Raw genomic sequence first — 66,414 nt, 5'->3', positions numbered from 1 at the left:
TACGCCCTGGGGGAGCTGGCAGGTTGGGGGTAGATGGGGACAGGGCTGTGCCTGTGTGCCTGAAGGGCCACGCGCAGCCCTGCTGGGAGCAAGGTTTCATCTGGGAACTCACAGCCAAGCGACGGATGCAGGTGTCTTCTGTGACCGCGGTGCACCAGTTGCGCAGTGGCAAGTCTTCCAACAGCGTGTTTAAAACCTTCTGCAAGGTCTGCGGCATTGCCAGGACCACCTCCCACATGCCCAGGGCAGTGCTGCAAGCACAGAATACTCTGTCAGTGGGGCTGCCTCAGCCGCAGGGCCACGGCCCGGGCCAGCCCCGTAGGACCCAGGCTGTCCTGCAGCCCCTGTGCCTTGGGGAGCGCTGGGGGCCCAGCCTGGGCAAGCAGGAAGGGTCTGAGCTGGCGTTCCCTGGGGGCAGGGGGGCTCTGGGCTGCCTTGGACAGCTGGGCTGCTGCAGCCCTGGCTGGCCCAGTGGGGCTGGAACACGTTGGTGGGATGGAGGGCTGTGCTCCTTGGGGATGCCCTGCCGTTTGCCATGGCTCTGGCAAGCAGAGAGTCTCCAGGTGCATCTCCCGACGTGGAACAAGCCCTCAAGGATGTTAAGGCCAGGACCTGTCACTTGGCGGAGAGAACTGCAGCAGGTTCTTGACTTCTTCCCTGGACATCAGGTTGGTCAGCTGGAGAAGCAGGGAGTCCAGGCAGCGCCGCGCTGATGCCGTGTGGATGCTGTCCAGGTTTTTCCTGATGCACTCCATGATCGTTGGCACCTGGGGGGACAAGGTGGGAATGGTGTGTCCACCGGACTGCAGCCATTTCCACAGCTGCCACTGAAACCTTGGCCCCTTCCATTGCTCTCTGCTGCCTTCACGTGGCTTCTGGAGCCCAAGAGACCTCGATGTGCGAGGGAGGCAAGGAGGGAGGGAGGGATGGAGGAACAACGCCTGAAAGAGCTCAAGGGCAGGGCAATGGCCACAGGCCACTTACATCTGTCAGCCAGTACTTGGGGTCCTCCAAGGCTGTGTCCAGCACGCTGCAGGCGCCCTGCTTGTCATGGACGCTGGAGTCTTGTAAAGCTTCAAGGGCTGTGAGGATGATGTCCAGCCTCTCAGAAGGGAAGAGGTATCCTCCAAACGCCTGTGGGAAGGAGGAGGGGAGGGAGGACATGCCGCACTGAGTGTCCCAAGGGTGCTGCTTAGCTGAGCAGCAAGGGCAGCTCCGGAGAGAGGGCCCTCAGGGGGAGGGAGTGAGGATGGGGCGTACGGGGACAGAGTGCTGGCCCTGCAGGTAACCAGGGCTTGCTGGTGGCCAGGAGGGCTGGAGCTGCTGCCGGGACACAGGGGAGCAGCCTTCGCATAGCCCCAGCTTCGGGACAAGAGGAACCCTCTCACCAGGGCGAGGGAGGCCGTGCCAGCCCCAGCGGTTCTGGACCCCTTTGCTCACACGAGTTGCCTGCTGATGCTACGGACAAGATTCCCAGCAAGGCCAGAGCTCATTACCTCGGCAATCTCACAGGGAAAGGACATTACAATCAATGGAAATGTCGCATCCTTCAAACTCTTGTGTGTCTCTGCGTAATTTTCCATGTCCTTTGTCAGCGAGCATTCTAAACAGGGGGAACACCGAAGAGTCAGTAGGGAAGAGCATCTTTGCCAACAAGCTTGCCAAATGGTGAAAAGCACTTTCACTAGGAATGGCTGAGGAGGGAGGCTCAGACCCATGCTGAGGAGAGCGGTGGGCAGGGATGTAAAGCACAGGGTGACGGCTGCTGGGAGCAAGAGGGACCTCAGGGATGATGCAGAAGGAGGAGAAGCAATGGCGCTGGGTGCCGTGGGGGTAGCAGCGTGTCACAGACCCCTTCTGCTCGGGGTCGGGATGTGCAGGAAGCTCCCTGCCATCTGCTTGCAAGACGGCAGGGAGCAAACAGTCAAGGAGAATTCTGGAGGGCGTCACCATCCCTGGTGATGCACGGCTGGCTCTGCTGTTCACTCCTCAGGGAAGATGTGGTTTGGGAAGTGGCAATCGATTGATGGCTTAGACTGGGGAATACCGCGAAACGGCGTGGTAGGTGAGCTGGGGAGGGTTGAGAAGGACAGCAGCAGAGAACTGCTCCTGGACATGAGGTGAGCGTTTAGCTTCTGTGGAAAACGATAGCCAAATTCCTGCGGGAAGCTGCTGTGAGGAGCAGAGGAGGTCAGGGACCCTGGCAGACTTTCATGGACAGCCTCCACCAAGCAAAAGAACAATCCTTCACAATACTCGGGGAAAAGAAGCAGACATACCAGCAGATGTCTGTGTGCAGACGGACGCTGCCCACCACACCTTCTCTTACCTCTTCCATCTGAGATGATTTTGTAGAAGCGAAAAAGAGCATCAAAAGCTGTGCAACTGACGGAATCTGTGCCACAGCTGACAATGAAGAGGTGGCCCAGCAGCTGGCCCAGGATGGGGATGTAGAGCTTTCTGAGATCTTTGTGGCTGTCCTTGTGTTTTTCATTGTAGTCTGAGATCTGGGGGAGGGAGGGAGGAGAGACAAAGGGCTTAGTGGAGGCAGAGCCGGCCCCTGAGAGAGCAGGGCCTGGGGAGGGAAGAGCAGGGGCAAAGGAGGGACGAAGAGCCTTGCTTCAGGGTGCTGAGGCCCTCACATGCACCCAGGCTTGCCTCGCAGGCACCCCTGAGTGGCAGGATGCTCTGGGATGCACGAAAGGGTCGGGAATTCCTTGTTCCTTACCTTGGCCACAAAATGTGAGAGGATGAAGTCACTCAGCCTCTCAATCCTCGTCACAGCTCTCTCACACACAGATGAGTTTTTGGAGCCAGCAAAGTCCAGCAGCACCTGCAAGGAGAGAAGTTGCTGGGCTGACAGGGGTCTGCAAATGTGACCTGAGAGGATTCTTTGGAAATTCTTTGCAAATGCCAAACCTCCAAGATATTCTGCAACTCTGCGCTGATGCTGGCGGTGGGACAGTTGCGTACGAAGGCCGCCAGCATGGGGTCCATGGCATTCATAGTCTGCAAGGAGGACAGATGATCACTGAATTATTTCTGTGGCCCTTCTCAGCCCCAGGAGCTGGCTCTGAGCCCCTCTGGAGCCCAGGGGTGGCTTTGGGGCTAAAAAGCTGCTGCGTGCAGACCTCCTGCAGCACTGGATCAGGCCAGGGAAGGGGAAGGGGAAGAAGGGATGAGGCTGGGAAAGCAAATCTGGGCCCCGGCCCTGCACTGGTCTCCAGTTGTCTCAGCACGGGGAAGCAAGGCAGCAGCTCAGCAGGACTGGGGGTGCCGGTTCCTCGCCCAGCACATACCTTGGTGTAGAGCGCTCTTTCTGTCTCTGGCACATCCGACTCCGGAGGCAGAAAGAAGACGCTCCTGTAGCACGCGTTCCGGAGACTCTCCTTTTTGCCGTGCAGTGCTCTCGGCACGGTGTTGCTGAGGGAGAGAGAGAGAGGAGCCTGTTGGACGCAGTGCCTCGAGGCTTATGAAGGAGGACACGGACCTCCCTTGGCCAGGCATCCCTGGGAGGGACGGGCAGCCTCCCTGCCAGCTTCAGGGCCACCAGGACATTGCCCTGGGGATGTGCTGGCCCAGCCAGGGGCTGGGCACTCACCTGAGGACGGCGATGGTCTCCATGGCCTTCTGCCGAAATTCTGTGTTCAAGCTGTCCATGGGCTCCTTTTCCAGCAGCGCCTGCAGAGCACAAGCGGGATGAGACCTTGCAGCCGCCGGCACCCAGCACCAGCAGAGCCAGCGCTGCCCCAGCCCCGGCCTCCCAGGGGGCTGGTGCCGGGGGTCTTGCCCCTTCCCCAACCCTCCGCACATCCTCTCACCATGATGTTCTCCACCAGCTTATTTTTGCGGCAGAAGGCATGCAAGTCCAGCGTCAAGCCCTTCTCCGAAACAGTTCTGCACAGAGCGCAGATTTTGCTGAGGAACAGCATCTTCTGCGCCTCCTTGTCCTGGCAGCCACAAAGACACCAACAGAGCGTTAGGGGGACACCCACGGCCAGCAGGACCAAAGCCTTGAGGGGTCTGGAGCTGTGTGGGACGCCCGGAGGCCACGGCTCTGCCCAGCCAGCAGCCCTCCAGCAGCCCCGCAGCAGAGCCGTGGCAGCGCCAGGAGCACGGCTGCGATGCAAGCGGTTGCCGTTACCTTTTCTGTGCCGCGGACATAAGCCTCGATGAATTCCACGGATGTGTCTTTGCACAGTTTCCTTGCCTGATCTGGAAAGGAGGAAAGCAAAGAGTGCTGCAGAGAGGGGCTGAATGCAGGAGTGAGGAGAGGAAGGGCCCCAGCCCCAGAAGGACGTGGGGAGGCCGCGAGGATGCCCAGAGGCTGCAGGAGCTCTGCTGGGAAGAGAGGCTGAGGGAGCTGGGCTTGTGGAGCCTGGAGAAGGCTGCGGGGGGACCTCGCTGCGGCCTCCCAGTGCCCAAAGGGGCCTCCGGGAAAGCTGGGGGGGATCTTCATCAGGGAGTGCAGCGACAGGACAAGGGGTGACGGCTTTAACCTAAAAGAGGGCAGGTTTCTTTCGGGCAGGGAGGGATTTCTATCCTTCACGCCCAGGGTGGTGAGGCCCTGGCGCAGGCTGCGGTGCCCCCTCCCTGGCGCTGCCCACGGCCAGGCTGGGTGGGCTTTGGGCAGCCTGGGCTGGGGGGAGGCGTCGTGATCGCTGACGTCCCCCCCAGCCCAAAGCGTCCTGGGATTCTGTGGTGCTGTGGAGGAAGCTCAGCACCGTCGGGCCCACCCGCCGGGTTAGCCAGGAAAGGAGTCCTGGAGTCAAGCAGGGGTCTCGCTGTCCCCAACCCTCCCCACCCCATCCCCGTGACCCTGACTCACTGGGATCCAGCAGCTGCGACTCGTCCTTGCTGTCCGCTGCCGGGCTGCTTTCCGCTGCCGGGCTGCTTTCTGCGGCCGGGCTGCTGCCCTCTGCCAGCAAGCTGTCCTCTGCTGGCCGGCTGCTGCCCTCAGAAGACCAGGTCTCCTGCCAGGCCAGCCTGGGCTTCTTGGGGGGCATGCCTCCCTCCTCATCGGATTCAGAAGGAGACTTTGGCTTGCGAACACGGCCCTTCAGGATAAAACGGCGGCTCCTGTGGGCGGGCGGTTGCGGCATTGCGGGACGTGGGCTGTGCTCGGGGACTCCTCGAAGGCCCTGTGCTCCTGCCCTGTCCGTCACTGCCGTGCACCGACACTGAGGGTCCGAGCCACGGCTGCACTCTTACAAGGCGGACCCCTGGGGTGTCATCAGGTGATGTCACAAAGGGTCCCAGTGTGACACGCGCCTGGGCTGGGTGGGTCCCGGGCGTCCGGGCGCCGTACGTTCACGGGCGGCACCAAGCTGGGCAGGAGGGTTGATCCGCTTGAGGGCAGGAAGGCTCTGCAGAGGGATCCGGACAGGCTGGATCGACGGGCCGCATCCAGCTGCGTGGCATTCAAGGCCAAATGCTGGGCGCCACACTTGGAATCCTAGAATATCCCGAGTTGGAAAGGGGCAGACCTGAAGGGATGAAAGACACGGTCTCCTGATGGCTCTTGAGCAGAAGGCGCCCCGAGACACGCGCCTCAAGCCAGCCAGCAATTGGCCACTGCGCAAAGCTCATCATTAGCGTTGTAGCCAAGTTAATTTATCTCCACCTTGCTCACCTGGCATCAGCCAATTTTTCACCCTAAACAGCATGTATTTATCTAGCTGTACAACGGACATTTTGTCCAGAAGGATACTGAGAGAAACAGTATTGAAAACTTGATGGAAATCCAAAACCTGGCTTCCCTTGGTCAACTAGATGGGTGATGTTGTCATAAAAGGAAATTAAGTTTGTTAAACAGGACTTTCCCCTCATGAACCTTGGTGGGCTGTGACCAATGACTGCGTTGTCTTTCAGGTGTTTTTCAGTAACGCCCAGGACAGTTCTCTCCATATTTTCACTAGGCTCTGAAGAGAGACTGGCAGGTCCGTAATTATCAGGCTCTTCTTTCTTGCCCTTCTTGAAAGCTGTCACAACGATTGCCAGCCTAGTGTCAACTTGGACCTCTCTGGGCTCCCAAGACCATTGAAAAATAATTGAGAGAGGTCTCACAAGGACATTATCATAGAATCGTAGAATATCCCGAGTTGGAAGGGACCCATAAGGACCATCTAGTCCAACTCTTGGCACCGCACAGGTCTGCCCAAAGTTTAGACCGTGTGACTAAGTGCACAGTCCAATCGCTTCTTAAATTCAGACAGGGTTGGTGCAGTGACTACGTCCCTGGGGAGCCTGTTCCACCATGCGACCACCCTCTCGGTGAAGAACCTCTTCCTGATGTCCAGCCTAAGCTTCCCCCGCCTCAGCTTAACACCATTCCCGCGGGTCCTATCACTGCTGTTTACGCTGAATAGGTCACCTGCCTCTCCACTCCCCTTCGCGAGGAAGTTGTAGAACGCGACGAGGATTAGTCGGCCCTCTGAGAACCCTGGGATGAATCCCCTCAGGCCCCATAGACTCATATGCATCCAGGGTGGGCTTGGCTGGGAGGTTTTTGTTACTGCAGTCACGGCCCTCCAACTCTGGGCCCCTTGGGTCCCAGAGCCCATCACTGCTCTTGAAGACAGAGGCGAAAAAGGCATTAAATGTCTCTGCTTCACCTGTGTCCCTGCTTGTGAGGTGACCAGCCTCATCAAGTAACGGACCGATGTTTCCTCTAGTCCTCCTTTTGCTGTTAACATATTCAATACATATATAGAGAGAGATGGATATATGTCTGTGTTGTCGCCCACAGTACTAGCCAGCTTCACCTCTGAGCTGTGGCCGCACGAATTTTCTCCCGACAGAGGCGAACAGCACCTCTGTAGCCCTGCCACGTCACCCGACCTCGCTTCCAGTGGCCACACGCTTTCTTTTTCCCCTTAAGCTCTAGAAGAAGATCCCTGCTCAGCCAAGCTGGCCTTCTGCCCCGCCTGCTTGACTTCCGACATTTTGGAATCGCCTGCTCCTGTGCTCTTAGGAGGTGGTGCTTAAAAAGATGGACCCCGATACCTTCCCAAGCAGCTTCTCAGGGGACCTTCCCAACTAGTTCCCTCAGCAGCCTGAAGTCTGCCCTCCCCGTGTCCAGAGTTCACAGAACTGGAGGGGTTGGAAGGGACCTCAAGAGACCATCGGGTCCAACCCCCCTGCCAAAAGCAGGTTTTGTGGCAGTTTTCCTCCTGTCACCAAAGATTTTAAACTCAACGGCTTCCTGATTGCCATGGCCAAGATGGCCGCCGATCACCACGTCCCATGGGGCTGTGGCCTCTCAGATTATTTTTGCCTATGTTGTCCTGGTTCCAGTTAGGACACAGTTAATTTTCCTCACAGTAGCTGGTAGGGTGCTATGTTTCGGATTAGGCTGAGAAGAGCGCTGATAACATGCTGATGTTGTGATTGTCGCAGAGCAGTGTTTACACCAGGCCAAGGCCTTTTCGGCTTCTCGCTCTGTCCTGCCAGCGAGCAGGCTGGGGGTGCAGCAGGAGCTGGGAGGGGACAGAGCCAGGACAGCTGACCCAAACCGGCCAAAGGGGTATTCCATACCATCTGGCGTCATGCTAAACAATATATGGGGGTGGCTGGCCGGGGTGGGGGGCCGGCTGCTCGGGGATAGGCTGGGCATCGGTCAGCGGGTGGTGGGCAATTGCACTGTGCATCACTTGTTTCATACACATTATTGGTAGGAGTACTATTATTATTATTATTATTATTATTATTATTTTCCTGTCTTAATAAACTGTCTTTATCCCAACTCACAGGCTTCACTTTCCCGTTTCTCTCCCCTATCCCAGAGAGGGAGGGGGGAAGGTGGGCGAACGGCTGTGTGGGGTTCAGCTGCCGGCCGGGTTAAACCACAGCACAGTGTTCTTCTTTTGGCATCACACTGCCCACCACATCCCACAGACCCCAGGAAAAGCCCCGAACCAGACATGGGTGTGCAGGATCTCCCCTCCAGTAGCTGGTATCAGGCCTTGGCCCTCCTGCTTCATCAAAATATTTCTCATCACAGTGCCTTTGACTATCTGTAATCATGGCCTCCAATTATCTGCTCTAACAAGTTCTTGGGGAGACTCTCTTAGTAACGGCCCTCAGCGGGGCCCGTTAACACTCCAAGTCACTTCAGCTTTTTCTTCTGACTTTACTTTCTCAATCGCTTGCATCATTCTCCTCTCGGTACCTGAGCTTCATAAATTCAGCACCAAAATACACCGTGGAACTCATTAAAATGAAGAAACTCCTAACGCTTCTTACATAGTTTTGTTCAAGACTTGCACAGCTAATTGGAGAGCTTTCATGGTGTAGTTAAGGAGGAAGATTTCAAAGAGCACCTAATAAAATTTTTTTCTCATCTTAAAGGGTGCGTTTAGTTTAATTTCGGTTTGGAGCATTTCAGTTCACTAATTGATATTGATCCAGGGTGTCTCCTTTGGGGAACTGCATAGATAGGAAAAGCAGACTCTTGAGATCTGACACTGCATGGACAACCTTGCTCCTCCCCACCCCAGCCCTGACATTTCTCCCATTGTCTACTTGGTGCTTGCACCACTTTTCCTTACACCACACTTCTGCACCAAAGTCTGCAGCTGGATGTTACAGCTCCTTTGCACCAGCTCCCACCTGCTTTCCTTAGACACCTGGCTGCACTCAGGTGCAGAAGGGTTTTTCCTATTTCCAGCCAAAGAACGTGAAAACACGCTGCAATTATCCAGAAAACAAAGCAAGCTCATCGTGTATGCCTCCTGTGACGTTTACCTTCACAAAAGAATGACTGTAGAAGTATTTTATACTGATAGACAGGCAATTAAAAATGATAGTGTTATTATTAATCCATATCATACGAACTCAATGAGAAATGATGAGGATCTTGGTAAGGAAACAATTAGACAGACTGCTGATAGATGGACAAGCTGGGCTGCTTCTACCTGAAGCTCAAAGCAGCAACTGGGTCTGTGAGAGCAGTCTAATGATCAAAGAGTAAGGGGAGGGCAAACCAGGAGAACCAAGGGAAGTGCATAGGTCCAGACAGGCGGCTGGAAAGGGGACATTCAGCAGGGTCTGTGTAATCAAAACTTGTGGATGTGCCTGGAAGGTGAGGGAGCACACCATGCTAGTCAAAGCGATGACAATGCAAGTACAGGTGAACTTCAGGATTTCTTCTCCAGCGATGAATATACATCCTGAAAATTCACATTTCTTCATGATAGAAATTACACACAAAGCGTGTAATGTTTTATAAAAAGGATTGAAACATTTGAGGTGACGAGTAGTTGCTCTTTCACCCAAGTACTAAAGAAATTACTGGGTATTCAGGCAGAGCTCTGCTGTCAAGACAGTAAGCAAGCAGGACATGCAAGAGACCAGAGCCCTTTGGAGGATGCAGATGGAGCCAGGTGGAGATACCAGAGCATGTCCACTGCCAGCAGTGGTCTTTGTCCCAATAACGCCAGCCCAGCCCAACACATGAGACCCCTTCAAAGACAACACCCTTGTTCAGTGGGTTCTTGGGATTCACCTAAAGTTGAAATGGCCACTGGAAGACCCAATATACTCTCCCTTATTCCTAGTTAGCAGCTGAACAGCCATTTACCATCAGGGGTCATCTGTGGCAATCTCAGGCTGAAAGACTCAAGAGCAGGACACTTCAAAGGGCTGAGGCAGAACCCATCAGCTTACCCCAGTTTGTGAATCATCCCCTTCCAACAGGGATATGAAAGTAAATAGTGTGAAATGACCCGTCAGGTCAATGCACAGAGTACGGGACAGTCCTACATACTGTGCTGTAGTGGTAGAAGGCAAAAAGCATTGCATTGTGCCTCTGTGATTCAGATAATCACAGGTTATCAGAAAAATCACATTGGACGATTTCCTGTACTTATTTTTCTTTATTATTATTTCCCAGGTACTATGATTTGATTTCTCCTTCTTCTTCTTCTTCTTCTTCTTCTTCTTCTTCTTCTTCTTCTTCTTCTTCTTCTCCTTCTTCTCCTTCTTCTTCTCCTTCTCCTTTCTACTAATTATTCTTTTTTTTCCCCTCATTCTTTCATTTTCCTTTAGAACGAGGCTTCCAGTAGAGATAACGAAAATAAAGAAAGCATCAGAACTTCACTGGTCTCAGCTGCCATCTCTTCCCATCTCCTCTGGAGCTGGGGGAGCAGCTCCAGCATGCAGGAGGGGCTCGGGTCCAAGAGCCCAGCTGCCACATGGAGGAGCAGCCCCGGTGGCCCTCGGGGCTCCACCTCACTGCCCGCTGGGCTCTGCCTCTCTGCTGCCTTTGGGTCGGGGCTGCTGCTTCCCTGGAGCCGTGGCCATGGCCAGCAGCAGGACGTGGCCTTTTCACTGCTGCTCTCTTTCGGCTTCCACATTGTGATTCTTGTCCCTGGATAAGCCCTCAGATCTCATGTATGTTGGTGACACTCCTGTTGTCTCTACAGTGACATCCCTGTGGCTGCAGGCAGCAGCAGGCAATGTGCAGCCCCGGGTCACAGCTGGCCTCCCTGCTAGCAGCACAGTAACAAAAGGGGCTGCTCAGGGCAAACCCAGAAGCCTGGAAGCCTCTTCCAAATGTGGCCTGGAGCTATTAAAGAAATGTGTGGACTTGGTGCTAAGGGCCGTGCTTTTGTGGTGGGCCTGGTAGTGTTAGCTGACGGCTGGACTTGAGCTGAAGGGCCTTTTCCAACCGCAGCGGTTCTGTGACTCTTTCATTGAGTAGGCACCAAGCAGGCACTGGGCCCAGGGAAAAGACGTCCTTGGTAGCCTCCAAGTTAGCTCAGCGTCACGGCACCGAGTCACTTGGAAGGAGCTGCTGGAATAATGAGACAAGAACCCGGTTCTATTAAGATATATATTGATGTTTTGAGGAGTGCTGCGTGGCTAGCAGCACCACAGCTGTCGAAATCTCCGTCCTGACGTTCTGTTACGCCTTGACGCCAGGATCATGATGGTCTGAGCTGCCAGGCATCTGACCATGGGTTCCACATCCTTCCCTGAAGACCGGAGGACTGCCAAAGAAAGAAGAGCAGAGATGAAAACCCACTCCTTGCAGAGATCCCCAGGCATCCCCTGCAGACCATGCCAGCCCCACTCGACTCTTCCCTTTCGACACTCAACCCTTTCAGCAGCACTGCCCAACTCCAGGCTGGGAGGGCATTCCCTGACATGCCGGGCTCCCCCGTCTCCTCTCCCTCCTTCCTATGCCTGCGTTGCTCCTCCGCCCCGAAGCATTTCCCTGGAGCAGGGCAAGGCATGGGGGCCTCTGCCCCTGTCCCCCCAGCCCTAGCACACACACCACTGCCCTCACTCACCGCTGATGATTTCATTCTGCTTCTCCTCGCTCTGGTCCCCGGAGTAGCGCGCAGCAAGCCCTAGACACAGAGTTCCCATCAGAGCCCCGCTCCCCAGCACGCTCCCAGCAGCGCAGCCCCTGGCCTGGCCAGCCAGGCTGTGCCCCCTCCTGCACCCCAGCAAGGTCATTGCCCGAGGGGGGCTGGAGCAAGGGCCCAGTCAGGGGGCTCTGGGGGCAACAGGGCTGCGCCTCGCTGCCAGGGCAGTGCCTGGGGCTGCCAAAGGCTGCCCAAAGAGGGACCCAGGGGCTGGGCTCACCAATGAACCTGACGGCCTCAAGTCGCAAGACGGTCTGCGAGTCCTGCAGGTAGGGCTGGCTCTGCTGCAGGTATTCTTCTACTCTGCCTCCGTCCTGCTGCAGCTGGAGAGAGAACACAAGGTCACGGGGCTTGCAGACCCTCCCCAGGGTCTCCTCCAGCATCCTGGGGGCAGGGAGGGCAGAGGGGCCTGCAGAAGAGCCCCCTGGGGCTCTGTGCTGGAAGGAAGGGAGCGAGGATGCGGCTGCAGGCAGCGGGCTCTGGCCGGGCACGTTTGCCCAGCTGGGGCTGGGGCCTGTGGGGTCGTCCTTACCAAGCACTCCCCGATCCTGCAGGTCTGTTTTGTCTGGGCCAAGTGCTTGAGTTCTTTGCGTCGCAGAAACTCTGCAGCGACGACGAGAGCTTCCCCAGAGGCCTGTGGAGCAGCAGAGGTTGGGACATGGCAGCACAGCCTTGGGAAGGAGACCCTCTGTCCCCTCCTCTTGGCAGGGCTGCGAGCCTTTCCCAGCGCGTTCCGGGAGGCTGTGGTGGGGGACGGCGTGCACGGGGTTCCATGGCCAGGGCAAGGACACGGGACAGCCGCCATCGGAGGCAGCTCACGCTGCCGGCCAGGGATCCCCCAGAGCATCCCTGTGGTGTCGGCACACCCTCGCCCACGTAACTGGTCAGCTCTGAGATCTGTACCTTTGCTACGCTCTCACTCTGGTCTCTCATCCGAAAGTAGAGTGGGAGAAGGCTGCTGTGCACTGTCCTCTTCAGTGCCCTCTTCCTTTGCCGCAGCACAGCCTCCGTCACGGCTTGGAAGAGGCAGATGGAGTGCTCCCGTACCTGGCTGGACTCCTGGCAGGGAGGAGGACAGGATGAATTTCAGCAACAGCTGCTGCCCGCCCATGGGGAGCAGGGGCATTAGCGTGGCTGACGCGAAGGGAGATCGCAGAACTGGGAGATGCTTCGGCGCTGGATCCTTCCCAGAGGAGCTGCTCAGCAGCCCTGCCGGGGCAGCTGCAAGGCCTGGTGCCCGTGAAAGGCAACGCAGTCGGTTGCCAGCACAGGCTGCCCGCCAGCCACCCCACTTTCGCCACCGGCCGCACCAGCCATGTCCAAGCAGAGCTCCCCAGCGGCTGGGCTGACGAGGAGACTGGCGAGGCCCTGCCTGAGTGCTGCCCACAGGGCCGGGCTGAAGGGCAGCCCTCATTACAGGGGGCCCAGCTGAGGGCTCGGGCTCCCGCAGCACACTTACGTGGTCAAAGAGTGGCAGGAGCTTCTCAGCCAGCTGCAGAGCCGTGCGACCGGCCTCTCTCCTCTCCACACGAGCCATCACGTTCCGCAGCACAAGCAGGGCCTTCAGCACGACGTCTGCGTTGGTGTCCTGCAGGGCCTCCAGGATGTCTGGCAGCACGACCTGAATTTTTCTTGCCTGTAGGAAAGACACAGTTTCCCTTCCGTGAAGCCGTGAGAGACCACCCTGGGCAAAGGGCTCTGGTTCCTGAGCACCAGCCTCCTGCCTTGCTTCCTGGCAGCTGGCATGGCAATCGCCTCCTGCAAGCAGTGGCCGCGGGCGCACTACAGGGATGCGGGGAGAGCAACGGGGAGGGACGGGAGGGCAGAAGAGCAAAGCCCCAGGCTGCCAACATGGCTTTGCTTGACGATGGCCCGCTCACCTTCTCAGGGCTCTCTGACACGGTGGAGAGCCCTTTGAGAGCCGTCAAGCGCATCGCTGGGCTTGGGTGCTTCAGGTAACTCTGCAGGTGCACTGGGTTACCAAACTCCTCTTCCGAAACGTGATTCTGGGCCAGCATCTGCAAGAAAGAGCAGGGGGAGCCTGGCAGGGCCTGCAGGGCTCCCTGCAGCCTCTTCTTCTCCCGCCTTTGGGCAGGGATGGAGCAGCGCGAGCTGGCACCAAAGGCACCAGGCGCGGCTGGTTACGGGGGCTTGCCGGCCCTGCCGGCCCCAGGGACGATGTGTCCGTACGCCCTGGGGGAGCTGGCAGGTTGGGGGTAGATGGGGACAGGGCTGTGCCTGTGTGCCTGAAGGGCCACGCGCAGCCCTGCTGGGAGCAAGGTTTCATCTGGGAACTCACAGCCAAGCGACGGATGCAGGTGTCTTCTGTGACCGTCGTGCACCAGTTGCGCAGTGGCAAGTCTTCCAACAGCACATTTAAAACCTTCTCCAAGGCCTGTGGCATTGCCAGGACCACCTCCCACATGCCCAGGGCAGTGCTGCAAGCACAGAATACTCTGTCAGTGGGGCTGCCTCAGCCGCAGGGCCACGGCCCGGGCCAGCCCCGTAGGACCCAGGCTGTCCTGCAGCCCCTGTGACTTGGGGAGCGCTGGGGGCCCAGCCTGGGCAAGCAGGAAGGGTCTGAGCTGGCGTTCCCTGGGGGCAGGGGGGCTCTGGGCTGCCTTGGACAGCTGGGCTGCTGCAGCCCTGGCTGGCCCAGTGGGGCTGGAACACGGTGGTGGGATGGAGGGCTGTGTTCCTTGGGGATGCCCTGCCGTTTGCCATGGCTCTGGCAAGCAGAGAGTCTCCAGGTGCATCTCCCGACGTGGAACAAGCCCTCAAGGATGTTAAGGCCAGGACCTGTCACTTGGCGGAGAGAACTGCAGCAGGTTCTTGACTTCTTCCCTGGACATCAGGTTGGTCAGCTGGAGAAGCAGGGAGTCCAGGCAGCGCCGCGCTGATGCCGTGTGGATGCTGTCCAGGTTTTTTCTGATGCGCTCCATGATCGTTGGCACCTGGGGGGACAAGGTGGGAATGGTGTGTCCATGCAGCCATGGTGTGTCCATGCAGCCAATGCAGCCATTTCCACAGCCGCCACTGAAACCTTGGCCCCTTCCATTGCTCTCTGCTCACTTCAGGTGGCTTCTGGTGCCTAAGAGATCTCGATGTGCGACAGAGGCCGGGAGGGAGGGAGAAAGCGAGAGAAGAAGGGAGGGAATAAAGGAAAGAGGGAGAGAGGAAGAGAGGGAGGATCAACGCCTGAAAGAGCTCAAGGGCAGGGCAATGGCCACAGGCCACTTACATCTGTCAGCCAGTACTTGGGGTCTTCCAAGGCTGCGTCCAGCAAGCTGCAGGCGCCCTGCTTGTCATGGATGCTGGAGTCTCGCATAGCTTCAGTGGCTGTGAGGATGATGTCCGTCCTTTCAGAAGGCCTGAGGTATCCTCCAAACGCCTGTGGGAAGAAGGAGGGGAGGGAGGACATGCCGCACTGAGTGTCCCAAGGGTGCTGCTTAGCTGAGCAGCAAGGGCAGCTCCGGAGAGAGGGCCCTCAGGGGGAGGGAGTGAGGATGGGGCGTACGGGGACAGAGTGCTGGCCCTGCAGGTAACCAGGGCTTGCTGGTGGCCAGGAGGGCTGGAGCTGCTGCTGGGACACAGGGGAGCAGCCTTCGCATAGCCCCAGCTTCGGGACAAGAGGAACCCTCTCACCAGGGCGAGGGAGGCCATGCCAGCCCCATGGCTCTGGACCCCTTTGCTCACACGAGTTGCCTGCTGATGCTACGGACAAGATTCCCAGCAAGGCCGGAGCTCATTACCTTGGCAATATCACAGGGAGTGGAAATTTCATACGAAGGATATGTCGTATCCTTCAAATTCTTGCGCCTCTCTGCATAATTTTCCATGTCCTTTGTCAGCGAGCATTCTAAACAGGGGGAACACCGAAGAGTCAGTAGGGAAGAGCATCTTTGCCAACAAGCTTGCCAAATGGTGAAAAGCACTTTCACTAGGAATGGCTGAGGAGGGAGGCTCAGACCCATGCTGAGGAGAGTGGTGGGCAGGGATGTAAAGCACAGGGTGACGGCTGCTGGGAGCAAGAGGGACCTCAGGGATGATGCAGAAGGAGGAGAAGCAATGGCGCTGGGTGCCGTGGGGGTAGCAGCGTGTCACAGACCCCTTCTGCTCGGGGTCGGGATGTGCAGGAAGCTCCCTGCCATCTGCTTGCAAGACGGCAGGGAGCAAACAGTCAAGGAGAATTCTGGAGGGCGTCACCATCCCTGGTGATGCACGGCTGGCTCTGCTGTTCACTCCTCAGGGAAGATGTGGTTTGGGAAGTGGCAATCGATTGATGGCTTAGACTGGGGAATACCGCGAAACGGCGTGGTAGGTGAGCTGGGGAGGGTTGAGAAGGACAGCAGCAGAGAACTGCTCCTGGACATGAGGTGAGCGTTTAGCTTCTGTGGAAAACGATAGCCAGATTCCTGCGGGAAGCTGCTGTGAGGAGCAGAGGAGGTCAGGGACCCTGGCAGACTTTCATGGACAGCCTCCACCAAGCAAAAGAACAATCCTTCACAATACTCGGGGAAAAGAAGCAGACATACCAGCAGATGTCTGTGTGCAGACGGACGCTGCCCACCACACCTTCTCTTACCTCTTCCATCTTTGAGGAATGCGTAGAAGTGATAAAGAGCATCCAAAACTCTGTATCTGGTGGGATCTGTGCCACAGCTGGAAATGAAGAGGTGGCCCAGCAGCTGTCCCAGGATGGGGATGTGGACCTCTTTGTGGGTGCCCGGGCTGCCCTCGCATTGTCCAGCAGTGAACGAGGTCTGGGCAAGGGAGGGAGGAGAGAAGAAGGGTTAAGTGGAGGCAGAGAGCAGGGCCTGGGGAAGGAAGAGCAGGGGCAAAGGAGGGACAAAGACCCTTGCTTCAGGGCAGAGCTGTGCTGAGGCCCCCACCTGTGCTCGGGCTTGCTGCACAGGCACCCCTGAGCTGCAGGATGCTCTGGAATGCAGGGAAGGGGAGACAGGCTGCCTGAAGGGTTCCTGGCATCTTACCTTCCCCAGATATGTGACCAGGAAATCACTCAGCCTCTCAATCTTCTGCAGGGCGATCTTGCGCACAGCGGTGTTATGGGAGGTGGCGTAGTGCAGCAGCGCCTGTGAGGAGAGAAGCTGCTGGTCTGCCCTGGGAGCTGATGCCTGCTCCAGCAGAAGCAGCACTGCTGAACCCCTGGCTGTGCTCACGCCGTCCATCAAAGCTTCCCCCAAGGTGGAGCAAAGCCCTCAGCAGGGCTCCTGCCCCTGGGTTCCCTTGCAGGCTTGCCACAGATCCGCCAGCCAACTTTGTGCTCAGGCAGACGGGCAGATGCCACCCGCCAGTGCGGCCTCAGCTCCCTCCTGCGCCCTCCCCCGGAACGCGGCCCTCTGTCCCCTCTCCGTGAGGGCTGGCTTCTGTGCCAGGAACCAGGGGTCCGCAATGGGGCAGGGATACGGCCACTGGGCAGCCAGGAGAACACGGCTTCAGGGCCACGCTCCCGTGCAGGATGGGCGGGTCCCCGGGGATCTCTGCCCCATTCACACCTGGCAAGAGGAGACTGGAGGGACTGGGGGGCAGGCGGAGAGCAGCTCCAGCTGCCGCCAGTGCGGTGCCCAAGGAGTGGGCTAAAATTCTCCCACTGCTTTGGCGCAAGGTGATCTCTTGGGGTCTGGAGGGGCTGGCCCAGAAGTGCCATGGGCAAGGTTTTGCTGTGACATGAGAGGATTCTTCGGAGGGGAAAGGGTCTTTGACCACAGCCAGGGGATGCCAGGCTCCCAGAAGACCTCGGTGGGCTTCCCCAAAGGAGGTGGGCACCTGCCCGCAGCGTGCTCAGTCCTGGCACTGGGGGTGGGCCATCCACTGCAGCATGGACGTTCGTTACCCCCCCGAGCTGTGGAACCACTCCTGGGAAACCGACTCTTTGCAAATGCCAGACCTGCCAAATAATCTGCAGCTCCTCGCCGACACTGGAGATTGGACAGTTGCGTACAAAGGCCTGCAGCATGATTTCCATGGCGTTCATGGTCTGCAAGGAGGACAGAGGATCATAGAAGTATTTCTGCGGTCCTTCTCACCCCCAGGGGCTGACTGAACCTCCAGCACCAAGGGAGGACACGTGCACCGCCTCACAGAGCCCAGGGGTGGCTTTGGGGCTAAAAAGCTGCTGCGTGCAGACCTCCTGCAGCACTGGATCAGGCCAGGGAAGGGGAAGGGGAAGAAGGGATGAGGCTGGGAAAGCAAATCTGGGCCCCGGCCCTGCACTGGTTGTCCGGTTGTCTCCGCACGGGGCAGCAAGGCAGCAGCCCAGCGGGAATGGGGGTGCCACTACCTCACCCAGCACATACCTTGTTGTAGAGATCTTTTTCTACCGCTGACATGTCCAAATAGGGAGGCAGAAAGAAGACACTCTTGAAGCAGGCATGCAGGAGACTCTCCTTTTTGCCATCCAGTGCTGCCTTCGCAGTGGAGCTAAGAAGGGAGATAGGAGCTTGTTGGACGCTGGTGCTGGAGTGGTGCCTCGAGGCTTATGAAGGAGGACACGGCCCTCCCGTGGACAGGCATCCCTGGGAGGGACGGGCAGCCTCCCTGCCAGCTTCAGGGCCACCAGGACGTTGCCCTGGGGATGTGCTGGCCCAACCAGGGGCTGGGCACTCACCTGAGGATGGTGAGAGTCTCCATGGCATTCCTACGAAATGCTGTGTGCAAACTGTCCGTGGGCTCCTCTTCCAGCAAAACCTGCAGAGCACAACCAGGATGGGACGTGGCAGACACCAGCCCCCAGTGCCCGCTGCTGAAGGCCCAGCAGCACGCCCAGTCCTGCCTCGGGCAGCTTGGTGTCTGTGCACGGTTTGTCGCCACCTCCCCCTGCCCCAGCCTCACAGGGGGCTGGTGTCCGAGGGGCCTTGTCCCTTCCCCAACCCGCCACGCGTCCCCTCACCTTGATGTTCTCTGCCAGCTCGGTTTTGTGGCAGAAGGCATCCATGTCCTCCAACAAGGAATACTGTCTGCACAGGGTGCAGATGCTCTCCAGGAACTTCATTTTCTTTTCCTCATCCTGGCAGCCACGGAGAGAACCACGGGGAGGGTGAGGGGGGAGAACCAGAGCCCACAGCGCTGGAGTGCTGTGACACTGGAGTGCTGTGACGTGTGGTGCTGTCTGAGACACACGGAGGGCAGCAGCTCTGCCCAGCCTGGCAGCAGGGCCAGGGCCCCCTCAGGACACACAGGCACAGCCACGACGGAAGGGGCTTCCATTACCTTCTTTGTGCTGCTGACGAATATCTCGATGAATTTCTTGGCTTCCTCTTTGCCAAGATCCCACGACCAGGCATCTAACAATGGAGGAGAGGGAGGAGTGCTGCAGTGAGAGGCTGAAGGCAGGAGCGAGGAGAGGAAGGGCCCCCGGCACGAGAGACACATGGACCTGCTGGAGCAGGTCCGGAGGAGGCCCTGATGCTGATCAGAGGGCTGGAGCACCTCCTCTAGGACAGGCTGAGAGAGCTGGGCTTCTTCAGCCTGGAGAAGAGGAGGCTCCAGGGGGACCTTACAGAGGCCTTCCTGTACCTAAAGGCGGGCCTACAGGATAGCTGGGGAGGGACTCTTTATCAGGGAGTGCTGTGATAGGACAAGGGCTGACAGATTGAACCTAAAGCAGGGTAGATTTCAATTAGGTGTTCAATTAGCAACAAATTCTATACTCTGAGGGTGCTGAGGCAGCAGGATCTGGGCCCCCTCTAAGCTCCCTCCCAACCCGGGGCGAGGCCATGCTGGGTTGGGCTCCCAGCACCCCCAGCACCCAGGTGCCATTCTGCCCCGCACCCACAGGATCCCACTGCTGCCGTGCCAGGAAAGACGTCCTGGCTTCAAGCAGGGAGGTTTGCTTGGCCCCAACCCTTCCCAGCCGCGCGGGATGCTCACTCACTGGGATTCAGTGGCTGGAAATCCAAGGAATCCAGCGGAAAGCTGCTCTCCTCAGGACACCAGGTCTTCTGCCAGGCCATCCTGGAGCAGGGGCGGGTTATCTTTGCCACCCTGCGGGATGGAGGAATGGGGCGATAAGGGCAAGGATACCTCCCCAGGATAATACGTTGTCTTCTCCGGTGGTGGCAGCATCGGAACCGCATTGTGGGACGTGGGCTGTGCACTTAGACTCCTTAAAGGCCCTGTGCTCCTGCCCTGTCCCGTCACTGTCCTGCACGGACACTGAGGGTCCGAGTCACAGCTGCATTTTTTTAGGGCAGACCCCTGGGGGTGTCATCAAGGGATGTCACAAAGGGTTTCATTGTGACACGCTTCTGGGCTGGGCGGGTGAGCAGCTCAGCACTGCACACCCACTCGCCCAGCCTGTCCCAGCAGGATGGCGATGGGAATCGGAAGGGCAAAGATGAGAAAGCTCATGGATCAAGACAAATATAGCATTCTAGGAAAAGCCAAAGATGCACGTGCAAGCAAAGCAAAAGAAGGAAGCCATTCACTACTTCCCATTGGCAAGCAGATGCTCAGCCACTGCCAGGAAAGTGCGCACGCAAGCCACCAGCCTGGCAGAGCCTGCTGCCCTGGCGCCTGCTGGCACCCTGACACGAGGGTGACACACTCATGGCCCCACAAGGAGTCCTGATACACCCCAGGCACACAGAAGGCAAAGGCGTGGATGCCCTAGTTGTCCCAATTGCCCTTTGCTATCCCCCATCCCTTCCCAGGGAGGCAGTGGCTGGCAGATGCCAGGGAAGGGGTCAGGCCTTGCTTCTAGCAGGCTCTGGGAGCACCCAGCCCTGAGCACAGGGAGACCTGTGTGGTGGTTTTACTCGGGTGGGCAGCCGAGTTCCACCTCGGCCGCTCTCTCAGTCCTCCTCCTCAAATAGGAAAGGGGAGAAAATACAACACAAAGTGCTCAGGTTGAGATAAGGATGGGGACATTACTCAACAATTACCCTGATGGGCAAAACAGACTCAGAGTAGGGAGATAGTAAGATTTATTGCCTATTACTAACAAGCTAGAGAAGTGAGAGACAAAGGAAAGAAACCAAAAACGCCTTCCCCCCCATCCACCCTCTTCTACCTCCTCCCCCCGAGCATTGCAGGTGAATGGGGGAATGGGGACTGAGGTCAGTCTATAGCACTTCATCTCCGCCACTCCTTCACGGTCACTCTTGTCCCCTGCTCCAATGTGGGGTCCCTCCCACGGGATGCCGTCCTTCCCAAACTGATCCGACGTGGGCTTCTCGCAGGCAGCAGCTCTTCAAGAACTGCTCCAGATATGGGTCCGTACCACGGGGTCCATCCCTCAGGAGCAAACTGCTCCAACCTGGGTCCCCCACGGGCAGCAGCTCCTGACAGGTCACCTGCTCCTGCGTGGGCTCCTCTCCATGGGCTGCAGCGTGGAGATCTGCTCCATGTAGGACCCATGGGCTGCAGGGAGATAGCCTGCTCCACCAGGGGCCTCTCCACAAGCTTCAGGGGAACTCGAGCTCCGGTGCCCTGAGCACCTCCTGCCCTCCTTCTTCACTGACCTTGGCACTTGTTTCTCACTCCTCTCTCTCTCCCAGCTGCTGTTCCCCAGCATTTTTTTTCCTCCTTTCTTAAATCTGCTCTCACAGAGGTGCAAACAGCATCGTGTATTGACTCGGCTCTGGGTAGTGGCAGGTCAATTTGGAGCTGGCTGAAGCTGGCCCTTAGTTAACATGGGGCAGCTTCTGGATTCTTCTCACAGAAGCCACCCTTGCAGCCCGCCCCCGCTACCAAAACCTTGCCACGTAAATCCACTACACTCTTGGATCTACTTCTTTTGCTGAGCAATTATTCTACCTGGCTGCACCTCCCGCAGGAGTTGCTCACAGAATCACAGAATGGTTGAGGTTGGAAGGGACCTCTGAAGATCATCTAGTCCAACCCCCCTGCCAAACAGCATCACCTAGAGCACACTGCGCAGGATGGCACCCAGGCGGGTTTTGAATATCTTCAAAGGAGACTCCACAACCTCTCTGGGCAACCTGTCCCGGTGCTCTCTCACCCTCACAGTACAGAAGTGCCCTCTCATATTCAGATGCAACTTCCTGTGCTTCCCTTTGTGCCCATTGCCTCTAGTCCTCTCACTAGGCACAACTAAAAAGAGTCTGGTTCCATCATCTTGACACCCACCCTTCAGATATTTCTATTCATTGTAGAGCCGGTTGGTTTGTTTAGACCCACTTGCATCCACTCCTTCTCCCTGATGGTGAGAGAGTAGGGGATCCTCTGCCTGGGTGGCTGTGTTGGTTCCAGTAGGTTGCAGGGGAAGCAGAGAACATGGATTTCTGCTGACAGGATACCACGACTGGAGCTCCTTGTGAGCAGTTCACAGCCACTGTTTGCACTAGCAGAGTGGCAGCACTCTCCCTGCACGTACTCCTGTGCAAACTGCCGTGCTGTGCAGGGGGGACTAGCTCCCCCACTGGGTTCAGCCCAGCACGGTTTACTGGGTGTGTTTTCAGCCTCCCAGTAGTAGCTTCTACCACGGTGAGTATGTACCACTTGCCTTGGCGGGTTTGTGGCTGTGGCCCGGTATAGTCAATTTGCCAGGCCTCACCATAGAAATCAGAGAATCACAGAATCATAGTATGGCTTGGGTTGGAAGGGACCCTAAAGATCTTCTAGTTTCAACCCCCCTGCCATAGGCAGGGATGCCACCCATTAGATCAGGTTTGCCAGGGCCCCATCCAGCCTGGCCTTGAACACTTCCAGGGATGGGGCATCCACAGCCTCTCTGGGCAACCTGTTCTAGTGCCTCACCACCCTCTGAGTGAAGAATTTCTTCCTAACATCCAATCTAAATCTCCCCTCTTTCAGTTTCAAACCATTCCCCCTTGTCCTATCATTATCTACACAGTAAAGAGTCCTTCTTCAGCCTTTTTTGACAACCCTTTAAGTATTGGAAGTCCGCAATGAGATCTCCACAGAGACTTCTCCAGGCTGAACATCCCCAGCTCTTTCAGCGTTTCTTCATAGGAGAGGTACTCCAGCCCTCTGATCATCTTTGTGGCCCTCCTCTGGACCTGTTCTAACAGCTCCACATCCTTCTTGTGCTGGGAGCCCAAGACCTGGATGCAGTACTCCAAGTGGGGCCTCACAAGGGCAGAGCAGAGGGGGACAGTCACACCTCCCTCAACCTGCTGGCCACTGCTCTGTTGATGCAGACAAGGATGCAATTGGCCTTCTGGGCTGCAAGCGCACACTCGCGCACTGCTGGCTCACGTCGAGCTTCTCATCCACCAGAACCCCCAAATCCCTCCCCGCGGGGCTGCTTTCAATGAGTTCTTCTCCCAGTCTGTACCCATGCCTGGGATTGCCCTGGCCCAGGTGCAGCACCTTGCACTTGGGCTTGAACCTCATTAGGTTCACGTGGGCCCACTTCTCAAGCTTATCCAAGTCCCTTTGGATGGCATCCCTTCCTTCTGTTGAATCAACTGCACCACTCCGCTTGGTGTCATCTCCAAACTTGCTGAGGGTGTCCTCAATCCCATCATCTATGTCATTGATGAAGATACCGAAAAGCACCGGTCCCAAGACAGACCCCTGAGGGACACCACCCATCACCAACCTCCACGTGGACATAGAGCCATTGACCACTACTCTCTGGGTGCGTCCATCAACCCAATTCCTTATCCACCGAATGGTCCACCCTTCAAATCCGTATCTCTCCAATTTAGAAATCAGGATGTCATGTGGGACTGTGTCAAAAGCCTTACAGAAGTCCAGGTAGATGACATCGGTCAGTCTTCCTTGGTCAACTGATGTTGTCACTCCATCATAGAAGGCCACCAGTTTGGTCAGGCATGATTTACCTTTGGTGAAGCCATGCTGGCTGTCTCAGATCAGCTCCTGGTCTTGCATGTGCCTTAACATTACTTCCAGGAGGATCTGTTCCATGATCTTGCCAGGCACAGAGGTAAGGCTCACCAGTCTGTAGTTCTCCAGATCTTTCTTTCTACCCCTTTTCAAAATGGGAGTGATGTTTCCCTTTTTCCAGTCACCAGGGACTTCACCTGACTGCCAAATCCTAGCCACCACCCCCTGTTCCAGAGAGACTTTACTCTCATGGCTTGCTTGCTTGCAGCACAGGTTTCACACTCATGGGTGACCTGTGTTATTGCCTCCGTGGTCAGGTCCACCCCTCGACCACAAGCTCATCTGTATGTGGAATCCCTCCCCAGAAGTCCTGATGTTTCATGGGGCCCATCGAGCTACAAACAGCTCGCCCCTACTTCCATAGCCCAGGTCCACCTGAGCCACTTCAAGTTTCGAAGCCCGGTCCACCTCTTTGTTATTCTGTTGTTCTTCAGTGGCACAGTTCTTTGGCATGTGAACATCTACAGGACATACTTTTACATCAACGTCTTCCACTCGGCAGCAATGTCTTGCCACAGTGCAGCTGCCCAGATGCGTTTACCTCTGCCCTGCCAGTTGCTCTGCTTCCATTGTTTTGCCTTGACTATGGGGGCGACTGATACCGTCGACAGCTGGCCCTCTGGGTTAGCCACAGTGTGTGTTATCTGGTCATCAGATTCAGTGACCTCCTCCTTCCCTTGAGGGTGCTGGGTGGTGTTAATTACAGTTTGATAGGCGCAGGCCAGGCCCCAGCACAGTGCAGCAACCTGGCGTTCTCTGACATTGCCAGGGTCAGGGCATACATCTTTCAAACATTCGATCAGTTTTTTAGGATTTCACACTTGTGCAGGGGTGAAGTTCAAAACCATCAGAGGAGACAACCGTGACAGGTACCTGCCCATACCTTCCCACACACCTTGCCACCCACCACCACGCTGTCTCAGGGTAGATTCCTGGGTGGTCGTCTTAAGTAATTGTTTAACATTAACAGAAACGCATTCTGGAGATCTATGTTGGTTACCCATGGACATTCAAAAACTCTAAAGCTACTGTAATTAGCCCATGGGAAAAGAAGGATGAGGTACCATTCCTGATATCATCCACAAACTGTCTTCCAGAGGAGAAAGAAGAGTGTAGTTGTTAATATTCTCCAAGAGACAGTACCAAAGTACAGAGAAGATAGCAAATTCAAGGCCCAAATACAAGATTAGGCTCAAGCACGGTGATCTGAAAAAACACAGCCTTTAGCAAACTCTCAGATCTGATACATAGTAAAAGGAAGTACGTGTTACGGAGCATATAAAGCAGGATCACAGAAGAATATTAGGAGCAAAGCAGACAATATTGTGACTATCGTTAACTAAGTATGACAATTGTAAATTCCCTCTAAAGTGCTGTGGTCAAATCTACTGTTATCTCAACCCTTCGAGCACCATGTTGGGCACCAAAAAGGACTGTGGTGGTTTTACCTTGCTGGGCAGCTAACCTCTGTAGTCCGTTTTGATACTGCCCAGGTTTCCCCTAGCGGTATCGTGTGTGCCAATTTTTGCCATTAAGCAGATGGTTCTCCTGATCTCCATGAGCTTTCCAAGATGGTGCAGAATGGTCTGTGTGTCATTGGTCTGTTCTTATATCACCCTTGGATGCAGCCCTTCCAGACCATGGTCTCCTCATGGCTGAGTTTCCTCAAGTAGCCCCCGAATTGATCCTCATCCACTGTTTGTATTTATCTCTTCCTTGAGTCTTTGTAAGAACAAAGGCCTAAAGGACCTTGCTGGTAAAGACTGAGGCAAAGACACTGAGTACCTGTCTGCATCTACCCCTGCTACATTCTCCATCCCATCTAGCAGTGCACCCACATTTTCTTTGTTTCCTCTTTTACCGTAAATGAAGCTGTAGCAGCCCATATGCACACCATGGATGTCCCTTGCAAGTGCCAGCTCTAGGAGAGCTTTGGCTTTCCAAATTCTGTGCTCAAACAGTGGTTCTCAGTTCCTCTTTTTTTCAGCTGTTCCCTGCATCCACTTCCTATAGGTTGCCCTTTTGCACTGGAGCTCAGTCATGAGTTTCCTGTTTAGCCAAAAGCTGTCTCTGGAGATGAAGGCCGTCAGTATCTTAACAAATGTACCAGAGTGCTTATTAAAACACACACACACACAAAAAGTCCTAATTAGCTATGGCTCTGCCCATAATTGCCTTCAAGTCCTGTGTGGCCAATTGGAGAAATATCAGGAGGGTAGCTAAAAAGGGAAGATATCAATGCATATAGAAACCAAACAAATACAAAAACAAACAAACAAAAAAAAACACTTCTCTGTCTTCTTTAAATATCTTTATTTTACAACTTAAAGAATAAGCAATACCAGCAATACCAACTTTCTATATTCGTATATTATGAATATATATTCTTCATATATATTCTATATTCATAATGTCTCCTGCTGAAGTCTGAACGTGGAGGAAAAGGAGGACCCTTGCCACTGGACAATGTATGGGCACTCTTTAGTGCTGCCCCTTCACCCCACTTTTCTCAGCCACCTGCAACTCAGAGAACTCTCTCAAATCTGTGCATTTTCTACTGCAGTTCGTAGCTGAGAGTTACAGCTCTATATGTCTGTTCTTACCTTACTTAGAGAACTTACTTAGAGAACTACCTGCACACAGAAGGATTTCTCTTGGCTGTGAACAAACAAGGAGAAAACATGGTATAGCTGAATAAAATGTAAGATGCATTCCTCAGTGGTACATGCAGTCCGAATTGTCTCCGTGGAAGGACACTTTCCATGGGGGATAACAGTACTGGAAATGTTTTAGAGGTGGGAAGAAGAGAGGAGAGGCGAGGCGAGGTGAGGTGAGGAAAGGAGAGGGACCTCACTGCATCCTTTCAGTAATTAAAGGTAGTTTATAAAAAAGATGGAAAGTGATTTTTCACATGGGCAGATAGTGACAGACACCCAACCTCCTGGTGCCTCCTTGCAGGTGGCCAGAGAAACAGAAGGCCAGATGCTAAGGTAGGTCCAGAGCAGCACCTTCCAGTAACACCCACAGAACCACAGAATGGTTGAGCTGGAAGGGACCTCTGGACATCACCTGGTCCAAACCCTGGCTCAAGCAGGGCCAGGACCATGTCCAGGTGGCTTTGGAATATCTCCACGGAGGAAGGCTCCACAGCCTCTCCAGGCAACCTGTTCCATTGCTCAGTCGCCCGCACAGTAAAGAGTTTCCTGACGTTCAGGTGGAACCTCCTGTGTTTCAATGTGGGCAAATGTCCACTGGGAGGCCCACAATAATTACAGTGAATTAAAGCAAATTTCAAAATTAGGATGAAACGTTCCTTGAGGAAGTAGGAAATGGACTGTTAGATGTGTATGAAGTTCGATGTTTCAGGAAAAGGACAGCACCAGAGACAGGGATAGCATCTTGGTCCCTGCTTCTAGGGCAGTTCTCTCCCATGGCCAGGCTGTAGCTGTTTGGTCCCAAGGGTAAATGAGATGTGCGTCTGAGTGCCCACCACTGCCGTCAGCGTCTGCCCTTTGCAGCAATGCCAGTGTTAGGGAGGGAGGAGGTGAGTTTTATAGCCCTAAAATCCGTATAAAATGCAATACAAAGACAGTCGGCGCCTGTTTAGAGCTATATTGACCAACCTGTGCCTTGCTCTGCATTTCTGTGCAGGCAGAAACCAAAGCAGAAAGCTGTTTTTTAAAGAAATAAATAAAAGAAATAAATAAGCAAACAACAACAAAAAAACTACCAACGTGTGCTATGTCACATTTATTTCTGTGGATGTAAAGGGTAAATATTTCCATCTGAATCACCTTTAAACTCCGCTAGGAAGCACAAGCACAAACAGCACAGGGGCACTCATGGCTGCTCCAGCAGAGGCCTGGTGCAATGGGACCTCTAGCAAGAAAGGTCTGTTTCTCAGGGGCTTCTTCAGGTGGTCCTGCTGAGCTTGACGTTTTAAAGCCAGCTATCAGCAGTGACATGGCCAAGCACAAGGTGAAATGCGCCAACGTGGCAAGAGCTCTACTCCTACCCCCCCCATGCTCCAGCCCTTGTCCACCTGTCCAAGAGGCCAAGGGCAGACCTATCCTTCAGACCTGAGCTCAGCAGGCTCTTGGACTTTCTTTTTAAACAGAATCCTGCCAGATTTGCACAAAGCAGGCTGAATTTTCCAGGGAAGCACTGGCACACCCCCGTCCAAAGCTCCTCTTCTCCTGGCTATGCTCACTGCCTGCCTGTGTCAGGCTACTCTGACGGATTTTTCTCTCTTTCTTACCCTTCCCTCCTGAGATCTGTCTCACCAGGGGTTCCTGCGCACTGATGGGATGAAACGGGGAGACAACAACCCCACACAACCTCCTTGACATCTTTCTGTGCGTTTCTTTTTGTACATCATTGCCATGGTGCCTGTGAAATCAGCGTAGTGTTGCATATCCTGGATGTTAGACCCTGGAAGTCTGCCTGTTCCTCAAGCTATGGCTGGGCCAACAAATATATCTTCTGGTCTGCGCAAAGTACAGTGACTTTTACCCAGTATTTTTTTTTTCCTTAGGTCTGTTGAGAGCACATTCAAGTGGTGTCCTCTCACTTGCAGTAAAAATCATGCACAAATATGCTGCTACTGAGTAACACTTCCTTTATTTTTCATTCTGAATACAGAAGAGCACTGGTAGGTTAGTTACTTATTACAAAGCTATTAATTAAAGCAAGCGGATTCAGAGATCTCCCTGCCTGTCTGTAGCCCTGGGAGAGAATATAGTCCTGCTGAAGTTACACGTGCGTCATGGGAGGAGAAATTATGCCTGAAAATCAGTGTTCAGAAAAACTGAGATATTTTATGATTTTGCACCTATCCAGATGTAGGGAAACTGTTTAAATGCTCGATTGTTTTTGCATAAACAGGAGTACAAACACCTGGGGGGAAATAAATAAAAATAAATAAATAAATAAATAAATAAATAAATATTTTTCTCGCAAACAAAATCCTCGTACTCTAAAACCACCTTTTTAAATCCACATCTAAATTCCTTAGAGAAGTGAGTCTTTCAAAACAGCAGAATAGCAAATTGTGTTTGTCTTCAAGTGAGCACTTCTGAGTTTGCAAATTGTCAAAAGCTGAACGAGACAAAAGAAAAAGACAAGTCCAAAGCCTTCTCAGGCCAGCTTCGCTGTCAGCACCAGAAGAGGCAAAGTCATGCTCAGGGGGTCAGTCAGTGTGCCTACGGCGAGGACAAGAGCCTGCTGCACCAGGTCTCAGACATTCACCTGCTGCTCCTCGAGGAGCGGCTCGTGTCTCCTCTGGGAGGGCTGAGAGCTTTGGCCACTCTTGCTTCTGCATGACGCTGAATTTGCAGCATTAAAAGTTACACCTGGGTGCTCCAGCCAAGCCTTGCAGTGCAGCCTGCGACGCCCAGCGAGTGCAAAAAGCGTCACAGCTGCGAGAATGAATCGTTTGCCTGGAAAAATGTATGGCTATTCTTTTGAAAGCAGCAAGGAACTACCAAAGGAAAATAAATAAATAAATAAACAAGCAAACAAATAAAAATTAGCAATAATCATCACTGTAACTGAAACTAGATCCTGGACAAATATTTGCATTCCTGATGATGAAGCTTTTCTTCAGAGATTTCCAAAAGGCATTTTTTAAATCTTTGTTTCGCAGACTAAAAATGATGGGGCTCAGGAAGGGGGTGAAGACAGTGTAAGACACGTCAATCAGAACACTAGCTCCCGCAGCACGGGGTGAGTGGTGTTTCAGATAGATGACAGAGGCACAGCCGTAATGCACCACCACCACGGTGATGTGGGAGGCACAGGTGGAGAAAGCTTTGTGCCTCCCCTTGGCTGATGGCATCTGCAGGATACAGCCAAGGATAAAGGCGTAGGAGAGAAGGATGAACAGAAAGCATCCCAACAAGGCAGTAATGCAAAAGATGCCAACTACAACGCCAACCAGCTCGCCACCAGCACAAGCCAGCTGGAGCATGGGGGGCACATGGCAGAAGAAGTGGTCAACGTGGTGGGACTGGCAGAACGGTAACTGGAACACAGCACCGGTCACCAGCACCCCCAGGAGACCACCGCCGGCCCATGAGGCAGCCACCAGCTGGGTACAGGCTCGGGAGGTCATCACGGTGCTGTAACGCAAGGGCTGACAGATCGCCACGTACCGGTCATATCCCATCACTGTCAGGAGGAAAGAGTGCGTGAATCCAAACATGAAGGAGAAATGCATTTGTGCAGCACAGCCCAGGAAAGAAATGGTTCTAGTTCCCGGCACTAATCCAGACAGCATCTTTGGGATGATGGAGAAGGTGTAACAGATTTCTGAGAAGGATAGAGCACTTAGAAAAAAATACATGGGCATGTGCAGCCTCTGATTCAGCCTGATAACAAACATTATCACAATATTTCCAACTAGGGTCACCACGTGCATTAGGAGAAACAGCACAAACAGCACGGCCTGGAGTTTAGGAAAGTGGGAAAACCCAACAAAAACAAACCCTGTTGGAACGGTTTGATTCTCCCTTCTCATTTGTGCTTTGCCTGAGACGAGCACAAGAAGAGCAATATTTTAACAGCACCAGCTGTAGCCTGGTGTGAGGACGGCAGTGGTGAAGATTTTGAGCATTCCCCTTTTAGGGCTGAATTTCTCTCTGCACTCTCAATCCTATGCCGAGCACAGCACGCCTTTTTGTTCTCCGCTGCTCCTTGCCTTCAAGGGTTGTGCTGCATTAGCTAAAGGAGTACACTGGCCCATCTGTGTGCAGCATCACTGATTGCAGCTGGAAAGAACAAGACAGAAAAGAACAGAAGTGGCATTAGTTCCTCAGCAGGCTTAGGGCACGCTGCACACATGGGAGAAGTGAGGATTTCTGACTGGCATTCATCCAGGGAGGAGCAGAATTGAAACCCTGGGCTGCGGCTCCAAGGGCTTTGCATGGACTGAGAGGGATGAACCCACGTGCAGACACCTCAGGCGGACAGCTCACCCTCCCTCCCACTCTCTCCTGAGATGTTTTGACCTTGTTCTCTCCTAGGATCTGCACCCACTGTAGCTGACCATGGATCTTGCTGGAGAGGGCAAGGGTCGTCGCCTGACTTATCCTGAACTGTAATGAAAGTGTCTTTCATCTCATTAGCAGATCTAGGCATGGTGTGGGGAAGAGCAGCACGTCCAGTACTCCCACAGGACTCCAGGAGAGTAAACCGAGCTATATCTTAAGGGGAAACTTGTCTCACCCAGCTCTGGATGTCCACCATTCGCGCATGTGTCTTTTTCTCCTAGATGGGAACAGACATTTCTTGCGATGACTCGTCTGATCACATCAGCCTTTTACCTTCAGAGGGTGTGACCCACACTGCTCCAGGGGTGCTCGTGCCCCAGGAGGTGTAGCTCAGGGGATGCCTAGAGACATTTGGGGTGGTGGAAATTGGGGAGATGCCGTTTGATGTGATGGCCTTGGAACTGTAGGGATACCTTCCTAGAGCTGTGTTGTTTCAAGGTGCCCCCCTAATATGGATGGCATGTGTGGGGTGGCCTTGATCTCAGTGAGAACAGTGGGATATCACCCTGGCTTCTTAAAACAAGGTCTGACCCAGGCTTTAACACAGGACCGCACCTGCACCGTCAGCTCCCAGCTCCGTCCCGTTCGCTGGACAGTTTGCACTGCTTGACTTTTTAATGCGTCATTAACCGCAAGCCAGTGCAATCCCGGATCAGACAAGAGGGAGCAAGAAAGGGTGAGGAAAATACCTTTAAAACTTCCTCCAAGTCAATGTCTCCTCCTGCTGCTTTTGACCCGCCGGCTTCAGGAGGAAGAGGTGCTCGCTGACCTTCAGCAGGACGCTGCCGCCTGCCCAGGCAAGCATCTCCCCGGGATACCGACGAGGAGGTGATGAGCACTCGCTCCCCCAGGAAGGACGGATGCACTGCACCACACTGCAGCCCGCCAGCCCCGTGATGATCCCGTGTGCCCGTTCTCTCAGCGCCCAGCCACAATCATGGCTTTACGGAGGGTCTTAAACAGCTCGTGGGCACCTCCGGTGGATTGAGCACCGTTATCCAGGGCAGGATTCTGCCTGGCTCTTACCTGCGGGCAGTGCAGGTGCCAGGCTGGCAGCGGGGGCTGCAGGTCTCCTTCTCTCTCGGTGCAGAAACGTAGGGACGAGTAGGAGCTCAGCCCCTGTCCCTCTTCCCCACTGCGAGCCTGGCACTGGGGTTTGAAGAAACAGTCTGGGGAGGTGGAGACACGGCTCCCTCCTTCGTGCCTCCTGAGGTGAAGCATCCCACAGGAGGCCACATTGTCAGGAATCCCAACACGTAGCCAGACAGAGGTCACAGTATCACAGTATCACAGATTTCTAGGTTGGAAGAGACCCCAAGATCATCGAGTCCAACCTCCGACCTAACACTAAGTACTCCACTAAACCATATCGCTGAGCTCTACATCTAAACGTCTTTTAAAGACCTCCAGGGATGGTGACTCCACCACCTCCCTGGGCAGCCCGTTCCAATGCTTAATAACCCTTTCGGTAAAGAAGTACTTCCTAACATCCAACCTAAAACTCCCCTGTCGCAACTTTCGCCCATTCCCCCTCGTCCTGTCACCAGGCACGTGGGAGAACAGACCGACCCCCACCTCTCTACAGCCTCCTTTAAGGTAACTGTGCTTAGAACTGTTTGCTTATTCCCCTGGTAAGAAGTTAGTCTGGTAGATGGCCCTGGAACAGGTTGCCAGAGAAGCTGTGGATGCCCCATCCCTGGAGGTGTTCAAGGCCAGGCTGGATGGGACCTTGGCCAACCTGATCTAGTGGGAGATGTCCCTGTCTGTGGCAGGGGGGTTGGAGCTAGATGATCTTTAGGGTCCTTTCCAACCCAAGCCATTCTAAAATTCTACGATTCTACGATTCTATGAATGAAACGGCATTAAACGTCCTGTTGAGAAGCAGCATCCAACAGCTGAGTCTCTGGACCAGAGAACTGACATTCCCGTTAGCTGTCTGCAGCTGGGGGTGTCTGCCTCTAACCTTACTTTAAGGTTAGAAACCGTGTGCTCCTGCATTTGGAAACTGTGTCCCCCACAGACCATTGCCCTTCACACTTGGTGTTTGTTTTCTGTCAGTTTCAGTGGCAGAAAGAAATTACAGTTAGAAATCCTACGGCCCACGGAACCACCAGGGATGAAAGTTGGCTCCAAACCAGCGGGATTCGCTGGGTCAGGGCTTTGTTTTGTCCTCTGCTGCTGAGTGGAGGGAAGGATCACGACATCTTGCGGGATCCCCCATGGCCTCAGGGCTGCCCATGGCTGCCAATGGGACCCCAGAAGGGACCATCCAAGGCAGCACCTTCTTGACCGCCTTCTTGGTGACTGAGATGCCTCTGGTGGCCTTCCTCAAGGCCCACGTCCCCCAGCGTGGTGGAAGGTGCCACAATGCTGGTGCCAGCCAGGGACAGCAAGAAATCTCCTGTGGCGCAGCCAGCATGAAGCAAAGGCAGCTGCTCACAAGAACCAAGATGAGCCGACTGTCTCGTGCACCATCCCACAGCCTCCTGCGATCATTCCCACAAAGCAAGAATCAAATGGCCTTGTAGGACTGGGTCTGCCCTTGAAGCTGATGGAGCCCTGAGCAGGGCTCAGGCTTGGGAAGGCGTTTCCAGCCTCTTACCTTCTCCACGGATAGGTGGAGTATTTCCTTTGGGGGAAATGGTGACCCCAAAAGGGCTCTCTACTCTGCAGAGACACAATTCTGCAAGGTTAAAACAAGACAAGTTGCAATGTGACATACGAAGCTTTGGAGGAAGCATACCCCTTACATGGTGACAAACCCTAGAAATAAAAAGTCCTCAAGATCTCTGCTTGGGAGACCACTCGTAGCTCACGGCTGGGCTTTGCGTGTGAGCTGCCCATGGCCCTGTGTTGGGAAGAGGGAGCTCAGCATGGTCCCGTGCTGAGGCACATCTTGGGCAACCTCATGGATGGAAAGAGGGAAACACTTGGCTGTACATGACAGCGACTACGGGAGATGAAGCATGGTTTTATAACACAGCCACGAAGTCTTTTCCTCCTGAAAAAGTTTCCCTTCCTAGGTTTGCTAACTCCACTTTTTCAGCTGGCTCCATTGATTTAGAGAAGAGACCATCATTTTGGAGGAAAAACATGCTCTTACAGAGATCTTGTTCATTCATTTTTCTAGGAGAGCTCTTCCTGCGGAGCTGCTCTGTAGGTCCTCCTCCATAGACATCTTTGTTCTCACTGAGGTTGGTGGGACACACTTTGCAAGTGTCTAAGGGCTTACGTTTACGGCTCGCACTGCAAGGCTGCACCTAGGAAACTTAATTACCAAACTATCACTGGAGTGGAAATTTGGGTTTCCACATTAAAAAATAATAATAATAAAAAAAAAAAGATTTCATTGAATTTCATGTTTCCAATCTCAATGTGACTGCAGTTTGTTGATTTTCTGTGTCAGATTCTTAGCAGTCTTGATTAGTTGTCATGTCTTTCCTGAAAGCTTCTCGATGAGCAAAAGAGGATGTATGGAAAAAGGGGGATGTTCTCGGGAAGCGGAAGATGTTGGCTCAAACTGCCCGCTCAGGAAGCAGCTCATCTTCACTTCTTCATGGGAAAACTTCCTGGGAAAGTATGTTTTTCTGACTGTTTTCATGAAGGGACATTTTGTTGTTCTTGTTCTTGTAAATGACAAGGTCGAGCACGGGGATGAAAATGGACGGTGGTTTCATACCAGTAGGTAGCTAAGCTTCACCACGGCACTCTCTCATTCCCCCTCCTCAGTGGGACAGGGGGGAAAAATACCGTGAAACAGCGCATGGGTTGAGATAAGGACAGGGAAATCACTCAACAATTATCATCACAGGCAAAACAGACTCAGCATAGGAAGATTAATGCAATTTATTACCTCTTATTAACAAGCTAGAGCAGTGAGAAACTACAAGCAAACTAAAAACACCTTCTCCCATCCACCCTCTTCTACGTCACCCTCAAATCCCCTGCTCCTGCGGGGGCTCCTCTCCATGGCTGCAGCTCCGGCCCGGGGCCTGCTCCTGCGGGGGCTCTCCACAGGCCGCGGCCTCCTCCAGGCCACATCCACCTGCTCCACCGGGGGCTCCTCCACGGGCTGCAGCGTGGAGATCTGCTCCGTGTGGGACCCGTGGGTGCAGGGGGAGAGCCTGCGCCACCCCAGGCCACAGGGGAACTTCAGCTCCGTGCCTGGAGCACCTCCTGCCCTCCTTCACTGGCCTTGGCGTCTGCAGGGCTGGTTCTCACTCCTCGCTCTCCCAGCTGCTGCTGGGCAGCAGTTTTGTTTTCCCCCTTTCTCAAATACGCTCTCACAGGCCCAACCAGTGTTGCTCACTGACCTGGCTTTGACCAGCGGTGGATCCCAGAACTGCCCACACAGGGCAGCTTAGAATCATGGAATGATACGGTCACAGAATGGTTGGGTTGGAAGGGACCTTAAAGGCCATCCCGTTCCAACCCCCCTGCCGTGGGCAGGGACACCTCCCACCAGACCAAGGTGCCCAAAGCCCCATCCAGCCTGGCCTCTACACACTTCCAGGGCTGGGGCATCCACAGCTTCTCTGGGCAACCCGTTCCAGCGCCTCACCACTCTCAGAGCAAAAAAACTTCTTCCTACTATCAAAGCGCCTGGACCGCTGCCACAGGGCCAGCCCTGCAACCCTCCCCGCTGAAGTCGAAATGACAGCAAAGTCAAAGTCAAAATGACAGCAAAGGTCACCAGCAGCCCTGTGAGGGAGCAATGGGCAGGACCGATGAGCGAAGGGCCTGCAGCGATGTCAACAAAAGCAAAGAGAAAAACCAACAAAACGGGGTTTAAGTGAGATCACCTCCAGCATTGGCGTGCAAGCGAGGCTATGCCTATGAACGTGTGGTCGGACAGCTTGCACGACTGGAGCACTGCGATGGGGGGATACAGGCTCTTGGGGAAGGACGTGTCAGAAGGACGAGGAGGTGAGGTTGCTCTTCGTGTGAGAGAGCAGCTGAGGTGCAGGGAGCTCTGCCTGGGGATGGTTGCTGATCCAGCAAGGTGCATGGGGTAAAGAGCAGACCCGTACGGGTGACATTGCAGTGGGCGCCTGCTAAAAGCCGTCTGGCCAGGAAGAACAAGCGGATGAGGCCTTCTACAGACATTGCCTCATGTTTGCGGGTCCTGATCCTCAGGGAGACTTCAACCACGCCAATACCTGCTGGAGGGGCAGCACAGGAGGGCAGAAGCAATCCAGGAGAGTCCTGGAGAGCATTGACAACAGCTTCCTGACCCGAGGAGACGATGAAGAGAGATGATCTGCTGGACCACGTGGTCGCAAAGAAGGACTTCCTGGGGATGTGAAGGTTGAAGGCAGCCTTGGCAGCAGGGAGCATGAGATGGCGGAACTCAGGATTCACGAGATGGTGGAACTCAGGATTCCTGGGAGGAGGAAGAAGGGCAAAAAACAAGGTCACAGGCCTGCACCTCAGGAGAGCAGACTTCAGCCTCTTCAGGGATCTGCTTGGAAGAGTCCCGTGAGATAAGGCTCTGAAGGGGAGAGGGGCCCATGTTCAAGGATCGCCTCCTCCACGCTCAAGGATGGTGCGTCCCAACAGGCAAGAAGTCAGGCGAAAATGCCCAGACGCCTGCATGGATGAAAAAGGAGCTCCTGTGGGAGTATCGCCATGGGGGGGGGGGTCAACAAGCCCCATGGTTGGTGATAACATCGGGCTCGTTAGGATGAGGCCATGAGGAACGTAAACAAGTTAGAAGGAACAAAGAAGGGTGATTCAGGAGACGCCTTGCTGTCTCAAACTGCTTGCTCTCCAACCGTGAAGACATGGAAGTTGCGGGGTGTTTGCTGTTGCCAGGCAAAGTTGTTAACCAAGGAATAATTAGTTGGAAAAGTACCGCTGGTAGAGCTAACGGCATAAGAAGGGAGCCTGTCCTCAAGAAAGGTAGTTGAAGTTGTTGATCCCTAAAGAACCCTGGTGTCCGTGTGGTTGTTTCGCCACAAGCTCCCAGAAATACTCGGACATGAAAAGGAAGAATACAAAGGATGGAAGCAGAGACAAGTAACCTGGGAGGTGTAGAGAGACATTCTCCAAGCACTCAGAGATGTAGCGAGGAACGCCAGAGCCTACCTGGGACTGACTCCAACAAGGGATGTCAAAGGCAAGAATAGTTTTTGTAAGTACATTCGGGGCTCAGTAGGTCAGGCTGATGGTTGGACTTGAGGTTCACGAAGATCTTTTCCAACCTAGACGATGCTATGATTCTGCATAAGGAAGGGAGGAGAAGCCCCTCAAGGGTCGGTGCTGGGACCAGTACTATTCAGTATATTCACCAGCGACTTGGCTGAGGGAACGGAGCGCCGTGTCAGCAAGTTTGCTGGCGTCACTGAGCTGGGAGGAGCGGCTGACGTGCCAGAAGGCTGTGCTGCCATCCAGCGAGACCTGGAGAGCTGCTGTGATTCTGTGAAGACTAAGGTAAACGTGGTTTTTGGTTTTTTTTGTTTTTTTTTTTCTTTTTCCTGTCTTTAGGGCCCTGGCGATGCAGCAGATGGATAAGCCTGAGTGAATTTGCCTCATTCCTTAGCAGCAAGATCAGCCTCCAGAATCTCAGACCCCAGAGACGAGGGCGGAAGACTGAAGCAAGGAAGATGCTCCATTGCCGGAAGAGGATCAGGTTAGAGAATACTTAAGCAAACTGGAAAATCGTTAAGTCCAAGGGCCTTGATGGGATGTAGGCATGAGGGCTGAGGAAGCTGGCTGATGTTGTTGCAGTGCCACTCTTGGAGAATCACAGGATCATTCGGGTTGGAAAAGACCTCTGCAATCATCTAGTCCAACCTCGAAAATCTTGGAACGGTCATGGCAACTTGGAGAGGTGCCCCAGGGCTGCAGGAGAGCAAATGTCACTCCTAAATTCAAAAAGGGCAAGAAGGGGAGGTCAGGGAACTACAGGCAGGTCAGCCTCACCTCCGCCCCGAGCAGGGGACGGAGCAGCTCATCCCGGGAACCGAGCACACCAAGGACGAGGTGAGTGGGAACGGTCAGCGTGAATTCACGAGGGGGCAGTCACGTTAACTAACCTGGAAACCTACCATGAAAAGGCTGGCTTGGTAGATGAGGGCGCAGCAGTGCCCGTTTCCTACCTAGACTTGGGGAAGGCTTCCAGTGCTGTTTGCCATGAGATCCTCATGGACAAGCTGCCAGTGCACGAGCCGGGTAAGTGGCACAAAATGCGGCTGGAGGCCAGTAATTGGCAGCGTGCCCCAGGGGTAAATGCTGGGTCCAGTCCCGTTTTAACACCTTCGTTAACGAGCCAGGTGATCTGGCGGAGCGGCAAGCCTGCCGAGGACACAACCCTGGGAGGGGCGCGTGACACAGCAGGGGGCCGCGCCGCCGTCTGGGTTTTCCCCCGTCTGGGAAAGCGGTTTTGCAGAAAAGCGCCGGCGGACGCCAAGTTGAACGTTTTTGACACCGCTTTGCTGTCAACGGCAGGCACGGAGGACGCTGAGGTCTTTGCCCCGGTCTTCGCTGCCGCTCAGGCTTCCCCCGTCTCTCGCTTCCCTGAACCTGGAGGCGAGACCCGGGGAAGCGAGGAGCTGGGGATGTTCAGCCTGGAGACGCGAAGGCTCTGCGGGGATCCCAGCGCGGCTTCCCGGTACCGATAAGGGGGCTTATAAAAAAAAAAAAAGATGGAGAGCAACTCTTCGCTTGGGCAGACGGTGACAGGGCAAGAGGGAACGGGTTCAGACTGCGAGCGGGGAGCCTTAGGTTAGATACAAGGAAGCCGTCGTTTCCTCCGAGGGTGCTGAGGTTGTCCAGAGCCGCGGATGCCCCGTCCCCGGAGGTGTTCAAAGCCAGGCTGCCTGTGGTCTTGCCGGCGCCATACAGCAGGTACTTGGTAGGCCAACACCCCCCCAGTACTGCCCAGTACCCCCCAGTACTGCCCAGTACCCCCCAGAGGTTCACAGTACCCTCCCAGTGCCTGCCGGTACTGCCTGGAAACCCCCCCCAGTATCCTCCCAGTGCACCCCAGTAGCACCCAGAACCCCCCCCAACTCCACCGTTGACCGCAGTACTGCCCAGAGTCCCCCAGTGTGCTCCCAGTATCCCTCCAATACTGCCCAGAGCACCACCAGCATTGCCTAGAGCTCCCCCACCGGGCTCCCAGTGCCCCCCAGTACCCTCCCAGTGCTGCCAGATTCAGCCCCCAAGCTCTCCGCTACCCCCTGGAGCTGCCCGCTCGCGCCCAAGCCCCCCCAGACCGCCCTGCACCGAAGCTGTGCGCCCGCAGAAACACCCCCGAACCCACCCAGAACCCAGAGCAGACCCCCCCCGGCCCCGTGGCGGGGTGTCCCCGGTGTCTGGATCCTCATTAAGGCCCCTCATTACAGCACCTCGTTAAGGCCGTAAGAACTGCAAAACCAGTGCTTTATTTCACAGCTTTGGCCGCCCACGACAGCGCCCAAATGGGGGGGGGTGGGGGTTAGGGTCCTCCAAATCCCCCCAAAATACCCCAAAACCATGGCCTGGTCCCAGCCCCCCACACCCAGGGATCCCCAGCCCTCCTGAGACCCCCCAGATCACCCTGAAATGTCCCCAAATGTTCTCCTGGGGCATAAAAGGGTCCTGCCGTGTTTTGGAAGGGGGACCCTGGATCCGCCCCGGACCCCTCAAACCCTCCATAGGGAAATGGGAGACACCCTGCCCGCCCCCCCCCGGGTTCCCCCGAAGCCCCCCGCGGGGAAACGGGGTCCCCCCACATCCCCTTCCGAAGCCCCTATGGAGGATATAGGATTCCTCTGTCCTGTCGGGGTTCCCCCCTCCCCATAAAGCCCCTATGGGTGCCCCCCAAGGGTGGGTTTGGGGGTGGGGGGTGGGGGGCGGGGACCCCTCGGTGGCGGGGACAGGCGTTGGCAGCGAGGGGGCCCCGGTGGCCTCGTGCCCCCCCCCCCCCTCACTTCGCCGTCATCATCTGCACGAACTCTGCCGGGAGAGAAGGGGACGCTCAGAGGGGGACGGGGACACGACAAGCGCTGGGGGATGTGGCAGCGCCCCGGCCCGAGGGGCCCGCAGGTGACAGCAAGGGCCCCGCGGGGCGACGTCGACGCCCCCGAGGTGACACAGCGGTGGCCCGGGGCGGCGCCAGCGCTCACCCTCGTAGTTGACCTGCCCGTCCCCGTCGATGTCGGCCTCGCGGATCATCTCATCCACCTCCTCGTCCGTCAGCTTCTCCCCCAGGTTGGTCATCACGTGCCGCAGCTCCGCCGCGCTGATGTACCCGTTCCCGTCCTGGGGGCGGCAGGGACGCGGCCGCGAGGCTCCCGCCACGTCCCCCCCCCAGGCCCCCGGCCCCCGGCCCCAAACCCACCTTGTCGAAGACGCGGAAAGCCTCGCGGATCTCCTCCTCGCTGTCCGTGTCCTTCATCTTCCTCGCCATCATGGTGAGGAACTCGGGGAAGTCGATGGTGCCGTTGCCTGGGGAGGGGCGGCGGGGGCACAGGGGGACAGTGAGGGGGGACGCGGCGGGGTGGGGGGGGGGCGGGGGGGGGGGCGCAGGGGGCTCACCGTCGGCGTCCACCTCGTTGATCATGTCCTGCAGCTCGGCCTCGGTGGGGTTCTGGCCCAGCGAGCGCATGACGGTGCCCAGCTCCTTGGTGGTGATGGTGCCGTCGCCGTCCTTGTCGAAGAGCGAGAACGCCTCCTTGAACTCTGGGGACCGTCACCGCGGGGCCGGGGGTCACGCGCTGCCCCCCGGCCCCCCCCCCCCCAGACCCCCCCCCACGGCACCGGGGGTGCTCCAGGGGGGGGAGGGGGGGGACACCCCTCAGCCCCACCCCCAGGTCCCCCGCTGAGCGCTCCGGTGACGCCCCCAGGCGCTCCCGGTGTCCTCCCCTGGGTGTCCCAGTGCCCCCCCCCCACAGTGTCCCCATCGCGTGTCCCCCCCCGTCCCCCCCCCCGTCCCCCCCCCCGTCCCGCTCGCCGTCCCACCTGCGATCTGCTCCTCGGTGAGCTGGTCCGCCTGAGGGGGGCGGGAGGGGATGGGGGGGGGCACAGGGGTGAGGGAGCACCCACGGGACCCCCAGCACCCGCCCCCGACCCCCCGCTGCCCCCCCAACACCCGCAGCCCCCCCCCGGGGAGCCCCCGACGCCCCAAACCACCCCCAGCATCCGCAGCCCCCCCCCCCCCACTCCGGCCACAGCTGCCCCCGTTGCCATGGCAGCCCCTCGGTTGCTATGGCAACCCCGGCAACTACCCCCCTCCCGCGCCGTAGCAACCCCGTCACCATAGCAACGCCGCTACAGCCCCACGGTCGCCACGGCAACCCCAGTGCCCCCCCCCACCCCCACCCCATAGCAGCCCCTCGGTCTCCACAGCAACCCCAAGCCCCTCGGTCGCCATAGCAACCCCAGCCCCCCCCAAGCCCCTCGGTCGCCATAGCAACCCCAGCCCCCCCCCAAGCCCCTCGGTCGCCATAGCAACCCCAGCCCCCCCCAAGCCCCTCGGTCGCCATAGCAACCCCAGCCCCCCCCAAGCCCCTCGGTCGCCATAGCAACCCCAGACCCCCCCCCCGAAGCCCCTCGGTCGCCATAGCAACCCCAGACCCCCCCCCGAAGCCCCTCGGTCGCCATAGCAACCCCAGACCCCTCCCCAAGCCCCTCGGTCGCCATAGCAACCCCAGCCCCCCCCCAAGCCCCTCGGTCGCCATAGCAACCCCAGCCCCCCCCAAGCCCCTCGGTCGCCATAGCAACCCCAGCCCCCCCCAAGCCCCTCGGTCGCCATAGCAACCCCGCTGCCACCCCCCACTGCAACCCCAGACCCCCCCCCCCGCCCCATAGCAGCCCCCTGGTCGCCATAGCAACCCCAGCGCGCACCCCCCCCCCCGCCCCGTAGCGCCCCCGTCGCCATGGCGACGCCGGTCCCCCCCCCCCCCCCCCACCATGGCGCTCCGGTGGCTGCGGGAGGCTCCTGAGCCGCAGAACCGCGGATCCCTCCGCGCGCGCCGCCTCTCCCGCCGGCTCCGCCCCCCCGCAAGCCCCGCCCCCCCCCCCCCCCACGGCGGAGGGATCCAGCCAGCCCCCTGTGCGCCGCCGCCCCATTGGCCGCCGAGCCGCCGCGGGATGAGAGCGCCGCCCCGATTGGCCGCCGAGCCGCCGCGGGATGAGAGCGCCGCCCCGATTGGCCGCCGCTCACCCGCAATGCGCCAAAGCGGCGGCAGGGCGGGAAGGGGGAGCGGGGGGTGGGTCACGTGGGCCGCGAGCCCCGCCCTCCCAGCGCTGCCCCTCCACGTTGCCGCGTGGCCATGGCAACGGGCGCGGCCCGCCCCCCCCCGTCACCATGGCAACAGCCCGCGGGGAGGGGGCAAGAGGCTCGCGGTTGCCATGGGAACAGCCCCCCCCCCCCCCCCCCAAGGCGAGGCGGCTCCCCCCCTGTACAATAATAACTTTATTTATTTTAACATCTTTAATTACAGACAGTAAAACCGCCCGGCGGGGGGGGGGGGCACGGCCGGGGGGGGGACAAGCCCCTCCCCCACCCCCCCCTATTGCTTATGGGGGGGGCAGCCCCCCCCCTCCCCCCCCGGGGGGGCGATCCCAGCAGCCCCCCCCCCCCCCCATTGCCCCCCCCCCCCCCCAGCGCTGCCCCAAACTGGGAGCACTGGGAGGCAGCCGGGGGGGGGGGGGGGGGAATAAATACAATCTTCCAATATATTAAAAACGCCCTGGGGGGGTGCTGGGGGGGGGGGGTGCGGGGGGGGGGGGGGCACCCCTGGGGTGCAGCGGCGGCGGCGGGGGGGGGGTCACATCATGCCCAGCTGCAGCAGGGTGTTGGCGTACATCATGGGCTTGACGTTGGGGGTGAGGCTGGGGGGGGGGAGGAGAAAGGGGTTGGGGGGCGAGGGGGGGCAAACCTGCCCCAGCCCCGCACCCCCGAACCTCCCCCACCCCCCCCCAAAGCCCCCCCATAGCCCCCCCATAGCCCCCGACTCCCCTCAAAGCCCCCCCATAGCCCCTGACTCCCCCCATCGCCCCCAAAGCCCCCCCATAGCCCCCCCCCCACACCCCCGACTCCCCCCATCGCCCCCCCAGTCCCCCCCCCCAGCCCCCATCTCCCCCCATCGCCCCCCCCAAAGCCCCCCATGCCCACAAGCCCCCCCCCCATTTGCCCCATACCCTGCCTATGACCCCCCATGAGCCCCCCCCCTCCCAAAAAAAAAATCACCCCAAGCTGGGAAAAAAAGGGGGGGGGGGCCGGAAAGTTTGGAGGGGGTCAGGGGGATTTGGGGGAATCCCAAGGGGGGGGTGGGGGGCAGGGAAGGGTGTCCCCCCCCCCCCACACCCAGAGGATTTGGGGCATCTGGGGTTGAGGGGGGGTTACCCGGGGGGGGGGGGGGTCCCGGTTTGGGGTGTGCCCCCCCCCCCCCAACTCACCACTGCTGTGAACTGGTGGAAGTCGGGGCGCAGGTCGGAGCCTCGCAGGTGGATGTAGGAGCCCATATTGCCCATCTGGTCGCTGCGGGGGGGGGCCGGGGGGGGGACACACACACACACACGGGGACACATGGGGACACCGCAGCGCGGCCCCGCGCCGGGGGGGGGACACCGGGGAGCTGGGGGGGGGGCTACTGAAGCTGGGGGGGGGGCTACCGAAGCGGGGGGGGGACTACTGAATCGGGGGGGGGGGGCTACTGATGCTGGGGGGGGTACTGAAGCTGGGGGGGGGGGGTACTGAAGCTGGGGGGGGGTACTGAAAATGGGGGGGGGGGGGCTACTGAAAATGGGGGGGGGGGCTACTGAAAATGGGGGGGGGGGCTGCCGACGCTGGGTGGGGGGGCTGCTGACGCTGGGGGGGGGCTGCTGAAAATGGGAGGGGGCTACTGAAAATGGGAGGGGGCTACCGAAGCTGGGGGGGGGGGGCTGCTGACACTGGGGGGGGGGCTACTGAAGCTGGGGGTCTACTGAAGCTGGGGGGGGGGGGGCTACCGAAGCTGGGGGGGGGGGCTACTGAAAATGGGGGTGGGCTACTGAAGCCTGGGGGGGGGGGGGGGGGGCTACCGAAGCGGGGGGGGGGGCTAGTGACACTGGGGGGGGGGCTACTGATGCTGGGGGTCTACTGAAGCTGGGGGGGGGCTACTGAAGCTGGGAGGGGGCTACTGAAAATGGGGGTGGGCTACTGAAAATGGGGGTGGGCTACTGAAAATGGGGGGGGGGTACTGAAGCTGGGGGGGGGGGGATACCGAAGCTGGGGGGGGGCACTACCGAAGCCGGGGGGGTACTGAAGCTGGGGGGGGGGCTACTGATGCTGGGGGTCTACTGAAGCTTTGGGGGGGCTACTGAAGCGGAGGGGGGGGCTACCGAAGCTGGGGGTGGGGCTGCTGATGCTGGGGGTGGGGCTACTGATGCTGGGGGTCTACTGAAAATGGGGGGGGGCTACCGAAGCGGGGGGGGGGCTCACCAGTAGTTGGGCGCGGAGAAGACGGTGACGCACTTGCCGTCGTGGGCCACCTCGTAGCCCTCGGCCTTGACCTCGTGGCTGCGGATGATGTAGTCGAGGCGGTTGCGCTCCAAGAAGCTCTTGGTGACGTCGGGCCCGAACTGGCAGCTCACGCCCCGCTTGCTGACCGAGCGCCCGTTCTGCGGAGGGGGGGGGACGGCGACGTCGTCACCACCCCCCCGTCACCCCCCCCGGTCCCCCGGGGGCGTTTATGGGGTCAGGGGGGGACGGGGACGGGGCCCCGAGGTTGTAGGGCCGGGCCCGGACTCACCTGCGGCTGCGGGTCCGACCACAGCAGGTCGCACATGGGGCCTGCGCGGGAGGAGCCGGGTCAGGGGGTGTCCCCCCCCCCCCACCCCACAGCCCCCACACCGGGGGTGGGGGGGGACACGACGGGACAGGGGACACACCCGTGGGGACCCCCCCCCCCCACCCGCGTCCCACCTGAGTCCGGGGGCTGCCGGTTCCTCTCGATCTTGCGGATGTCGTCGAGGGTGACGCCGTCCTCGCTGAAGAGGCCCCCGTGCATGATCTGGGGTGGGGGGGGGGCGGGTGGGCACGGGGACACGGGGACACGGGGACAACGGGGACACAGGGGCAGCCCCCGGACCCACACAGGGACAGCCCCCCAGAACCAAATGGGGACGGCCCCCCAGAACCACACGGGGATGCCCCCTGGACCCAAATGGGGACGGAGCCCCGGACCCACACGGGGACGGACCCCCGGACCCAAATAGGGACAACCCCCTATACCCAAATGGGGACAGCCCCCCAGATCCACACGGGGACGGCCCCCAACCCAAACGGGGACGCCCCCCAGACCCACATGGGGAGAGCCCCCGACCCAAATGGGGACAGCCCCTCAGACCCACACGGGGACGCCCCCCAGACCCACATGGGGAGAGCCCCCGACCCAAATGGGGACAGCCCCTCAGACCCACACCGGGACAACCCCCAGACCCAAATGGGGATGCCCCCAGACCCAAACGGGGATGCCCCCCAGACCCACACGGGGATGCCCCCCAGACCCACACGGGGACACCCCCCAAACCCAACCAGGGATGCCCCCCGGACCAAATGGGGACAGCCCCCAACCCACACAGGGACGGCCCCCTGGACCCAAATGGGGACGGACCCCCAGACCCACACGGGGATGGCCCCAACCCAAACGGGGACGCCCCCTGAACCCACACGGGGACAGCCCCCGAGACCCAAATGGGGACGCCCCCAGACCCACATGGGGACGCCCCCCAGACCCACACGGGGACTGTCCCCCCCGGACCAAATGGGGACAGCCCCCAGATCCACACGGGGACGGCCCCAACCCAAACGGGGACAGCCCCCAGACCCAAATGGGGATGACGGCCCCAACCCACATGGGGACGGCCCCTGGGCTGAAACAGGGACGCCCCCCAGACCCACACGGGGACGCCCCCCAGACCCACACGGGGACGCCCCCCAGACCCACACGGGGACTGTCCCCCCCGGACCAAAAGGGGACGCCCCCCAGATCCACACGGGGACGGCCCCAACCCAAACGGGGCCGCCCCCCCCCGGGCGCTCACCAGCACTTTGCCGTTGATGCACTGGGCCAGCGGCAGCCACTCGAAGACCTCGCTGAAGAGGGCGAACATCTGCGCCGTGTACTTGGCCTTCACCTCCCCCTCGAAGCCGTAGATCTGGTTCATGTTGTCCGTCTCGTGGTTCCCTGACGGGGACCCCCCCCACCCCCCCCAAAATCAGCCCTGAGGATTGGGGACACGCCGGGCACCCGGGACGGGGCAGGGGGGGCGAGACGCTGAGGATGTGGGATGGGGCACTCGGGGTAAGACGGGGACGCGGGGCAGGAAGCGAGGCACCAGCGACGGCGGCTCAAGGAACCCCGGGGACGAGGCGGCCCCTGGCTGTCCCCAAAAAGGGACACGGGGCACGGTGCCGCAGCTGGGGACACGCGGCAGCCCCACGACCCGGCCCCACAACCCAGGACGGGGGACGAGTCCCCAAAACCTGACCCCACAGCCAAGGACGGGGGACGAGTCCCCACGACCCAGCCCCACAACCAGGACCGGGGACGAGTCCCCGCGACCCGGCCCCACAACGGGGGACGGGGGACGAGTCCCCACGACCCGGCCCCACAACCAGGACCAGGGACGAGTCCCCAAAACCTCGCCCCACAGCCTCACCTCGCAGCAAGTGGAAGTGGTCGGGGTAGAGCAGCTTGAAGCCGAAGAGCGTGAGGATGACCTCGACTGAGAAGGAGCCGCGGTCCACGAAGTCCCCGTTGAATATCTGCGGGCGGTTCAGGAAAACGGCCCCCCACCCCGTTTCCCCCCGGGGCGCGTCCCCCCCCCCCCCCCAAACCTCGCTGCCGGGTGCCGCCCGTCCCCGCGACGATGTCCCCTCCGCGGGGACGGACGCGAGGCCTCGTTGGGCCGGGGGGGGTGGGCGGATACGTAAGGGTTGGCCTCGGAGGGCAGCCCGTTGAGCTCGAAGATGTTCAGCAGGTCGTAGTACTGCCCGTGCGTGTCCCCGCACACCGTCACCTTCTCCGTCTGCGTTCGGGACGAAACGTCACCGCCCGGGGGTCGCCTCGGCGCAGGGGGGGGGGGGACGGGGGGGGCACCCGGCACCGCCCGACGAGGGGCACCCACCTCCTTCAGCGTCGTTTCGACCAAGGTGGGCAGCTTGGCCAGCACCTCCTTCACCTGCACCAGGATCTGCTGGGGCAACGGGGCGGCGGGGGGGGGGGGAAAAACGGGGGACATGTGGCATTTCGGGGGGATGGGGCTGCCCCTGGCAGGGGTTGGGGGGGGAGTTTTGGGGGGAACCGGGGCACCTGGTAGGCGCATTTTCTGTGGAGTTTCTTCTGCTCCTTGTACCACTGCATCAGCTCCTTCATGAACGCCAGCGTCACTTTGCCGCCGTCCAGCTTGGGGCCGCTGTACTCGTCCTCGATGGCTGCGAAGCGAGGCCCCCCCGCCCCCCCCGCCCCCCGGCAGCCGGTGACGCACGGGGACGAGGCCTCGGGGGGGCCGTCGCGCGCACGGCGCCCCCTCCCCAGAAAGCTCGGGGCCCTCGACGGAAGCCGGGAGCCCTCTGGGGACGCTAAGCAGCCACTGGGGACGCTCACGGGCGCCCCGAGGCCCTCCTGGGGACCCCAAAGCTCTTCTGGGGACCCTCACGGGGACTCCGAGACCACCGCGGGGACCTCGCGGAGTCCCTCAAGACCCTCCTGGACGCCCCCACGGTTCTCGCCGGAACCCAGAGCCCCTGCCTGGGACCCCAAAGGCCCCCCAGGACCCTTCCAGGTGATCCTGAGGTTTTGCCAGGGATCTTCACCGGGATCCACCCCCCCCAAAATCCTCATGGGGGCTCTGTGCCTAAAACAGGGCCTCTCGAAGGGACTCCAAGACCCCCAAGGGGGACCCCCAGGCCTTTGCCAGGGCCCTTCACAGCCCCCCACATCCCCTGTGGGGACCCCGAGCCTTCACCGGGGGCACGCGCGGCCCCGACAAGACCCTCACAGACGTCCAAGCCCCCCGAGGAGAACCCCGACCTCCCCCAGGCACCCCAGAGCCTCAGAGAGGACCCTAAACTTTCCCCGGAGACCCTCAAGGCCCCAGGGCCCGCTCCTCCTTCTGCCCTGGCCCCCCAAAAGAAAGCAGCAACCTCGACTTCGGTGGGGGGATGTGGGGGGCGGGACGGGGAGAGCCTCACTCATGCTCTCGATGTCGAGGGAGTCGACGACGGAGCGCTTCTGCTCGTCGCTGGCGATGGCCCGCTCGAAGGCCTTCTGCTTGACGATCTTGTTGCACTCCTGGTACTTCAGCTTGGCGTCCTTGTCGTTGGGCCTCACCTTCACCACCTGCAGGGCCGAAGGCATCAGGGGGACGGGGACGCGCGCCCCCCCCGTAACCCCCCTAACCCCCCACCCCGTCCCGGGCCCCTCGAGGGGGGACACCGGGGTCCCCGAGGATTCCTCTGGCTGCGGGGAGCAGGCGGGCGCGTGCCCCGCGGCGCCCACGGCTCTGACGGTCAGGGAGGGGAACAAGGGGGGGCCCCAACAGTGCTCAGGGGGCATCAGGAGGTCCCCAGGCAGCCCCACGGCACGTGGAGAGGGGGCCCTCAGCGGGCAGGGGACTCGCTAACAGCGTGGGGATGGATGCAAGGCCCTCCTCGTGCTCCTTTTTTTTTTGGGGGGGGTCCGAGACGGCTCCCCAGAGCCCCCCTCCCCATTTCCGGGTGCCGTCAGCGCGGGAGGGGGGCTCCCCCGGACACCGCGGGGAGGACGTCCCCACGGGGCTACCCCCACCGCTCCCAGCAGCTCTCGGGGACGCGCCGACACCGGGCGGGGGGTCCCCGAACTGCTGAGGGGGGGGTGGGGGCGGAAAAAAAAAACCGCCGAGTCCCCTGACCCCCCAACCCCCCCCCCCCAACCCTCCTCACCGTCTCGTAGTCGCGGAGGGCGGCCTTGAACTTGCCCAGGGCCATGTTGCTGGCGGCGCGGCGGTAGTAGCCCTTGACGTACTTCTTGTCGAGCTCGACGGCGCGCGTGGCGTCGGCCAGGGCGTAGCCGTAGCACTCGGTGCGCAGGTAGGCCAGGCTCCGGTTCCCATAGTAGATGGCGTTGGCGGGGTTCAGCTCGATGGCGCGGCTGTAGTACTCCACCGCCTTCTCGTAGTCCTTCCCTGGGCCGCCGGCGGGCGTCAGCGGGGCCGGAGCCCGGGGTGAACCCGCGGGGTTGGAGGGGGGGGGGGGTCGCCACCGCGCGCCGCGGCAGCTCTGCTGATTGCCGCGTCCCCCCTCCCCTAATTGGGACCCTTCTCCCTAATTGCTTCCCTCTCCGGCAGCCCCTCCCTTTCTCCAATAGCTCCCTATGTGGCAACAAGCCCCCCCCACGTGGCAGCCCCCATCTCCTCATTGCCCCCAGTAGCTCCCTATCTGGCAGTCCCCTCCCCTCATTGCCTTCAATAGCTCCTTATCTGGCAGCCCCCTCCTTTCATTGCCCCCAGTGGCTCCCTATCTGGCAGCCCCCTCCCCACATGGCCCCACTGACTTCCTGTCTGGCAGCCCCCTCCCCTCACTCACCCCAAAAGCTCACTGTCTGGCAGCCCCTTTTCCTCACCGACCCCAATAGCTCCCCATCGGGCATCCCCCTCCCCTCACTGCCCTCAACAGCTCCTTACCTGACAGCCCCCTCCTCTCAGTAGCTCCCCATGTGGCAGCCCCCTGCCCTCACTGACCCCAAAAGCTCACTGTCTGGCAGTCCCCTCCCCTCACTGACCCCAACAGCTCCCTATGTGGCAGCCCCCTGCCCCCATTGCCCCCACCAGCTCCCTATCTAGCAGCCCCCTCCCCTCTATAGCTCCCTATCTGGCAGCCCCCTGTCCTCATTGCCCCCACCAGCTCCCTATCTAGCAGCCCCCTCCCCTCTACAGCTCCCTATTTGGCAGCCCCCTGCCCTCACTGCCCCCAGCAGCTCCGTATCTGGCAGCTCCCTGACCCCAAAAGCTCCCTATCTGGCAGCCCCCTGCCCTCATTGCCCCCAACAGCTCCCTATCTGGCAGCCCCCTCCCCTCTATAGCTCCCTATCTGGCAGCCCCCTGCCCTCACTGCCCCCAGCAGCTCCCTATCTGGCAGCCCCCTGCCCTCATTATCCCCAGTAGCTCCCTATCTGGCAGCTCCCTGACCCCAGGAGCTCCCTATCTGGCAGCCCCCTCCCCTCATTGCCCCCAATAGCTCCCTATTTGCCAGACCCCTCCCCCCAGCAGCTCCCTATCTGGCAGCCCCTTCCCCCCATTGCCCCCAACAGCTCCCTATCTGGCAGCCCCGCGCCCCCCGCGGCTCCGTCCCGGGCCGCCCCCCCCCCCGCCGGTACCTTTGAAGAACTCGTTGGCCTGGGTCTTGAGGGCCTCGGCCTCGGCCTGGTCCAGCTCCGCGGGGCTCGGGGGCCGCCCGGGGCAGCCGCAGCTCTCCGCCCGCTCGCCCTCCGCCATCGCCGGGCCGTAAAGCGCCCCGGCAGCCGCTACCCGCCGCGCCGCCGCCGCCGTCGCAAACGCGGCCGCGCCCGGCGGCACTGTCGTAAACGGGCGCGCGCCCCCGGGGGCGGGGCGGGGAGGGACCATAGAGAGGAGCGGCGAGAGCGGCCTCCCGACCATAGAGAGGGGCTGGAGGGGGCCGGGGGGGAGCCCACGGAGAGGCCTGGGCTGGAGGCCTTGGCCCAAGGCGCTGGAGGACCCCGAGAAGGGCGAGAGGGCCATGGGGGGGGGGGGGGGAGAACCATAGAGAGGGGCAAAGACCATAGATAGGGGCAGTGACCATAGAGGGGGGCAGGGACCATAGAGAGGGGCAGGGACCATAGAGAGGAGCAGGGACCATAGAGAGGGGCAGGGATCATAGAGAGGGAGGGGGGAACCATAGAGAGGGGCAGGGACCATAGAGAGGGGCAGGGATCATAGAGAGGGAGGGGGACCATAGAGAGGGGCAGGGATCATAGAGAGGGGCAGGGACCATAGAGAGGGGCAGGGACCATAGAGAGGGGCAGGGATCATAGAGAGGGGCAGGGACCATAGAGAGGGGCAGGGACCATAGAGAGGGGCAGGGACCATAGAGAGGAGCAGGGACCATAGAGAGGGGCAGGGATCATAGAGAGGGCCGAGGAGGAACCAGAGCGGCCACGGCGCAGCCCGCGGCCCCCCCCGTGCGCCCCCTTCCCGTGCCCCCCCCCCCCCTCCCCCCGGTGCCCCCCAGGCAGAGGCGGAGCCGTCGGAGGTTCAGGGCCGGTTTATGGGGGTGCGGGGGGGGGGGCACAGCGCTGCGGGGGGGGGGGGGGGCGGTACAAGGCCCCCCCCAAAGCGAAAGGGGGGGGGGGGGCTGGGGGTGTGCGTGTGGGTCCCAGCGGCTCTGGGCCCCCGCCCTCGTCAGCACCGGGGGGGGGTGGGGGGGGGGGCCTCGAGCGAGCCCCCCCCCCCCCCCGCCCCCCCAGGCCCGGCTCAGGCACACGAGAGCCGAGCGCGGAGCTCGGCCCGAAGCGGCCGGGCTGGGGGAGGCCGGGGGCGGCGCTCGCACGAGGATTGTGCACGAGGGTGGCTCTCGCATGGGGGCCTTGCACGAGGATTGTGCACGAGGGCGGCTCTTGCACGAGGGCAGCTCCCACACAGGGGCCTTGCACGAGGATTGTGCACGAGGACGGCTCTTGCACAGGGGCCTTGCACGAGGATTGTGCACGAGGGCGGCTCTCACACGAGGGCAGCTCTTGCACGGGGGTCTTGCACGAGGATTGTGCACGAGGGCGGCTCTCACACGAGGGCAGCTCTTGCACGGGGGTCTTGCACGAGGATTGTGCACGAGGGCGGCTCTCGCACGGTGGCGGCTCTTGCACACGGGCGGTTCTTGCACGAGGGCGGCCCGCTCGCACGAGGCTCGTGCACGAGAGTGGCTCTTGCACGAGGCTCTCCCGCAAAGGTGGCTCCCGCACGAGGGCGGCTCTCGCACGAGGCTTCCGCCTGAGGCTGTTGCACAAGCGCAGCTCTAGCACGAGGCTCTTGCACGAGGGTGGCTCTGACATGAGGGCAGCTCTTGCACGAGGGCGACTGTCGCACTAGGCTCTTGCACGAGAGCAGCTCTTGCACGAGGGAGGCTCTCGCACAAGGGCGGCTCGTGCACGAGGACGGCTTTTACACGAGGGGCGGCCCTTGCACGAGGCTCTCGCACGAGGGCCTCCCTCTCCGGAGCTCCCTGGGCTGCGCAGGACGGAGCTGTAGAAAAGGGGGGTCCCGGGGGGGGGGGGCACTGCCCCGGTGGTCCCAGATGGTTGGGGGGGGGGGTCCCGGGGCCCCCCCAAAGGGGCATTTTCAGCCCAGCACCGATCGGGGGGGACGCACCCCCCCCTGCAAGCCCCCCCCCCACCCCCCGGGGGGGGGGGGGGGGGGGCAGGCCGAGGTAGGAGGGGGGGGCCTGGGAGGCCCCAGGGGGAATTTGGGGGTGTCACGGTTTGGGGCGGGGGGGGCACAGGTGCTGGGGGGGGGGGCAAAATTGTGGGTCTGTGAGGGGAGAATTTGGGGGGGGGGGGGCAAGGGGGAGGGAAATGGTGGAAATCGGGGGGCCCCCAGGACGGGGGTACCGGGGGCACCTGAGGGGGGGGGCACTGGGGGGGGGGGGGGTCATAGCTTTGGGTGCCCCCCCCCCCCCATTTCACGCTGGGCCGTCGCTCTGCCCAGGTCTCCCCATTATCCAGCCGGGAGGGGGCACGTTTGGGCCCCCCCCCCCCCCCGGTTTTGTGGGGCGTGATACGGGGACAACCGGGGGGGGTCGGGGGGGGGGGGCACTGTTGGTGTTCCGGGCCCCCCCCCCCCCTTTTTGGTGTTTTTTTTGGGGGGGGGGGTGTTTTGGGGGCCCCCATTGGGTGTCGGGGGGGGTCGTTGTCTTGGACCCGCCACTGGTTTTGGGGGGGCGGACGGGGGGGGGGGGAATGATGTGGGCCCCCCCCCCCTCAGTTGCTCTCCAGACGTGGGTCCCGGGGGGCCCCCACCGGGTGCCCTTCGGCCTCGGTCTCCTCCTCCCGGGGGGGCCCCGGGGGTGGGACCCCCGGCAGGGCCAGGCCGTCACCCAGCAGCGCTGCGGGGGGGGGGGGGGGGGGGGGGGGGGGGGCAAAAAACATTATTGGGGTGCCCCCCCCGCCCCCTCCCCCCCCCCCAGTCACCTTTAGTTGTGCCCATCCCCCACGTGGGGCTCCCCCATCTTGGGGCCACCCCCCCCCCGTTGTGGCCCCCCCCCTCATTATCACGCACCCCCTAATTTGGGGGGGGGGGGGGGGCAGCTTGGGGCTCCCTGCAGGTCTCGGCCCCCACAGGTTGGGGTCCCCCCATTATTGCCCCCCCCCCCCCCCTTTGGGTGCCCCCACTGCTGCTCCCCCCAGGTTTTGGGTTCCCCCCCAGGTTTGGGGACCCCCCCCCCAGGTTTTGAGCCCCTCCCCCCTCCCATTTCAGCCCTCCCCCCCCCCCCCTTTTTAAGCCCCCCCCCCTCACCGAGGGGCTGCTCCTGCCCCAGGCGGGGGCTCAGCCCGGGGGGGTCGTCCCCGCTCAGCAGCAGCCCCTGGGGGGGGGGGGGGGGATGTGACAGGAGGGACACGGGGACACGGCACCCTCACCCCCCCCCCCCAGGCTGTCCCCAACCCCCCCCCATTTCCCCTCCTCCCCCCCCCCGTGCCCCCCCCGCCCCCCTCCCCATTCCCACGTCCCCCCCTCGCCCCTTTGTGTCCCCCCAACACCCTCCTCACCCCCCCCCGTGCCCCCCCCATTGCCCCTCCCCCCGTGTCCCCCCCATTGCCCCCCCGTGCCCCCCATTGCCCCTCCCCCCTTGCCCCCCCATTGCCCCACCCCCCGTGTCCCCCCCCATTGCCCCTCCCCCCGTGTCCCCCCCATTGTCCCTCCCCCCCCCCCGTGTCCCCCCCATTGTCCCCCCCGTGTCCCCCCCCACTGCCCCCTCTGTGTCCCCCCCCATTGCCCCCCCATGTCCTCCCCCATTGTCCCTCCCCCCGTGTCCCCCCCATTACCCCACCCCCCCGTGCCCCCCCATTGCCCCCCCGTGTCCCCCCCCATTGCCCCCCGTGCCCCCCCATTGCCCCTCCCCCGTGTCCCCCCCCATTGCCCCACCCCCCCCATTGCCCCCCCCCCCTCCCCCCCGTGTCCCCCCCCGTACCAGGCCGAGGGGGGGCAGCAGGTGGGGGTCGAGCTCGGGGCGCTTCAGGGGGGCCCCCGCGTCCTCCCCGCTCGGGTCCCGCGCCCTGCGCAGCGCCGTCACGCCCGGCCACGCCCAGCGGCCACGCCCTCGCAGGCCACGCCCCCACATCCCGCGGGCCACGCCCCCGAGGGCCACGCCCACCCGCCCCCGCCCGTTCTCAGCCCCCCCCGCAATGAGCTGTGCCCCGCCCCCCCGAGCCGTCACCGTTAGCCACGCCCCCTGGCCACGCCCCCGACCACGCCCACGTCGACCACGCCCCCTTGCCCAACCACATTGCCCACGCCCCCGACCACGCCCCTAGCCACGCCCACCAACCGCACGCCCTCATCCATACCCTCTTGGCCACGCCCCTCCCTGACCACGCCCCCAGCCACGCCCATTCATCACCCTCCCTTAGCCACGCCCCTTAGCCTCGCCCTCCTTATAACCACGCCCCCTCTGACCACGCCCACCAACCACACGCCCCCTTAGCCACGCCCTCTCCTGACCACGCCTCTCTCCTGACCACGCCCCACCAGCGCCCTCCCTTGGCCACGCCGCCTTTGGCCACGCCCTCCCGTTAGCCACGCCCCTCCGATCCCAGACCACGCCCCCTTCGAGCCACACCCCCTCCTGCCCCATCCACTGCACTCCCTCCCTTAGCCCCGCCCCCTTTCCTTAGCCCCGCCCCCTCCCTTAGCCCCGCCCCCTCCCTTAGCCCCGCCCCCTCCCTTAGTGCAGTCCCCTTCCCTAGCCCCGCCCCCTCCCTTAGCCCCGCCCCCTCCCTTAGCCCCGCCCCCTCCCTTAGCCCCGCCCCTCCCTTAGTCCCGCCCCCTCCCTTAGCCCCTCCCCTAGCCCCTCCCCTTCCTTAGCCCCGCCCCCTCCCTTACCGCAATCCCCTCCCTTAGCCCCGCCCCCTCCTTAGCCCCGCCCCCTCCCTTAGCCCCGCCCCACTCCCTTAGCCCCGCCCCCTTCCTTAGCCCCGCCCCTTCCTTAGCCCCTCCCCCTTTCCATAGCCCCGCCCCCTTCCTTAGCCCCGCCCCTCCCTTAGCCCCGCCCCCTTTCCTTAGCCCCGCCCACCTCTTCCTGGCGGGGCATCGGGGCGGGGCCGGGCCCGAGGGCGGGGTCGCTGCCCCAGCGCGGGAGGCGGGGCCGGGGCGGGGCGGGCGGGGCCGCGCCCGGGGAAGCTGCGGGCCCGGGGCCTCGGGGGCGGGGCCTGGGCCGAGGGGGCGGGGGCCTGGAGGGCGCTGGCCACGCCCCCCTGGGCGCCTCGGCCCCGCCCAGCTGGAAGTCGGCCGTCCATGGGGATGTAGGGGGCCAGCATGGCCAGGTCCAGCGGGGCGGCCTGGGGGGGGGGGGGGGGGGGCGTGGGTTTTGGGGGGGGGGCCCCCCCAAACTGTGGGGCTGCCGAGGGGGGGGGGTCCCCCTTCCCTGCGCCCCCCCCCCCCCCCCTCCAGTACCTGCAGGGGCCGTGCCGGGGCGCCGGGCTCCCGGCGAAGAGCTTCTGCACCTCGAAGAGCAGCTCGTCCCCGGGGGGCTGCGGGGAGGGGGGGGGGGGCACGGCCATGGAGCCCCCGGGGACCCCCCCTCACCCCCCCTGAGCCCCCGATGGGCCCCCTGAGGTCCCGGCCCGGCCAGGACCCCCCCCCCCCATTCCCCTCCCGGACCCCCCGGCCTTGCCAAGGACCCCCAGGGAGCCCCCCCAGGAACCCCTACAGCCCAGCCAGGCCTTCCAACGTCCCCCCCCCACCAGACCCCCCCCCCGGTAGCCGGGGACCCCTCCCTGCAGCTCCCCCCCCCCCATAACCCAGCTGAGAAACCCCAAAGCCCCCCCAAGACCCTCCAGGGACCCCCCCCCAGGGCCCATCCCCCCCCAGGGACCACCCCCTCGGGGCCCCCAAAGCCCCCCCGCCCCCCCCAACCCCCCCCCTTAATGCCCTGTCCCCCCCCCCCATTCCCACATCCCCTCCCGCCCCTTCGTGTGCCCGTTGGTCCCCGTTATCCCTGCGTGCCCCCCCCCCAAATCCGCCCCCCCCCCCATTTAACACCCCAGAATCCCCCAAGCCCCCCCCCCTCGCTGTGTCAGCTCCCCCCACCACATGGCCGAGACCCCCCCCCCCCACGACCCCCCCCCCCCCCCCCCACCTTAAATTCCTCGCCCAGCTCCGGGGGGGCCGGACTCACCGGGGAGGGGCTGCGGGGTCGACGCCGGGGGGGGGGGGCGCGGGGGGGGGGTCGAAGATGGGGGCGAGGAGGCGGGGCGAGCTCGGGGGAGCAGAAGCGCCGGGGGTCCCGCTGCAGCGCCGCCTCGGGGACGTGGGCCGGGCGCACGAAAGCCAACACCCGCGGGCCCCCCACCCCTGCCCGCGGCGTTACAACGGGGCCGGGGACCCCCCCCCAGCACCCCCAGACCTCCCCGGTGCTGCACCCTCCCGGACAAACCCCCCCCCCCCAAAAAAAAAAGCCTCTGGGGTCCCCTAGGACCCCCTCCAAAACCCTCCCAGCACCCCCAGGGACACCCCCCCCCTCAATCTCCCAACGCCCCAGGGACCCCCCCAAAGCGTCCCAGGGACCCCCCCAAAGCGCCCCCAGGGACCCCCCCAAAGCGTCCCAGGGACCCCCGCAAAGCACCCCAGGGACCCCCCCCAAAGCACCCCAGGGACCCCCCCCCCAAAGCACCCCAGGGACCCCCCCAAAGCACCCCAGGGACCCCCCCAAAGCGCCCCAGGGACCCCCCCATAGCGCCCCAGGGACCCCCCCCCAAAGCACCCAGGGACCCCCCCCCAAAGCACCCCAGGGACCCCCAAAGCACCCCGGGGCTGCCCCCACAGCCCTGCCCCACCCCGGGACCCCCCCAGCTCCTCATCACCCCCACGGACCCCCACGAACCAAACCCCAGTGCCCCCCCCCATTCCCTCCCAGTGCTCCCAGAACCCCCACAGCGTGCTCCCATGGCCCCCCCAACCCCCTCCAGTGCTCCAGCGCCCCAGTACCCTCCCAGCAGCCCCCAACCCCTCCCAGTGCTCCCAGTTGCCCCCAGTTGCTCCCAGTGCACTTCCCAGTGCTCCAGTGCCCCCATCCCATTCCCAGTTCTCCCCGTGTCCCCAGTACCCTCCCAGCACCCCCCAACCCCTCCCCAGTGCTCCCAGTGCCCTCATCCATCCCGTTCCCAGTGCTCCCAGTTGCCCCCAGTTGCTCCCAGTGCACTTCCCAGTGCTCCCAGCGCCCCCACCCCATCCCGTTCCCAGCGCTCCCAGTTGCCCCCAGTTGCTCCCGGTGCACTTCCCAGTGCTCCCAGTGCCCCCATCCCATCCCATTCCCAGTGCTCCCAGTTGCCCCCAGTTGCCCCAGTGCACTTCCCAGTGCCCCCATCCCATTCCCAGTTCTCCCCGTGCCCCCAGTACCCTCCCAGCACCCCCCCCCAACCCCTCCCAGTGCTCCCAGTGCCCCCATCCCATTCCCAGTGCTCCCAGTGCCCCCATCCCATCCCATTCCCAGTGCTCCCCGTGCCCCCAGTACCCTCCCGGCACCCCCCCCCAACCCCTCCCAGCGCTCCCAGTTTGCCCCCCCCAGTTGCCCCACCGAGGCTGAGGTTGAGGACGGTGTCGGGGGCGTCAGGGCCGGGCGCTGGGGGGGGCAGGCGGCGCCCCTCACCGCGGCGTTGGGTCTGCTCCAGCGACAGCACCACCCCGCGCTGCTCCACGCGGCTGCGGGCGGCCGTCAGCCCGGCCCCCCCCCGAGCCCGGGGACGGGACCCCGCAGTGGGGCACCGACCCCAGCGGGGACGGGGGACGGGGGACGGGGTGCTGAGCCTCCGGGGGGCACCGGGTACGGGTACGGGGTGCTGGCCCCCCCAGGAGATGGGGGTATGGGGTGTGGGGTACAGGGTGCTGACCACCATAAAGTTATGGGGTACGGGGTGCTGACCCCCAGGGGGTACCGGGTATGGGTACGGGGTGCTGCCCCCCCCAGGAAATGGGGTATGGGGTGTGGGGTACAGGGTGCTGACCACCATAAAGTTATGGGGTACGGGGTGCTGACCCCCAGGGGGTACCGGGTATGGGGTACGGGGTGCTGACCACCATAAAGTTATGGGGTACGGGGTGCTGACCCCCAAGGGGTACCGGGTATGGGTACGGGGTGCTGGCCCCCCCAGGAGATGGGGTATGGGGTGTGGGGTACGGGGGTGCTGACCACCATAAAGTTATGGGGTACGGGGTGCTGACCCCCAGGGGGTACCGGGTTATGGGTACGGGGTGCTGGCCCCCCCAGGAGATGGGGTATGGGGTGTAGGGTATGGGGTGCTGACCACCATAAAGTTATGGGGTACGGGGTGCTGACCCCCAGCAGGTGCTGGGGTATGGGGTCCCGCACCCCAACGGGCACCAGGGCTGGGATAGAGGGGATGGGGGGACGGGGTGCTGCACCCCAAGAGGCACCGGGATGGGGTACAGGGGATGGGGGACGAGGTGCTGCACCCCAACGGGCACCGGGATGGGGTACAGGGGATGGGGGAACGGGTTGCTGCACCCCAAGAGGCACTGGGGATGGGATACAGGGGACAGGGGACGGGGTGCTGCACCCCAACGGGCACCGGGGCTGGGATAGAGGGGATGGGGGACGGGGTGCTGCACCCCAATAAGCACCGGGGATGGGATACAGGGGAATGGGGGGACGGGTGCTGCACCCCAACGGGCACCGGGGATGGGGTACAGGGGATGGGGGACGGGGCGCTGCACCCCAACGGGCACCGGGGATGGGGTACAGGGGACGGGGGACGAGGTGCTGCACCCCAACGGGCACCGGGGCTGGGGTATAGGTACGGGGGGGGGTGCCCTGCCCCGCGTCCCCGCGTCCCCGCGTCCCACCTGAGGACGAAGTGGAGGCAGACGATGCCCTCGGGCTGGGCGCTGCGGCTGTTGGCGATGACGGTGGCCTGGGTCTGCGCCCACAGGAACCCCCCCGCGCTTGGCCAGGAACCGGTACTGGCTCGTCACCGCCTGGCCCTTGCTCAGCACTGCGGGGGGGGGACCCGGGTGACCCAAGGGTGCCGGGGGGGGGCGATAGGGGGTGCCCCAGGAGGCGCTGGGGGGGGATAGTGGGGTGCCCAGGGGGGTGCTGAGGGGGATATTGGGTGCCCAGGGGAGATATTGGGGTGCCCAGAGGGTGCTGAGGGGGATATTGGGGTGCTGAAGGGGTGTCCTGGGGAGATACTGGGGTGCCCAGGGGGTGCTGAGGGGTGCTGAAGGGGTGCCCAAGGGGATATTGGGGTGCCCAGAGGGTGCTGAGGGGGATATTGGGGTGCTGAAGGGGTGCCCAGGGGAGGTATTGGGGTGCCCAGAGGGTGCTGGGGGAGGTTTGGGGTGCTGAAGGGGTGCCCAAGGGGATATTGGGGTGCCCAGAGGGTGCTTTAAGGGATACTGGGGTCCCCCAGGGTTGCCCAAAGGGATACTGGGGTGCCCAGAGGGTGTTGGAGGTGATACTGGGGTGCTGAAGGGGTGCCCAGGGGAGGTATTGGGGTGCCCAGAGGGTGCTGAGGGGGATATTGGGGTGCTGAAGGGGTGCCCAGGGGAGACATTGGGGTGCCCAGAGGGTGCTGAGGGGGGTTTTGGGGTGCTGAAGGGGTGCCCAGGGGAGATATTGGGGTGCACAGAGGGTGCTGAGGGGGGTTTTGGGGTGCTGAAGGGTGCCCAGGGGAGGTATTGGGGTGCCCAGAGGGTTCTGGGAGGGATACTGGGGTCCCCCAGGGTTGCCCAAGGGGATATTGGGGTACCCAGAGGGTGCTGAGGGGGATATTGGGGTGCTGAAAGGGTGCCCAGGGGAGGTATTGGGGTGCCCAGAGGGTGCTGGGAGGGATACTGGGGTCCCCCAGGGTTGCCCAAGGGGATATTGGGGTGCCCAGAGGGTGCTGGAGGTGATATTGGGGTGCTGAAGGGGTGCCCGGGGAGGTATTGGGGTGCCCAGAGGGTGCTGAGGGGGATATTGGGGTGCTGAAGGGGTGCCCAGGGGAGGTATTGGGGTGCCCAGAGGGTGCTGGGAGGGATACTGGGGTCCCCCAGGGTTGCCCAAGGGGATATTGGGGTACCCAGAGGGTGCTGAGGGGGATACTGGGGTGCTGAAGGGGTGCCCAGGGGAGGTATTGGGGTGCCCAGAGGGGTGCTGAGGGGGGTTTTGGGGTGCTGAAGGGGTGCCCCAGGGGGTGCTGAGGGGGGTAATTGGGGTTCCCAAAGGAGATGTTGGGGTGTCCCAGGCATGGCCAGAGGTGCTAGGGGGACTTGGGGGGCCCAGGAGGGGTGATGGGGTGCCAAGGGGGGGGATATTGGGGTGCCCAAGGGGGATATTGGGGTTCCCAGGGTGCTGGAAGGGTGCTGGGGGGATATTGGGGTGCCCGGGGGGGGGGCGAGGATACCGGGGTGCGCAGGAGGGGTGATAGGGTGCCAAGGGGGGGATATTGGGGTGCCCAAGGGAGGGGTGATAGGGTGCCAAGGGGGGGATATTGGGGTGCCCAAGGGGGATATTGGGGTGCCCGGGGTGCCCGGGGGGGGGGGATACTGGGGTGCACAGGAGTGATGATGGGGTGCCGGGGGGGGGATATCGGGGTGCCCCAGGCGTGCCCAGGAGCGCTGGGGGGGGGTTTTGGGGTGCCGGGGGGGGGGGGGGAGGGTTCCAAAGTTTGGGGGGGGGGGAGATTTGGGGTTCGGGGGGGGCGCAGGCACTCACGGGTGTGCACGCTCCTGCTCAGGGTGTCGGAGTCGAGCGCGTGGACGTACTCGTAGAGGGAGCAGCGAGCAGCTCCTCGGGGGCGTACCCCGCCACCTCCCCGATCCTGCGCACCCCAAATCAGCGGGGTTTCGGGGGGGGGGGGGCAGCGAGAGGGGCTGGGGGGGTCTTATGGGGTCCCAGGGGTCCCCTACGGGGTGCTGGAGGGGGTGCCGGGGGGCCCTAAGGGAGCTGCGGAGCCCTGTGGGGTGCTGGAAGGGGGGGGCGTTATGGGGTTGGGGGAATGGGGGGGGGTCTGTGGGTGTTATGGGGTTGGGGAATTGGGGGGGGTCTGTGGGTGTTATGGGGTTGGGGGAATTGGGGGGGGTCTGGGGGCGTTATGGGGTTGGGGGAATGGGGGGGGGGTCCAGGGGTGTTACGGGGTTGGGGAATGGGGGGGGTCCGGGGGCGTTATGGGGTTGGGGGATTGGGGGGGCCGGGGGGCATTATGGGGGTGCTGGAGGGGAGGGGGCTTTATGGGGTTGGGGGAACTGGGGGGGGTCCGGGGGAGTTATGGGGGTGCTGGGGGGGGGTTATGGGGTTGGGGAATTGGGGGGGGTCCGGGGGCTTTATGGGGTTGGGGGAATGGGGGTGCTGGAGGGGGGCGTTATGGGGTTTTGGGAATTGGGGGGGGGGGGGCCGGGGACGTTATGGGGTTGGGGGAACTGGGGGGGGTCCGGGGGAGTTATGGGGGTGCTGGGGGGGCGTTATGGGGTTTTGGGAATTGGGGGGGGTCCGGGGGCTTTATGGGTTTTGGGAATTGGGGGGGGTCCGGGGGCGTTACGGGGTTTTGGGAATTGGGGGGGGTCCGGGGGCGTTACGGGGTTTTGGGAATTGGGGGGGGTCCCGGGGGGGGCCGCGGACCTGTCGTCGCAGTAGGTGAACTTCATGTCCATGGAGTGGCGGCTGAGCACCGTGCCCGAGCCCAGCGGGGTCTCGATGGCCCCCGGGTGCGGGATGGCCTCGCAGATCAGCACCAGGCAGCGCAGGGGGGGGTCGCCCCCCCCGGCCCCCGCGTACGACCGCATGTGGCCCGCGCAGTGCAGCACCTTTTTTTTGGGGGGGGGTAAGCAGCCGGGACCCCCGGGGGTGCCCCGTTCCCCTATAGCCCCCCCCCGCACCCCCATGGGTGCCCCGTTCCCCTATAGCCCCCACAAGTCCCATGTGCCCCCCCCTTACCCCGTGTCCTGCCCCCCCCCCCATGTCCCCCCCATCCCCAGAGACCCCCCCCGGCCTCCACATTTCCCTGCCCCCCCCCCCAACCCTATGTCCCCCAGGTCCCCCCGTGCCCTGTCCCATCCCATGTCCCCCCCATGTCCTTCCCATGCCCCCCCACGTCCCCCCCATGTCCCCCCCGTGCCCCCCCATGCCCCCCCATGTCCCCCCCATGCCCCTCCATGTCCCCAATGTCCCCGTGCCCCCCCCATGCCCCCCATGTCCCTGTGCCCCCCCCATCCCCACCCTCCACATTTCCACAACCCCCCCCATGTCTCCCTGTCCCCCCATGCCCCCCCATGCCCCCCCATGTCCCCCCCATGTCCCCCCCATGTCCCCATGCCCCCCCATGCCCCCCCCATGTCCCCCCCCATGTCCCCATGTCCCCATGCCCCCATGCCCCCCGTGTCCCCATGTCCCCATGTCCCCCCCATATCCCCATGCCCCCCATGTCCCCCCCCACGTCCCCATGTCCCCATGTCCCCCATGTCCCCCCATGTCCCCCCCAATGTCCCCATGCCCCCCCCATGTCCCCATGCCCCCATGCCCCCCCACATCCCCATGCCCCCATGCCCCCCCATGTCCCCAATGTCCCCATGCCCCCCCATGTCCCCCCAATGTCCCCATGTCCCCCCCATGCCCCCCCATGTCCCCCCCAATGTCCCATGTCCCCCCCATGTCCCCCCCATGCCCCCCCATGTCCCCATGCCCCCCATGTCCCCCCATGTCCCCGTGTCCCCCCCCATGCCCCCCCAATGTCCCCGTGTCCCCCATGTCCCCCCCATGCCCCCCCCAATGTCCCCGTGTCCCCCATGCCCCCCCATGTCCCCCCCATGTCCCCCCCATGTCCCCCATGCCCCCCCCATGTCCCCCCCATGTCCCCCCCATGTCCCCCATATCCCCATGCCCCCCATGCCCCCCATGTCCCCAATGTCCCCCCCATGTCCCCGTGTCCCCCCCATGTCCCCCCCATGTCCCCATGCCCCCCCCGGGCCCCCCCCCACCTTCCAGGAGGCAGCCTTCAGGTTGAGGCAGCGCCCGCGCCCCGTCAGGGTGCTCTTCATCCGCAGCGAGAAGCTGCGCCCCGAGCGCTCCCCCCGCCGCCGCGGCCCCCCTGCGCCATGGGGGCGGGGGGGGGACATTTGGTTTTTTTTGGGGGGGGGGGGTTGCAGCCCATGGGGTATTTGGGGTTTGGGGGGTATAGGGGTGGGGTTTTTTTTTGGGGGGGGGGGGTTGCAGCCCATGGGGTATTTGGGGTATAGGGGGTATAGGGGTGGGTTTTTTTTTGGGGGGGGGGGTTGCAGCCCATGGGGTATTTGGGGTTTTTGGGGGTATAGGGGTGGGGTTTTTTTTGGGGGGGGTCTCAGGTGGGAGGGGGGTCCCTGGGTGGGGGAGTCCTGGGTGAGCCCGAGGGTGCCGGGGGGGGGGGGTTTCGGGGTGGGGGGGGCCTCACCCTGCCGGGGGCTGAGCACGTCCTGCAGCTCCTCGTGGTCGCAGGGGTGCACGAAGTCGAAGACGCTGTGGCCGATCAGCTCCAGCTGCACGGGGGGGGGGCGGGGGGGGGACACAGCTCGCACGAGCCCCTTCGCACAAGCGCCCTTCGCACAAGCGCCCTTCGCACGAGACCCCCCCGCACCAGCACCGTTGCACAAGCCCTCTTGCACGAGCCCCTTTCCACAAGCACCCTCGTGTAAGCACCGTTGCACAAGCACCTGTGCACGAGCTCCTTTTCACAAGCCCCTTTGCACGAGCACCTTTGCACGAGCACCTCTGCACAAACGCCGCTGCACAAGCGCTGTTGCACGAGCCCCCTTGGGCAAGCAGCTTTGCACAAGCCCTCTTGCACGAATACCTTTGCCCAAGTGCTTTTGCACGAGTGCTGTTGCACAAGCCCCCTTGCACAAGCCCCCTTGCACAAGCCCCCTTGCACAAGCCCTCTTGAATGAGCACTTTTGCACCAGCCCCTTTGCACAAGCACCCTCTGCACAAGCACCATTGTATGCGCCACGCACGAGCACTTTTGCACGAGCACTGCGCACAAGTGCCATTGTACCAGCCCCTTGCACAAGCCTTCTTGCACAAGCCCTCCTGAAATAGCACTTTTGCACCAGCCCCTTTGCACAAGCACCCCCTGCACAGGCGCCGTTGTATGTGCCACGCGCGAGCACTTTTGCATGAGCCCCTTTGCACGAGCACTGCGCACAAATGCCATTGCACCAGCCCCTTGCACAAGCCCCTTTGCACAAGCCCTCTTGAATTAGCACTTTTGCACAAGCACCTCCTGCACAAGCGCTGTTGCATGCGCCACGCGCGAGCACTTTTGCACCAGCCCCTTTGCACGAGCACTGCGCACAAGTGCCATTGCACCAGCCCCTTGCACAAGCCCCCTTGCACAAACCCCCTTGCACAAGCCCTCTTGAATTAGCACTTTTGCACAAGCACCTCCTGCACAAGCGCCGTTGCATGCGCCACACACGAGCACTTTTGCACCAACCCCTTTGCACGAGCACTGCGCACAAAAGCCATTGCACCAGCCCCTTGCACAAGCCCCTTTGCACAAGTCCCCTTGCACAAGCCCTCTTGAATGAGGACTTTTGCACAAGCACCTCCTGCACAAGCGCCGTTGCATGCGCCACACACGAGCACTTTTGCACCAACCCCTTTGCACAAGCACTGCGCACAAATGCCATTGCACCAGCCCCTTGCACAAGCCGCCTTGCACAAACCCTCTTGCACAAGGCCCCTCGCACAAGCCCCCTCGCACAAGGGGACCCCCCCATTCCCCCCCCCCCCCGACCTGGCTGAGCCCCAGCAGCCGGTTGACGTTCTCGGACAGGAAGATCATGTCGCCGGCCTCGCTCAGCACCATCACGAAGCCGCTCAGCGCCTTCAGGTAGCACCCGTCCACCTCCTCCGCCACCGCCGCCCAGGCACCTGGGGGGGGGTCCCGCGTCACCCCTGGGTGCTGGGGGGCTTGGGGGGGGGCACCCGGGGGGGCTGCAGAGGTCATAAAGGGGGGGGGGGTCGGGCTCGGGGGTTGGAAGAGGTTCCTGGGGGGGCCCGGAGGGGGGGCCTTGGGGTGCTTGGGGTGGAGGGGGGGAGGTCTTGGGGGTGGCCACGAGTGTCAGGAGATGTCAGGGGGGGTCCTGGGGGGGGCCCGGGAGGTCCCAGGGGATCTCGAAAGGTCCCCGGAGGACCAAAGATGTCCCAGAGGTCCCAGGAGGATCAAGGAGGTCCCAGAGGTTCCCAGTAGATCCCAGAGGCTCCCAGGAGGACCAAGGAGGTCCCAGGAGGTCCCCGGGGTTCCCAGGAGGTCCAGGAGGCCCAAAGAGGCCCCAAGGAGGCCCCAAGAGGTCCCAGAGGTTCTCAGGAGGACCAGGAGGTCCCAGAGGCCCTAGGAGACCCCAAGAGGTCCCGGGAGGACCAAGGAGACCCCAGAGGTTCTCAGGAGGACCTAGGAGGTCCCAAGGGTTCCCAGGAGGTCCTGGAGACCCCAGGAGGTCCCAAGGGTTCCCGGGAGGTCCCATAGGCCCCAGGAGGCCCCAGGAGGTCCCAGAGGCCCTGGGAGACCCCAAGAGGTCCCTGGAGACCCCAAGAGGTCCCAAGACCCCAAGAGGTCCCAGGAGGACCAAGGAGGTCCCAGAGCTTCTCAGGAGGTCCCAGGAGGTCCCAGGGGTTCCCAGGAGGTCCCGGAGGTCGCAGGAGGACCAAGAAGGACTCCGAGGCCCTGGGAGACCCCAAGAGGTCCCAGAGGCTCTCAGGAGGACCAAGGAAGCCCCAGGAGGACCAAGGAGACCCCAGAGGCCCTGGGAGACCCCAAGAGGTCCCAGGAGGACCAAGAAGGACTCAGAGGCCCTGGGAGACCCCAAGAGGTCCCAGAAGGACCAAGGAGACCCCAGAGGCCCTGGGAGACCCCAAGAGGTCCCAGAGGCTCTCGGGAGGACCAAGGAAGCCCCAGGAGGACCAAGGAGGTCCCAGGAGGACCAAGGAGGCCCCAGGAGGCCCCAGGAGGTCCCAGGAGGACCAAGGAGGCCCCCAGGAGGACCAAGGAGGCCCCAGGAGGTCCCAGGAGGACCAAGGAGGCCCCAGGAGGCCCCAGGAGGTCCCAGGAGGACCAAGGAGGCCCCAGGGGGTGCCCGGGGCTCCCCGGGGTGGGGGGGGGGTGGGGGGTGGATGCCGGGGCTCTCACCGGCGGCCAGGAGGCGGTGGACGCGCAGGTAGCTGATGGTGAGGCGCATGATGGAGGCCTTGTCCAGGTGGGCGCTGACGCCGCGGGCGAAGGGCAGGGTGTGCGCCAGCTGGTAGAACACCTCCGTCTCCCGGCTGCGCCGGCACCGCGCCGCGTATCCCGCGAGCGCTCCTTCCGCAGCTCCGGCGTCGACCTGCGGCCACCGGCACCCGTGGGCGCTCGGGGGCACCCCCGGGGCCGGCGGCAGGGGGGGGGACGGGGGGGGGATGCGCGGGGACGGCGGCAGCCGGAGGTCACCGTGGAAGGGGTGGGGGCGTCATCACCGGGGGCACGGGGACAGCGGGACTGCGGGGACGGGGACGGCGTCACCGTGAGCCTGGGGACGCCGTCACTGTGGGTACGGGGACACCAAGATTTTGGGGACTGACACGGGGACACTGTGGGTATGGGGACACCGTCACCGTGAGCCTGGGGACACTGGGACTGTGGGTATGGGGACAGCGGGACTTTGGGGACTGACACGGGGACACTGAGGGTATGGGGACACCGTCACCATGAGCCTGGGGACATCAACATGAGCCTGGGGACACCGTCACTGTGGGTACGGGGACACCAAGACTCTGGGGACTGACACAGGGACACTGCAGGTACGGGGACACCGTCACCATAAGCCTTGGGACACCATCACTGTGGGTACGGGGACACCAAGACTCTGGGGACTGATATGGGGACACTGCAGGTACGGGACACCGTCACTGTGAGCCTGGGGACACTGGGACTGTGGGTATGGGGACACTGGGACTT

At 61.4% G+C, this 66,414-nt stretch overlaps 7 protein-coding genes across 8 annotated transcripts in view; 1 reads left to right on the top strand and 6 right to left on the bottom strand.

Moving 5' to 3' along the window:
• Positions 1 to 19,675, bottom strand: part of LOC308186599 (maestro heat-like repeat-containing protein family member 7) — a 21,649-nt gene extending 1,974 nt beyond the window's left edge. Inside the window, exons 1-10 of the mRNA XM_080608730.1 lie at positions 19,267 to 19,675; positions 18,603 to 18,676; positions 18,283 to 18,399; positions 18,001 to 18,080; positions 17,690 to 17,813; positions 17,281 to 17,370; positions 16,364 to 16,465; positions 15,958 to 16,135; positions 15,125 to 15,231; positions 1 to 1,134 (exon numbers count right to left, since the gene is read on the bottom strand). The exon at positions 1 to 1,134 is cut by the window's left edge and continues 1,974 nt beyond it. Coding sequence (XP_080464856.1) covers positions 952 to 1,134; positions 15,125 to 15,231; positions 15,958 to 16,135; positions 16,364 to 16,465; positions 17,281 to 17,370; positions 17,690 to 17,813; positions 18,001 to 18,080; positions 18,283 to 18,399; positions 18,603 to 18,676; positions 19,267 to 19,468 — 1,257 coding nt within the window. The 5' untranslated portion in view covers positions 19,469 to 19,675 and the 3' untranslated portion in view covers positions 1 to 951. The remainder of the gene's footprint in view (positions 1,135 to 15,124; positions 15,232 to 15,957; positions 16,136 to 16,363; positions 16,466 to 17,280; positions 17,371 to 17,689; positions 17,814 to 18,000; positions 18,081 to 18,282; positions 18,400 to 18,602; positions 18,677 to 19,266) is intronic.
• A 9,080-nt stretch (positions 19,676 to 28,755) lies between these two features.
• LOC308186606 (olfactory receptor 10H1-like) lies at positions 28,756 to 29,859 on the bottom strand (the record flags this gene model as incomplete). Its single annotated transcript, XM_080608737.1, has 1 exon — positions 28,756 to 29,859. Exon 1 carries the CDS (start codon positions 29,743 to 29,745, stop codon positions 28,756 to 28,758), a length of 990 nt encoding a protein of 329 aa, XP_080464863.1. The 5' UTR covers positions 29,746 to 29,859.
• A 3,988-nt stretch (positions 29,860 to 33,847) lies between these two features.
• On the top strand, positions 33,848 to 39,381 carry LOC308186603 (uncharacterized protein). 2 transcript variants are annotated; one of them, XM_080608734.1, is made up of 7 exons: positions 33,848 to 36,709; positions 36,819 to 36,908; positions 37,007 to 37,109; positions 37,217 to 37,261; positions 37,382 to 37,450; positions 37,552 to 38,125; positions 39,233 to 39,381. In XM_080608734.1, the coding sequence occupies exons 2-6, from the start codon at positions 36,883 to 36,885 to the stop codon at positions 37,897 to 37,899; spliced, it is 591 nt and encodes a 196-aa protein (XP_080464860.1). In that variant the 5' UTR covers positions 33,848 to 36,709; positions 36,819 to 36,882; the 3' UTR covers positions 37,900 to 38,125; positions 39,233 to 39,381. The 2 variants fall into 2 exon arrangements, 1 of the variants encoding a protein (XP_080464860.1); XR_013944123.1 differs by lacking the exon at positions 37,382 to 37,450 and having other exon boundaries at positions 36,660 to 36,709; positions 37,007 to 37,261; positions 38,036 to 38,125.
• Positions 38,646 to 41,298, bottom strand: CALM3 (calmodulin 3). The gene is made up of 6 exons (XM_080608735.1): positions 41,173 to 41,298; positions 40,223 to 40,253; positions 39,800 to 39,943; positions 39,603 to 39,709; positions 39,388 to 39,523; positions 38,646 to 39,217 (listed from the first exon to the last, which is right to left on the bottom strand). The coding sequence occupies exons 1-6, from the start codon at positions 41,173 to 41,175 to the stop codon at positions 39,189 to 39,191; spliced, it is 450 nt and encodes a 149-aa protein (XP_080464861.1). The 5' UTR covers positions 41,176 to 41,298; the 3' UTR covers positions 38,646 to 39,188.
• Positions 41,299 to 42,607: 1,309 nt separating this feature from the next.
• On the bottom strand, positions 42,608 to 49,723 carry PPP5C (protein phosphatase 5 catalytic subunit; the record flags this gene model as incomplete). The annotated part of the gene is made up of 12 exons (XM_080608732.1): positions 42,608 to 42,746; positions 43,689 to 43,867; positions 43,999 to 44,039; positions 44,172 to 44,259; positions 45,293 to 45,435; positions 45,911 to 46,016; positions 46,181 to 46,279; positions 46,379 to 46,444; positions 46,564 to 46,685; positions 47,445 to 47,592; positions 48,174 to 48,415; positions 49,606 to 49,723. The coding sequence occupies 12 exons, from the start codon at positions 49,721 to 49,723 to the stop codon at positions 42,608 to 42,610; spliced, it is 1,491 nt and encodes a 496-aa protein (XP_080464858.1).
• An 830-nt stretch (positions 49,724 to 50,553) lies between these two features.
• LOC308186605 (uncharacterized protein) lies at positions 50,554 to 53,700 on the bottom strand. The gene is made up of 3 exons (XM_080608736.1): positions 53,427 to 53,700; positions 52,754 to 52,820; positions 50,554 to 52,343 (listed from the first exon to the last, which is right to left on the bottom strand). The coding sequence occupies exons 1-3, from the start codon at positions 53,574 to 53,576 to the stop codon at positions 52,219 to 52,221; spliced, it is 342 nt and encodes a 113-aa protein (XP_080464862.1). The 5' UTR covers positions 53,577 to 53,700; the 3' UTR covers positions 50,554 to 52,218.
• HIF3A (hypoxia inducible factor 3 subunit alpha) lies at positions 53,675 to 65,828 on the bottom strand (the record flags this gene model as incomplete). Its single annotated transcript, XM_080608731.1, is given in 13 exon segments — positions 53,675 to 53,765; positions 54,908 to 54,984; positions 55,593 to 55,807; positions 57,030 to 57,154; positions 58,316 to 58,413; positions 58,415 to 58,464; positions 60,168 to 60,233; positions 60,236 to 60,273; positions 61,071 to 61,255; positions 62,426 to 62,535; positions 62,875 to 62,959; positions 64,219 to 64,355; positions 65,611 to 65,828. Coding segments are annotated over 13 exon segments (1,495 nt in total), but the record flags the coding sequence as incomplete, so codon positions are not given.
• Positions 65,829 to 66,414: the final 586 nt, after the last annotated feature.

Source organism: Anser brachyrhynchus, assembly GCF_964034855.1.
Source record: "Anser brachyrhynchus genome assembly, contig: SCAFFOLD_144, whole genome shotgun sequence".
Lineage (NCBI taxonomy): Eukaryota > Metazoa > Chordata > Aves > Anseriformes > Anatidae > Anser > Anser brachyrhynchus.
Note: the sequence above shows the minus strand (reverse complement) of the source record. Positions and strands in the feature narration are given on the sequence as shown.

Bases quoted from the DNA above. Each gene is read 5' to 3' on its own strand.
- LOC308186603 (XM_080608734.1), top strand. From the start codon at position 36,883: ATGCTCCATTGCCGGAAGAGGATCAG. The intron at 37,110-37,216 runs GTGCCCCAGGGC...CGCCCCGAGCAG, and splicing joins GGTCATGGCAACTTGGAGAG to GGGACGGAGCAGCTCATCCC. The intron at 37,262-37,381 runs GTGAGTGGGAAC...TTTCCTACCTAG, and splicing joins CCGAGCACACCAAGGACGAG to ACTTGGGGAAGGCTTCCAGT.
- CALM3 (XM_080608735.1), bottom strand. The intron at 39,944-40,222 runs GTGGGACGGCGA...GACGGTCCCCAG, and splicing joins CACCGAGGAGCAGATCGCAG to AGTTCAAGGAGGCGTTCTCG. The intron at 39,218-39,387 runs GTGAGCGCTGGC...CTCTCCCGGCAG, and splicing joins CGGGCAGGTCAACTACGAGG to AGTTCGTGCAGATGATGACG.
- LOC308186605 (XM_080608736.1), bottom strand. From the start codon at position 53,576: ATGTGGGGGCGTGGCCTGCGAGGGCGTGGCCGCTGGGCGTGGCCGGGC. The intron at 52,821-53,426 runs GTACGGGGGGGG...CCCCCCCCCCAG, and splicing joins TGCTGCCCCCCCTCGGCCTG to GGGCTGCTGCTGAGCGGGGA. The intron at 52,344-52,753 runs GTGAGGGGGGGG...CCCCCCCCGCAG, and splicing joins GGGGCAGGAGCAGCCCCTCG to CGCTGCTGGGTGACGGCCTG.